Source organism: Vidua chalybeata, chromosome 17, assembly GCF_026979565.1.
Source record: "Vidua chalybeata isolate OUT-0048 chromosome 17, bVidCha1 merged haplotype, whole genome shotgun sequence".
Classification (NCBI taxonomy): Eukaryota; Metazoa; Chordata; class Aves; order Passeriformes; family Viduidae; genus Vidua; species Vidua chalybeata.
Genome location: NC_071546.1, coordinates 9,149,703 through 9,219,945, shown reverse-complemented (window position 1 = coordinate 9,219,945; position 70,243 = coordinate 9,149,703). Strand labels below are relative to the sequence as shown.

At 45.9% G+C, this 70,243-nt stretch overlaps 2 protein-coding genes across 4 annotated transcripts; one reads left to right on the top strand and one right to left on the bottom strand.

Moving 5' to 3' along the window:
* Positions 1–7,147: 7,147 nt before the first annotated feature.
* Positions 7,148–14,737, top strand: BIRC7 (baculoviral IAP repeat containing 7). Its single transcript, XM_053958794.1, has 8 exons — positions 7,148–7,183; positions 9,425–9,953; positions 10,950–11,049; positions 11,637–11,718; positions 11,808–11,853; positions 12,760–12,978; positions 13,857–13,922; positions 14,413–14,737. The coding sequence occupies exons 1-8, from the start codon at positions 7,148–7,150 to the stop codon at positions 14,613–14,615; spliced, it is 1,281 nt and encodes a 426-aa protein (XP_053814769.1). The 3' UTR covers positions 14,616–14,737.
* A 3,510-nt stretch (positions 14,738–18,247) lies between these two features.
* NKAIN4 (sodium/potassium transporting ATPase interacting 4) lies at positions 18,248–68,865 on the bottom strand. Of its 3 annotated transcripts, XR_008433919.1 has the most exons (8): positions 68,546–68,864; positions 44,360–44,497; positions 43,774–43,854; positions 35,386–35,583; positions 26,951–27,011; positions 23,841–23,925; positions 19,983–20,055; positions 18,248–19,530 (listed from the first exon to the last, which is right to left on the bottom strand). XR_008433919.1 is itself a non-coding variant. In XM_053958939.1 (7 exons), exons 1-7 carry the CDS (start codon positions 68,597–68,599, stop codon positions 19,521–19,523), a joined length of 627 nt encoding a protein of 208 aa, XP_053814914.1. In that variant the 5' UTR covers positions 68,600–68,863; the 3' UTR covers positions 18,248–19,520. The 3 variants fall into 3 exon arrangements, 2 of the variants coding, with proteins under 2 accessions (XP_053814914.1, XP_053814915.1); XM_053958939.1 differs by lacking the exon at positions 19,983–20,055 and having other exon boundaries at positions 68,546–68,863; XM_053958940.1 differs by lacking the exons at positions 19,983–20,055; positions 23,841–23,925 and having other exon boundaries at positions 68,546–68,865.
* Between the last annotated feature and the right edge of the window lie 1,378 nt (positions 68,866–70,243).

The window sequence follows — 70,243 nt, the reverse complement described above, 5'->3', positions numbered from 1 at the left end:
CGGCAGCGCTGAGGGGAGGGAGGCCATGGGCCATGCGATGTGAGGCCAGGCCATGCGATATTATGCTGGGCCATGTGATATGAGGCCAGGCCATGCGATATTATGCTGGGCCATGCTATATGAGGCCGGGCCATGCAAAACGAGGCCGGGCCATGCGATATGAGTCCGGGCCATGTGATATGAGTCCGGGCCATGTGATATGAGGCCAGGCCATGCGATATTATGCTGGGCCATGCAAAACGAGGCCGGGCCATGCGATATGAGGCCAGGCCATGCGATATTATGCTGGGCCATGCAAAACGAGGCCGGGCCATGCGATATGAGGCCAGGCCATGTGATATTATGCTGGGCCATGCGATATTATGCTGGGCCATGCTATATGAGGCCATGCCATGCAATATGAGGCCAGGCCATGCGATATTATGCTGGGTCGGGTCGTGCTATATGAGGCTGGGCCATGTGATATGAGGCCAGGCCATGCTATATCAGGCCAGGCCATGCTATATCAGGCCAGGCCATGTGATATGAGGCCGGGCCATGCTATATGAGGCCGGGCCATGTGATATGAGGCCAGGCCATGTGATATGAGGCCGGGCCATGCTATATCAGGCCAGGCCATGTGATATGAGGCCAGGCCATGTGATATGAGGCCGGGCCATGCGATATTATGTTGGCCCATGCTATATGAGGCTAGGGCATGTGATATGAAGCCAGGTTAGTATTTTCCTAGAAAATACTAATTTTCACAGGCTGGTTTGGGTTGGAAGCCACCTCAGAGATCATCTTGTTCCAATCCCTGCTGTGGGCAGGGACAGCTCCCACTCCAGACCAGGTTGCTCCAAGCCCTGTCCAAGCTGGCCTGTTCCAGTTCTGTTTGCCTTCAGTGTAATTATTGAGCAAGTCAGTAAATCCCTGCTGTGGACACTCCCTGAGCGAGCTGGAAAGTCTGTCCAAAGAGCAGAGCTTCAAGAAACAGGACAAAAAAGTGATCAGGGTGGCTGGAGAGAGGAACATGTGTGCAGAAGGAGAAGGGAAAGGCTGGGAGCCTGGGTGATGGGCACTGCTCCGAAGTCCATGTGATTGTGTATGTTCACATCTCGATATAGAAGCGATGTGACTATGAATCATCCTTGCCAGGAGAGCATGTGGGCAGAATGTTAGAGCTCTCTCTGCTTCAGCATCCCAACGCACGGGGGCTCTTCGGCTGTACCTGTTAGGTTAGACCCAAAGGCAGCATGGCGCATATTTACATGCATGTACACATCTAAGTCTTTGTGGGATTTTTTTTTTTCTGTTGCATTTGGAAAATCTGAATTTTTTTTTTTTTTTTCTTCCTGGTAATGCTAAGAATGATCTTGTCTATCCGTTGAGAAGTGCATCGTCTTTTAGAAATAAAACCAGTAAGATGAAAAGTCTCAGTTAAAGGATATGGATACAGTAATATTAATAATTTTTTTATATATTACTTAGGATACTCTTGGAGTGTAACACTGTATCCCAGGGGAAACATGGAGTTTGGTTCTGTCTTAGTTGAATGAAATGTGTTCTTCTAGTTTAAGAAAAAATTGTACTTATCTTTTTCTTCTTTACTAACACTCTCTGAAATCTCAGAAGAGTTCATGTGTAAACTACAGCATATTTTTGTTGGTGTTTTTGTTACTTGTTTTTAATTCAGGTTTTACAGGAATTTTATGCAGCCCTCTCTGTTATGAGCATGGAAGAAAACAAAATATTGCCATAATGGAATCATCTCCCTCCTGCACCCCACACCCCTGTGGAATGTTCCCAAACCAAGGATCCAGCATTCACTTCCATCATTTTGGGGTGAAAAATAAAAGCAGACACACAGAGAAATTGTATCTCCTGTTTCTCATGTCACTGACACATTGTTTGTGAAAACATGAGGAGGGAAATCATATGCAAAGAGTGTGGCCTGTGAACAGATCCCATCTGACATCAGCATCACACATGCTGTTCCCTGCAAGACAAATTCCTTGGAAAGCTGTGGCAAGGAGCTCAGCGGAGCAATGACTGAGCACAGGGATTCTCCCCTGTCTCCCTCTAGATCTTCATCCTTGGCAGCTCCTTCTTGCTGCTGTCCTGGGGTTTCTATGGAATTGTAAGGCCAGCCTGTCTTTGGTTACTTTGTTGTGCATTTTTCCCTTCAGCCCTTTGCAGTGACTTCAGGTTGCTCTGTTGTCTTTCTTCCTCATCTTTCAGTCTTGCTATTGATTATTGATACAGGGACAAAATAAACACATTCCAAGCCAATTTGTATGGAGAAAATCAGATAATTGTAGTGTGAATAGCTCAAGAATAGATCTTTCTGCCTGTTGCCCAAACAATATTCAGGCAGCCAGGCACATTCTCTGCAATAAAAACACAGTCCAAACTGTAGCAGGATTTAATTGGAAAATCAGATGTTCTGTGATTCTTGATGGCTGATTTTCTGCCAATTATAAAGTAGGATGAGCTCCATTAGAATCACAGCAATGCCTGACAAATTCTTCTTTACAGGTACTCTAATGGCTGAATGTGGAACTGTGGCCACAAGTGGGTAAGGATCTCTTCTGAGGAGCTGTTAGTTTTATAAATGAATCATTTGGAGTTGCAATGCCACTCAGTTTACACGAGGCTCCAGGTCTTCTGCTTCTCTACCTCCTGGCTTGAAGGGGGTAAAAGGAATGGAGCCCAAATGTGAGGCTCCTCTATGTCAGAATTAGAAGGAACTGGGAAATGATCAAGGTCAGCCAGAGGGAGAGGAAGAGGTGCAATTCATCTTTGGAGAAACCTACTAGGTGCTACTTAGGAAGGAAAAAAGCAAGGAAATATAATTTATATTTTCCATACTCACGGTGGGAATGTACTTAGCACCACAGTTTTCCTCCTCAAATTTTAATTTGTATTCCCAATCCCTTTGCTGCTGCTCAGGCCTCTAACCTCCTCAAATTTTAATTTGTATTCTCAATCCCTGTGCTGCTGCTCAGGCCTCTGAGCACTCTGCGTGCTCTTTGGATCACTGGATTGTTGATCTGCTGAAAACTGAAAATAGTTCAGTCAATTTGCAGCAGCAGTGAATTTTTACAGATTTTTTTCAAGTATTCAGAATGTTATGGGAAACAAAAAAAAGACAACAAATAATGGATGGGGTTTGGGATTGCTCTTATTTTCTTCTTTTTTTTTTTTTCCCTCATGATTATTGGGTTCACCAGCAGGGGCAAGAAGGGCTAGAAAACTGGATAAAGAGAAAAAATAATCCTTGAAAAAGAAACTCATATTTTTCAGCTCCAAAAGACACTTAGAAAAATAAAAGAGAAGCTATTTCCTACAAACACTTTCCTTTGAAAAAAAGAAGTGATCAGTCGTCCACCCACTCTTCAATAGCAGAAATATTTTTTATAATAGGCTGGACACTGAAATAATGAAGTTTTTTAGATTTTAAGGCCAGTTCCTCTACTGATTTTTTGGGTATCTGCTGTGCTTTGCAGATTTTCCTTTTCATATGTACTGTGGGCTGGGATATTAATAGGATTTGATTTGAAGCACTTCCATGAATCACATTGCAAGCTACATTTAGCTATTCCTAACTATTACAATACCTAAAGTTTTGAGGCAATCAAATGCCATAGTAGTGGGGGCCAGGGGAAAAGAATTAGGGCAGGAGATGAGAAGATTGGAATCCCTAGGAAATCACTTCACAACGCAGGTATTTGTTACTCACCTGTGCGTTAGTTCCAGCACTCTCTATGTGTACTAAATGTACTTTTTACAAGAGCATGCAGTGATAGGATCAGGGAGAACAGCTTTAAACTGACAGAGGAGAGGTTTAGGTTTGATCTTAGGAAGAAGTTCTTTACTCAGATGGTGCTGAGGCCCTGGAACAGGTTGCCCAGAGAAGCTGTGGCTGCCCCATCCCTGGAAGTGTTCAAGGCCAGGTTGGACAGGGTTTGGAGCAACCTGGGATAGTGGAAGGTGTCCCTGCCCATGGCAGGGGGTGGAATGAGATGAACTTTGAGGTCCCAACCCAAACCATTCTGGGATTCTATGATTTACTTCATAGCAACATTTTCCAGGCTTCCTGAATGAATGATTGTTAATGTGTGGAGAAATAAACCATTTATTATTATTAATGTGTTATTTTTTTTTTCATTATTATTGAAAAGTCCGCTGAGGGAAGTGCAGTGAGGAAGCTGTTGATAGGCAGAAAATATCACTGTAGATGTATGGCAGAACTTGTTATGGGAAAATAAAAATTTTAGCTGCATGAAACAGCAAAGTGAGGCTTCTGAGCTTTGCCCTGCCCTGAGGAAATGGCTTTGTGTTTGTCCCAGGGGTGCTCAGTCACTTTTCAGGGTGCTTTGTCACTATTCACTGAGTTGGGTCCTGTTTCCTGTCCACAGTGGATTTGTTTTAGGGATGCTGTGGAGCTGTGTGTCAACATCCAGAGTGTGCCTCGGTCCCTCAGGGCTGCCCTGGGAGGCAGCTGAGCAGATGGGCTCCTCCTGGGTGTTCCTGTGGCAGGAGCTCCCCAGAGAGCAGCAGTGCAGGTGCTGCTCTGCAGGACCAGACCAGCAGGCCCTTCAGGGGAAGGAAGGGGGAGGACAACATGCAAGGAAGAGGCAGCCAGAAGAGGAAAAGAGAGACCCTACATGGAGAAGCAGCAGCAGTCATCTGTGTCTAGGCCTTCAGCTACAATGATTTTGTCTACTCTGCTTCAGGCTGCAAAGCAGTTACATCACAGGGTCTGAATGGTTTATTCTGAAAAATGGTTCCACATCTTAATAGCAGCTAACATTTGAGCAAGTGGGAATGGCAATGATGCCATAAATTTGCTCGATACCCAGTCCCTTTACTCATCAGTTGCAGTGACAAGCTATGGTGTCTCCTTTTGTGTTCCAGCCTCTTCATTTCTTCACCAGTGCCAACTGATACCTTTTTTCCTCCTGTTATAAAAGCCTCTTTCCTCAGTAAGCTCTTAATTTATTGATGAAAGCACAATAGTCTACCTCAAGCTAAGCCACAGAGAACAGCCTCAGCTCCTTACAGCTGTGTAGCACCTCGAGGGTGGAGATGCTGAATTCTGCTGGAGCTTTTCCAGGGGCTCCAGTCACTTCTGTGCTTTCAAGCTCTCCATTATGCTGTTGTTGCTCTCCAGATGTACTCTGGCCCTTGTATTTATTGATTGTTTTCCTTCCGAATCAGGTTGATAATAGCAAGCAGATTTTTGATTAATTATGTTTATATTACTTTCTTCATCGAGTGTTTCCAATCACTGTCTAGTGATGGCAGTGTTGATCATTATCACTGATCTGTCCTGGACTCCTGATTGATGTTTACTGATTCCCACATTTGTTTATCACTAGCTCATGACACTCCTCATTTTAAGAAGCATTCAGAAGTTCAGTAGGACATCTTAACGCTCTGAAAATAAAATGAAAATGTATGACTTGCTAAAAAAGATCAGTATGAGTTGCATAGAACAGATTACTGAATATGTTATTTGCTTTCCAAATTTTGATGTGCTAAAATAAACCCCTATCATTTATACATGGTGACTTGTTTTTATTTGCTCTCAGCACCACACTTGGAGTCATTTCATCTTCTTCTACTACAGTCATCTCACTGGTCCTCCTCAGCTTTCCTCAGTTGGTGAAATGTTCCCCCCAAAATGACATGGGTGTATCCCCACAGATAATCAACCTTAAACCTGTCCTGTTTTTATGATGGAAGAATGTTATGTATACAAGAAAAAAAAAAAAAAAAACCCAAAACAAATAACCACTGCTAGAAATAGACCAATGTTGTCAACTTAGAAGCTGCTTTTGAGCTCTCTGAGATTTATACAGCTTTTCCCTCTTAAACAATCTGGCTGGAGCTTCTCCTAAAACAGGTGGAATTGTGCACACCTTTGAGAAGCCAGGTGGTTACAAGCAGTAGAAGATGAGGTCATTGCTTGTAAAATGCTTTATAAAATCAGAATTATCAATCACTCTTATTGATTAACAGGTGATCTGCTACAAGCCATCAGCACACCCCAAGCAGCCTCTGCAGGAGGGATTTTGTTAACTCTGTCCTTTGGATTTTTAGGATGTATTCTTCAAAAATCAGCATAGACCTAGAAAGGACAGGACCCACGGAGTGCAAGATGATGTGTAGTTATCTTTATATGTATTTTATTACAGAGAAATTCACTAAGGACAAACATCCCCAGCACATTCTCTTGTTGCAGCATTCTGTAAATGTCATATAAAAGCACTGCCCTCTACTGCTCAGGGGCTTTCATTAACGAGTATTTAATTAGCAAAAAACCCAACACTTTTTTAAAATGAGAATGATTATCTGGGCTTGCTTGTAAAAAAAAAAAAAAGGACTCTGGATCTTTTTATTAACAGAAAAATGCTAATTTATCATATCTAAGAAACATGAACCACCTATGTTCTTATGTTTACATGGAGAACTGATAGTTTGTCAAGATTTTAGAAGAAGCTTTATGCATCTTTTCAGGCAGTGGTAAAGGAAAACACATTTTCAAGTAATTGCACCTTTCAAAACTATCCTTAAAATCTTCCATTTTGTGGAATTGTGACCACAGGAAGGCAAAGGAATAGGAGGATTTCAAGTTGTGAAGATGCAATTGGAGAAAAAGATTGATTCCCAAAGTAAAGGCAGTGCAATCTGTTCAAGCTGTCTGGAGAAAATTCGTGTTGCTATTTATCTGCTAATTTTACAGTACATTTTCTTAAGAAATGTAAGGTGCAAAACACATGTGAAAACAAGCTGGAGAAGATGCAGAAATACTGTTAATAGAGTCACAGCAAACTAGGGATGTGACAGCCATTATATCATAGGAGTCAGGATGTCACACCTGGCACTAGACTAGGCTTTCACAAGATTTTCTGGAGAACATTTGAGCTTAACTTTGCCTTGTGACTCCTTTTTATAAAGATGAAATTTGGACTCGTTAGCCAATAGAGAACTTCAGCCCATCCCAGCCAATGGGGGGGGGGGGGGGGGCAACTGAGCATTATAAATGGCTTCTGAGGCAGGTGGGCTCACTTACTCCTTGGGAGTGTTTCTGCTTTAGGGGAGACATCTGAGGAGAGAAGATTTTTGTGTGAAGTTTGTGGTGTTGAGAGAGTTTTAAGTTATGGAGGCTTTCTGGGGTTTAGTTAGCATGTTTCAGGTAAAGTTGGGGTTTATTTGAAGGAATATTTTTATTGTGCTGATTGCTGGTATGAGCTCTAATGTTGTTTTGGCTTTGTATTCCTATGTAAGTAGTGGCTTGTGGTAGGATATTGGTTTTTTGTGGTGTTATAGCTCTTTGAAATTTTAATTTGGTTTGGGGAGTCTCATTAGCAGAGTAAATGAGTCTTCTGCAGAGTATGTGAAGGTAAACCATAATGAGCTTCTTAATAAGCAAAAGATAAATATATTTGTTCTCTTATGCTACACCTCTTATTAAAAAAAGTCTTTTGTGGAAGAAATAATTTTCTTTGTGAAGACAGAAATCAAAACCTGTGAAGCTTGCTCTCAAGTGCTTTCTAGGTGGAGGAAGGCTAAGATGATCTGGCCATCATTTCTGTGGAACCCAAAATTTGTTGTAGCTTAAGAGTTACAGCTTTTGCTTTGTTAAGGCTCAAGATGAGAGCAGCATGGATTGTGGAGCTGTTCCTGATGAACAAGCTTCTGTGTTCTGGGAGCAAAATCTGCTGTGAAGGCAAACAATCTGCCTCTCTTCAGTCTGCTTAGCTTGCACGTTCTGCTGGGCATCAGGGACCGATGGCCTCAGAGCCTCTATGGACTTCTCCTTATACCAGTGACATAGTTCTTGAGTAGCTTCTTTATTGTATTAAATAAAGCACAATTTCTGAAAGAGACTTTGAGAGCCTTTTCTTCCAGCCCTGGTTTCTGTCCCTGTCTTTATAGAAGGGAATTCTGATTGCTAATGAACTTTCTCTTCCTTGCTACCTTTTATTATGAGAGGCATGTGGTTGAGTAAGATTGATTTTGCTTTTAAAATCTCACTAAATGTGTAATGCCTATGGAGGACAGCTATGGGTTTTGTGACTAAAATGACCTGTAAACTTTTTTCCTCCCTAAATGTACTGCAGCTGTTAATTAAGAGAAACAGTTCTTCAGAGATGCTACTGGCCCTAGTGTTTCTTAAGCCTCCTCAGAGTCTCTGTGATGGTGTTTGCTGCAGAGTAGCTGCTGCATCTATGGTCTCCACTTGTTTGTATTTTACTGTGCCTTGCTGTAGTTATCTGTTATTTTAATGTTGTACCAGCCTTGAAAAATGGTACCTTTTAAAAATGTCTATTTATATTTTTTTCCCCTTGATTTAACATTTTTCCTGCGTGACTTTTTGGGGGCTGTATTCTAATAATGCTTAACCCTGATAACCAGTAAATAGGAAGTTGCACTTCCTTGAGTTGAACTCGCCTATTGAGCTGGGGGGGAAGGGATTTGGATGGCCCTTAATTTTAAAAAAGGGCCTAATTGCACCTTTTACTTAATCACATTGTGTAGGGACTTCTCTCCAAATGAATTAAAGTGTTCCTGGTTCTCAGTTGTGTCACTGTAGGGCCTTTTGAAAGTGTCTATGCCAGCCATAGGGAAAATGTTGGAAGCAGTGGCTGAGTTACAGTTCAGCTTAATCACCCAGGGAAGGGCTGTTACCTTAAGCAGGGTGAGAGCTTGGAGAATCAAGCACTTGGAAACTTAATTAATTTTACTCTTCCTCTTGAACAGATGTAGCACAGGCAGAATGTGACAAAAACTAGAAAATCCTTGATTTAAGGACACCACCTCATAGAAACTGTATCTAATTATTTGAGGCCATGGCTTGGAAAAGTTCTCTTTTATAGAGCTATTTCTAGATGATCACTTCTTAATAATCATGACAATAAAAACATGAGAAATGAGATGTTTTGTGTGGTGTTTGGCTGTAAATGGGAGATCTAGACGTTATTTGTTTGGGTGTGACTGTTTTCTGTTTTGTTACCATATGTCTGGTTTAGAGAATAAAAAACAGAGCCTTTTTCATGCTGGTTTAAAGGCTTACAAAATGGCTGGGGATTTATCTTGCAGATCAGATGCCAAAGGCTGGCTTGGTTCAGCTTGGGAGGCAGTTCAGCTTTTGCCCTCCCCTCTCTGTTCCATCTTTCCTGTAAATTGGCAGAGGGCCTTGGAAAGCCCTGGACTCTTCCCGTCAGACACCAGTGGAGGCTCAGCAAAAGTTCAACAGCAAAGTACAGCAACACCAGATCTGTGGCTGGGCTGCCGCTCCGAAACGAGCTGGGCTTTGTTGCGAGCAGGAGCTTTCTGGAATGTGCATGGGGACGAGGAATAATACCACGGGGTGGGCGCTGCCTGGGGCTGCGAATGCAGCTGACTGCTCTGGGCTCTCCATCCTCTCTTGCAGAGCACGGCCATGGGGGATGCAGCACCAGCAGAGCAGCCTGAGCCCAGGGCTGCTCGCCGCCGGCTCTTCGATGCCAGCATGAGGAGCGTGGCCAGGAGGCTGAGGACTTTCCAGCAGTGGCCCCGCACCGCCCCTGTGTCTGCCCGGGACCTGGTGGAGGCTGGATTTTTCTACCTGGGCCCCGGGGATGAAGTGCAGTGTTTCTGCTGTGGTGGTGTCCTGAAGGACTGGAGACCTGGTGATTGCCCCATAATAGAGCACCTGCGCTTCTTCCCTTCCTGTAAATACCTCAGTGGTGAGGATGTTGGGAACCAGGAGATGCTGTCCCTGCAGGAGATCTTTGACACTGTGGATGGGCAGTTCCTGAGTGTCTTGCAGGGGATGGTCAGTGAGGAGACAGCCCTGCCCAATGAGCCGGAGTACCCTGAGATGGTGACAGAGGAGATGAGACTGTCTACATTTGAGAACTGGCCACAAAATTCCAGCATGCATCCAGAGCAACTGGCTAGAGCAGGGTTCTTTTACACAGGTGGGTACTCTGGGGAAATGTCCTTAACTCTTATTCAAGTTAACTTCTGAAAGTTTCACTGTTTTATTGTTCTTACAAATACCTGTGTGTACAGTAGTTAAAAACCACATCTTTCCTTCTGCCTGTGCTGTTTCTCTTACTGCTTGTGCAGAATTTGTTTCAACATTTAACTCCTGTTTGGGTACTGAGGGCTCCATGAGTAAATACCTCCTTGCCAGCAGGAGAGGAAAAGGTGATGTGTTTTAAACAGATGTTTTATGGACAGAAAAGTGTGTGCTTTAAGATCCATTGAGTGTATTTATTCCTTGCACTTCTAAAAGGACTCGAGGAGCTTGCTTGATGTGTCATATTTTGGATAGGCTGTGTCTTGCACTGAAGCCTTTTCTTCTCAAAACCCCAAACCTGAGTGACAGCTGTATGGAGTCAGCTCCTCTGGCTGTTGCTGTGGCTTGTTTCTCTAGGCACTCTTCATTTGAAGTACAGAAATCAGTTTTTTTTTTTGTTGCAGAAAATTGGCAATATCTCTTGTAATCACATGCATGTGAATATCAATATAATGCTATTCTTTCCCTTTGAGAATGTTTTCCTGCTTAGGTAACAGGTTTGAAGAAATAATCCTCTCTGAGTTGACCAGCCAGGGGAAATATTTGCACTTGGCAGATTGTTGTTAGTGAGCAAAGTGTGTTCACAGGTGTAACTAATTACAGCTCTGCTGCAAAGGCAGGCAGGGGGATTGGCTGGGGGGGTTGTGCATGGGAGCTCAGCTGCTCCCATGGATGCTGCCTGTTAGCTTGTGATCCCCTTCTGGAATCATCTCAGCCAGCTCTGGGTGCTCAGACTGAGTTCCTGCCCCTGTACAATGTGCACTGTGTTAGTAAATTGTCATGTGTTCATCTCTTCTGTCCAAAGCCTGCTTTTTGTGCTGAGTCTCACCCAGGGTTAGTGTAGGGCGTGCAGTGTCTCAGGTGTCAGATAATCTCTTGCTCTCCCTTTCAGGACGAGGAGATGTAGTGAGGTGTTTTTACTGTGATGGAGGCGTGAGGAGCTGGTCCTTTGGAGATGATCCTTGGAGGGAACATGCCAAATGGTACCCAGAGTAAGTCAGTCGTGGTTAACAAATACCCCAAAAGATAGGTCATGCATTTCACACTGATACTTTTCTTTCAGGATAGCAATGTTTATATCATCTCACCTTAAAAGCAAAATAAAATGTTCAAGCTTAGGTGGAATGGCACAGTTCAGACCTGAGATTCTCTAATTTGACCTGGAGTTCACCGTCTAAGAGTTCAATTAAAAAAACTTTCTTTGGCATCAAAGGGCTTTCAGTACTCCTACTCTGAGGTACAAAAGGAAATGTACTGTAGGCCTTGAGTTTCTGCAGCAGTTCTTGTTTCTTTCCTGTGAACTGCTCTCTCATCACAGTTCCTGTGGTTTATTCTAAAGCATGTTACAATTGAGCTCATCTTGGGCCAAAATGAGGACTGGATTAAGGGGGAAGGATCGTGATCCTCTTACTGTCAGCCTTTGTGCAAGAGGTGGGCAGGTGAAACACCTGATACCCTGTCTTTAATGGATATATAGAGGTTTGCTCATTGCCTGTAACATCCTTTGCTTCCAAATTTCAAACTGCTGCTTTCACCTGGGAGATGCTGTACTAATGCATTTCAACTTTTCTGCTCATAGGTGTGAATTTGTACTTCACTCAAGGGGGAGAGAATTTGTTAACAGCATTCAGGCGACCTTTTCTAACACCCTGCTGGCTCCAGTGAGTTGTGAACACTTTGTGTGTAATGGGTTAGGTTTGGTAGATGGGAGAGTTTTGAACATGTGCTTTTCTTTTTGTACCACTTTCAGAGACGTTCCTGGGATCAGACTGAGCAAGACTCCTCTCCCTCCCAGGGTCAGTGCTGTAATTCCATGGTGTTTTATCTTCTGGTGAACGTGGTATAGTCTGAGTTCCACCAGCCCACCTCAGCTGCTCTGCCCTCTGTAGACATGGGGCTTGTGAGATGTTTTGGTATTCTAGAAGTTGTTGCACTTTGGTTTTAGGAAATGGTCTCTAGCTCAAGAAACAAAATTACTTTTTCTTGTGAGACCTCTTAGTTTAAGGCCAGAGACACTTAGCTAGTCTGGATAATCATGTGAGTTTTGAGTGCTTACCTAACTTACCTCTGGCTTTTGATGCTCTTGCTGTTGATGTCTGTCTGTAAAGCCCTTCACTACAACACTTTAAACATGCTTGATAAGAAACCAGAGAACAGTAGAGGGTCTAGATATTCATAGAAATGTTGTTCCTGGGATTTATTCCCATTTATCAGTTGCTCCCAGAAATGTAAGTAGATGAAGTTTGGCTCCCATAAGCTTAAGCAAGACTTGGGCCTTTGAAGAGACTGCCAGCTGAATTTCCTACTTCTGTTGTTACTGGTAAATGGTTCAGGTAGGAGAGGCTTCAGTTGGGATGTTCTACTTGATGCTCATGAAAGCAGTTCTGAGGCTTCTGTTCTGGGATGTGAAAACAGAGATAAGGATTATGGAGTGATGCTGAACACAGGAAACTGTTCACTGATAAAGTGAAATAAACCATTCAAAATAAGTGTCTGGGCTTTCATGAAATTGGCTTTGATTAACTTCCTTGTGAATTATGATTTGAAGTAAAAAAATTGGAAGTTAATCTAGCTAAATGGATAGCTTGAGGAGTGTTCTAGGATATATTAATGCCATTTTATGTAGAGCACCTTCAAGGAATGGCACACTTTTTGCCCAAAGCTCTGCCTTTTTAGTAAAGTACCTGTTCACTGCTTTACAGATCCTCTGAGGGACTGGAAATTGCTGGCTCATCCTTCTGATGATCAGAGTTTCATAGTGCAGAATGTCCTGCAGATGGGCTTTGACCCCACCTGGGTGGCAAACCTGGTAGAGAATAAATTTATGCTGACTGGGACTTTCTACCTGTCTGAGTCTGAGCTGATTTCAGACCTGCTGCAGTCAGGCTGGGGGGCCAGCAGCAGTGCAGGAGGAAGGAGAGGTAGGCCTGACTCACAGCTGGGCTTAAGAGGGTGTTTAAGCTCTTCCTCACTGCACCTGGAGCACTGCTGGGAGTGTCCTGAGGGTCTGCCTTCACTCTGCCCAGGCTGGAATTGAGGGGTAATGCCCCCAAGCCTGCCTTTCCTTGGCAGCCTGAGCAATGAGGTTCCCAGTTAAAGAAACCTGGAGAAGCTGTGGTTGCTGGGATGTCAGTGGCTGTATCTGCCTGCACTGGGATGTGGTGGGGATATCCTTGGTGTTTCCTGCTGCCCTCAGACCTGCAATAAGTGGCACTCCATGATGTGCAGGCTTATGCACAAATTCACAGCTGATCCAGGCAGAGGCAGTTGTCTGAAGCAAAGCTCCTGGGATGGATGATCACTCCAAGCCTATTTAAAATTGGAATCAATAACCTGTTTAGAAATAGCTGTAGTTCTTGTCTGGGTAATATATATTTCCCTTAACTTCTGTCTTGTGTTATCTGTTTTGTGAAGTCTGTTTGCCAAGTGAAGCTTGAAGATGAAGTTCCAAAGCTCCTGCCTCCACAGCATGGTCTGCCATTTCTGTAGCTAACATGGAAAGAATTCCACAAAACTGAAATTTTGATTAAATAGTAGCAGAGGAGCTGGAATGACCAGCTGATGTGATAGATAAACCACCTTTGAGGAGAGAATGTGACGTGGACAGACAGACCTTGGCAAAGAGGTGAATTTAAATAGCCACTGAAGCACCACAGAGAACATCAGGCATGCCAGGCTGAGACGAGAAATTTTTAACCAAATGCTTCTGAGGTCCAGGGTATTTCTTCTTTTCACACAGCACTGTCAGGAGATGGATAAAGGAGTGAGTTGAATACCATCTTCTTTTCTGGTTGTACAGGTGCTGTTCAGAGAGAGACTGGAACATCAAGACAAGAAATGCGATCTGTGCAGCAGAAGGAATCAGGTGCTCTGGGCTGGCAGCGTGGGGAATTGAGCTTAAGCATAATTGGGAGGAGTTCTAGAGTAACAGTATCAGTAGTCATTGTACTAACTCATTTTTTTAATTTTGAAGGGGACTGTGTGCTAGTTTGAATGGCACTTGAGCACAGGAACCCTTATTCAGGGATTGGAGTGCCCCTGTGAAGCAGCTGTTACCAAAAAGTCCAGTTTATGGGGATAATTAACAGAGTAAATGCTGTTAATCTGTGTCCCTGCTCAGTCCAGTGAGTGTAAATAAGCTGAACCTTGTGTAGATAAGCCAGTCTACAATAGCTGTAGTTTTTCTGCTTAAATGAAACTTGCCTGAGAGGTACTTTTTGCCATCTTCACAGTCTCTGAACAAAACAATGGGCAAGTTGCAGTGTGACTTCCTAAGCTGTCACAACTGGCACTTTGGAGCTGTGACAAAACACTAACAGTTTTGGCTTTTTTTCTTTTTTCTTTTTTTGGTAAAGATGAGTCTCAGCTGAGCACAGAAGAGCAGCTGCGGCGCCTGCGAGAGGAGAGGATGTGCAAAGTGTGCATGGACAGAGATGTGTCTGTTGTGTTTGTTCCCTGTGGCCACCTGGTAGCTTGTGAAGAATGTGCCCTCAATTTGAGGCTGTGTCCCATCTGCAGAGCTGTCATCCAGGGCAGTGTGAGAGCCTTCATGTCCTGAGCCATGGTGCACCCAAGGGGGAAGATAAGTCCCTACAACTCATTGATAACTCAGCAGAGGGAGAAAATAAATAAATAGTTTGCTGGAGCAATCTTATTTGCAGGGTAGCTTGGCAAAAGTCTAAAAACTCACTGAACATGTCTCCCGTGCACAGTGTTTCTAGGAAGAACTGCTGGTTTGATCTATTCTTGCTTTAGGACTGCTCCAGGAAAACTCTGCTGGATTCTTTTGTCCTCCAAAATGAGGCTTTTATTGACAGAGATTCTCCTTCTCCACATTTTTGTGTTCTCAAGTGAATCTTTGCTCTGTGTTGAAATCAAAGACTGTTTTCAGCAGACTCTCTGGTTCTTTCTCACTCACTTTGCAGTTGTCTAGAGATTATTCTCTTAGGGATTCCTTCAGGAAGTTTGATTGAAAATGGGAGTATTTTTTGTACAAAGTGCATTCCATTGGGACTCGAATACTCAGCAACAATGTGTTGTGGGGGAGGGAGGCTCTACCTTTTTCTCCCCTTTTTGCTGTCTTTTTTCTCCTCTTTTTGTTGAATTTTCAAAAACTGATGAAACGTTTCAGCAATACTCAAATTTGCATAACTAAGTGGAAAAGTCTGGCCTAACCCTCCAAGCTCTCTGCTCTCACCTGACCTCCCCTGGTGGAAGTCTCTGTGCTCAGGGTGACTGGATGGTCTCCTGGAAGCTTCTTATGGAGCTCTTCCCTGGCTGTTGGGTATTATCCTGGTGGAAAACAGCTCTGGAAACATACCTTTTGAGAACATCTCTTTGCTGGCTAAATTGGTGGCTGGCTAAATTTTTTTTGCTGGCTAAATTCATATTTAAAATGGAATATTCTATCATGTAGCCAAAGAGAGTAAGTTTCATCTACACTATCCCTTCTTAAGGGAAAGGAAATGCATTTTTTAATTTAAACTGTTCTTTTTCATGGAATAAAATTTTTCCTTTATTTAATTTAGAGGTCTGAGTATCTGATTATAGTACAATTCCCTGCTGGGGGAGGGGTGTGGTGGTGTCCTAAGATGTTGGAGTGACATCAGGTTGTAAATCACATCTGTCCTTCAGTGCTACATGGGCATAAGTAAGAAAAGCAGCTGTTCTTACCATCCATTAGTGTCCTTTGGAATCTTCCAGCCAGCATGTGGGTCGTAGAGCCTTAGAATGGTTTGTCTGGAAGGGACCTTAAAGCTCATCCCATTCCCACCCCCTGCCATGGGCAGGGACACCTTCCACTATCCCAGGTTGCTCCAAGCCCTGTCCAACCTGGCCTTGGACACTTCCAGGGATGTGGCAGCCAGAGCTGCTCTGGGCACCCTGTGCCAGGGCCTCAGCACCATCACAGGGAAGAATTTGGCTCCTCAAAATTCTTTGAAACTGCAAAAGAAGGGGTAAGGATGAAGGAGAGTAAGGATCTGATACACGAAACTGTGCAAATGCAGAATAATTCTGATGTGAAGTATTTGTAGAGTTTTGGTAGGTGGCTCTTTTTGGTGTATTTGTGGCTCTGAAAGTGCTTCTTTTGGTTCCAGCTCTGGTTACTAAACAGCTTGGGGGCTTGCCTATGAGTCACTTTAAGGTGTCAGTTGTCTGTAGATCCCATGGGTGGGCAGCTCTCTTCATCCCTGCCTTCAGAAGAAGGGAATATTAGCACAGTTCTTGGCAAAGATGAGAGCAATTACAACTTGAGTGGTTTAAACTCTGCAACTCTTGGAGGGATTGGTTGGGTCTCTGCCAGACAGCAGCTTTCCTAGGGAACAGAATGTCACCACCATGCCAATTAGGTCTTGTCTGGATTCAAAATATCATTGGCTTTGTTTTGCCTCTATAAATACAGCAGAAACTTATAGCTTAAATAGATGTGGTAATCTGAGAAGGGATAACACCAGCTCGGTGCTGCAACAGTGTTATTTCCTCCAAGCTCACCTGAGTGTGACTGGAACCTAAGTGAGGCTGGACCTGCACCGACTATTCCTGGGGCTCACCCTGTTGAACGGTGTGAAAATGGTGAATGGCTTTTCCACCCCTCAGAAAGGGAGGAGCTGGTTTGTTCTCCCGCGGGGAATTGTCCCTTCAGAACCAGGTGCCACGTTGTTCTTGGAGAAGCATCTCCAGCGATGTCTGTCCCCAACAGAGGGCACTCCGAAACTGGAGATAAGGGAAGCCACCGCCTTCAGCTGCTCCTGGGTCATGCTGGGGATGGGATGGGGTGGAACGGACTGGCAGTCCCTGCCCTCACAGAGCACTGTCACGCTGTCACCTTGAGGGACACGGAGTGAATCTAGCACAAGGAGACTACGAGAGGAGTTCTCAGGGCATGAGGAGGAACGGCTCTGCTAATGAAACCTGGAGGAGATAATTAAGTGTGGAATATGACCCTTGGTAGGGGTCATATGGTAGGTATGACCCTTTGTTTCTTCTCAGACCTGTGTTTTTTCCTTATGATGAATGGCAGTCATTTATCCTGCATTATTATAGGCTTACCTGAAGATGGGCTTGGTTTTTATTTTACTTCTGTTAATTGGTGCTTTATGCTACAACGAACACGGGCAATTGAGTGGTAGTTCTGAAGTGACTCAGTCATCACACTTTTATTTCATTGATCTTTACCAGTATGTATGAAAGCCAAGGGGCTTTAAATGCTGTTAAGTGCAGAGTTTGGTGCTTTATCTCTTTAGAGTGCTTGGTAAGGGGTTTTGATCAGTTTAATTGGTGAAAGTAGCATTAGAGCTTGGTCAGCTGGAGAGGTGTAGTGTTAAAAACATGTAGACCTCAATTCCAGAAATTCCCTCCTCTTACCATCTAAAGGAACTGCTTCCTGAAATTACCAGTAAAATGTTTCAGGTATTCAGAGCTGAAACAGTGCCTTTTCCACCATCTATGCTGAATTTTGATTGCTCCCAAACAAGGCTGACAAAGACTGCTGGTATCTGATTGATAATACTCTCTCTGAGGAAAAGAAATCATATTGAACCCAAAATGTGTGAAGTCAGTGCTTAATGAGAAAAGGAAAGATTAATTTGAAAAGCCCCAAACAAATGCAAACTTTCCTGGGAAAATCTCATTGAATAGAGGATGTGTATTCTTCGTCTCCTTTTTGTTTTTCTGCCTCTCCAGGGAGCATCAGGTGGGCAGACAGGAATGAGTGTGATCCATAAAAAAAGTGAAAAAAGGAGAGGTGGAGAAAGAATTCTAAGTGTGTGCACACTGCTGTGCGTGATCTCAAAATGGAGAGTAGCTTGTTTTTCACTGGTATTTTTTACCTTGGTAGTAACATGATATTACTAATAATGGAGGTACTTGACTTTTGTCATGCAGAGCTGTCAGGGTTGAGCTTTTTTCTTTGAGGTATTAAACTAGGATGAAACTAGTTGTCTGTTTTGCTCAGTGAGAAGCTGTGGATTTTGGTGCCTAAAATAAGGGAAAAAACACCCTACAGAAAACAACATTTTTACTTGCAGCTGCGCCCAAGCAGAACTCGGGATGTTTGGGTATCCGGAATAGAAGTTGCACAGAAGCAAAAAATACTCTATCAGTGCTTATGCATTTGGGTTTATAAAAGAGGATTTTGCTTACTGGGCCCTGTGGGACGAGACAAAAAAAAAAAAGCTGCATCATTCTGTCTTTGATTTAGCACTTAATGTTTTTATTTTTGTTTTTAATTCTTCCCTCACACTTCTCCCTAGCATGGCTTCAAGCTTGACCCTTCTGAAAAGCATTTCTCAAAAAAAAATAAATGCCAAGTAATCCCAAACAAATTAGGCAAGACAATAATGAATTACAACAGCACTTGAAGTATCAACCCAAAAATGCCAGGGCTGGCTGACAACTGCTCCTCCTCTGCTTTTGACACTTAACATGCTGGGAGACACAGCTAACAAAGCTGACTTGGTTTTGTTCTTTTAATCAACTGCTGCAGCTTATTAATGCAACTTAATTACACTTGCATTACCCCTTCAGCCCTTTCCCTCCCCACAAAAAGCCTGTCACAAACGAGACTCTTCCACCAGGCTGTTACATGGAATAGGTGTGGCTCTAGGTGAAGGCAGGTGCAAACCCACCTCTGATCCATGTGGAACTGGCCTTTTCCAGGGCCTGCAGCAGGATTCAGCTACACCAGGGTTAATTTAATGTAGCTGGGCAGACCCAGAGTAAGCTACAGCTGCTCCAAGAATGGCTGGGCTGGTTGGAAGGGTGAAGCTGCATGCTGAGTGAAGAGCTGATGGCTGCAGTAGTTTTCAGCTGTTCAGCATTACAGGAGTCAGGCCACAGAACACTGAGCTCCAGGACAAAAGCCTACTGCCATGTCTACAGAGAACGAGCAAGGGGTCCTGGCTGGTGGGGACAAAGGAGGGAGAAGTTCTCATCTCTACTTAGAACCCAACAATGCCTAAGTAACTCAAGTGTAAAGAGCCCCCACTTCATTTTATACAGGCAGGGAGGATGTGAAGTTTTGTTAGGGGATTTAGGCTCTGTTCAGAAAAAGGGGAGGAAACTAACTACAGAAGATATGAAGTGTCCCAGGGTGTTATGCAGTGCTTCCTTCTTTCTGGATCCGTGGCACAAGGAAGCAGCTCCGACTTCAACTGTAGCTCTTGAGAGAGGCTCTTGGTGAACTTGTTCTGCCAGAGGTCTTTAGGCCTGTGCCATTTCTGGGCCAGTACCAGCAGACTGTGGTAGGAAAGGTTCGTCAGGGCACTTGGAGGATTAAAAACCAACTGTGTGGCCATTCTTTGATGTACATTCATTGTGTTTGAAAAGAAGACAAGGAACCAAAAAATGGAGTGGAGTTCACCATCCTGCATTTCCTCTGCCAAAGATCCAGGCCCCAGGGGACTGTTTCCTGCAGCACCTTTGGTGGAGTGCAAGGTTTATCCATCCTCTGGCTCCTCTTCACTTACGCAGGCCTATAAAAGGGGGAACAAAGGTGAAGGCAGGCTGTGAGTGTGCAGCAAGTACTCAACTGCTTTCTTTATGTGGCAGAAATGGTGTGGAAATAATGAGGACATTTTTTAATTTTCTCTTCTGGACTTTTAAATATGATTGACTACAGATGAGGAATAGGATTGAGAGCTCACAAGTAATGTGGTTAAGTAGTCTTCAAGCCTGGAAAGAATGCAATGCATGTGTCAGACCTGAATATGCTGCAGTTAGGCTCAAGTGTTAGATCTATGGATCCTCAGCGTTTGGAGCTGCATAAACTTTGGTTAGAAACTTAAAAAGCTAAGGGTCATCTCTAGGATAAAGGAGCTGCTTGAAATTGCAGTGATGTGCTTTTTGTGTAGGTGCAGCAGGATAAGCAGATCTACTTTTGGAGCCAGCAGCAAAGGTGAGTGAATGCTTTTGGCTGAAACATCACCTCTTACACATGCAGCTTCAGGATGATCAAAAGAGTTTGCAAATTCATGTTGTTTGTTTGGGAAAAAGTCTACCTAGAAAGAGAAGCAGAAGTGTTTTGTTTTGTGTTTTTTCTCTCCTCAGAACAAAGTGGGATTTTTTTTCCTGTTTAAGTTTCCTTTGTAAATTATTCTGCTTGACAAAATTTGGAGAAGATAGCTGGGAGAACAATTCTAAAAGAGTTTTCCTTCCCCTCCTTCTTATTCCTGTGTTTCAGTCTTGGACTCTGACTTTTTGACTTAATGTTATTTGTGTGCTTGTACATATTGATGTATTGAAGAACTCACTTTAAGCCAGTAGGGGATGATGGTTGTATGGGGACAAATCCTTTAATGCTCACAGCTGCTTCGTGCCTGTGGCCAGCAGACTGTGGCCCACAAAAGATTGATCAGGGACCATTAAGGTGAGCAATTGCCAACTGGAGCCTCAGATCCCTCAATTAACCAATACCTCCTGTCGCTGCCCTGTCAGTACTGAGGTCTCCATCTGATAAAAGTCACACCCTGTGTTAACACAGGGACCTTTCCACTGGTAGATCTGAGGGAAGTCCATAAAATCTGGCTACACAACTCAAATTAAAGCTCTGAAGCCCCTAAAGTGATGCAGTACTTGAGGTGCCAGATCAGCTTTAGGGGTGAACTCACTTTTGTGAGGTGCAGTTCACTGCCCGGCCTTACAAACACAATCTTAAAAGGCAGGAAGATCTACTGCTTGTCCCTGTGCCTTTTAAATAAACAGAGATCACCTCCTGTCATCCAGCAGGTTCTTGATTTAGCACTACCCTGTGTACAAAATCACGCTTTGAGGCTTTTCTGCTTTATAATTGAGATTGCACAGTGCTGCTTTCCAAAACAAATTTGGAGAGTGATGTCAGGAAACTGAAAGGATTCAGCAGGCAGGAGGGGCTGACAAATGCTCAGGATGCTCTGGGTACTTGGCAGGTAGTGCAGGGGCTTGGAGAGAACAGCTTGAGTGAGAAATGTCAAAGCTGGCTTGGCCAGCACTTCCAGTTATTGGTGCAAAAATGCTTTTTTGCTTCGAGTGATAAGAATTCTGTTACTACCAATGAACAAGAAGAAAAGCAACCCAGAGCTGAGGTCCTGAGCTGTGCAGCACAAGGGGAGACAGTGGTGCCAGCAGGCACAACCTGAACTTGTGCTTCAGTTGAGGGAGGAGAAAGAGTTCAACCCTTTCTTCCTAAAAACTCACTGGAAATATTCTTTTAACCTCAGGTGAGCAACTTCATCTTTCCAGAAGGGATTTACTATCCCCCGGATAAGTACTTTGACACAGAAACTCAGGCACTGAAGACTTTAGCATGTCTTCTATCAAGAGTGCTAATATATTATTATTATTAAATAATTAGTGTGGCGCCTTGATTGGCAATCAAGCAGTGAGTTAAGGGCAATTCTTTTGCACAGTAAAACTTCCAGAACCATTTTTTTCAAGATAGTTTGAGCCTCTTTTACTTCAGGTTGTGACTTCAAACAGTAACTATCACAACCAAACTCCCCTGGCGTCAGTGAAACATGGAACAAAAGCAGTTGTGGAACTTGAAACGACTTTATTTTTAGAATACCATTGTTGCTGTGTGAGTGTTTAAGGATTGAATTGAGATGAGCACTCTTAAATCTTGCCTTTGTAAACAACAGCACAAAATGATGGTTGATTGTTGTTCGTGTCTTTTTTTAAAGAGAAAATAACACCTTGAAAAATTTGTGAGGTTTTTCACTGACTGGAGGCTGAAAGCTGAGGTCAGGGAGATCATTGTGATAAAGCTGGGACATAACTGGATTATGGTGTGGAAGTACCTATTATCAGTAACAGTTTGGGGAGGTGTGTTTTCCTCCTGGCAGGAGGCAAGGGTATTTAAGAACTTCTTTCAGTGCTGTGGCTGGAAGCTGAAGGCCAGAACTGGGGTGCACAGTTTGAATACTGAATTCAGCAGCTCATGTCATTGTTCTGTGGGGTCTCACATCTCTAAAAACTTATAAATTCAGAGAAATGAAAAAGAGAGACTTGAGAAAAATGCAGGAAAGGGCACAGTGGGAGGAAAGAATGTGATCTCATCAGAAAAGGATAGGTAAAACTGGAGTGAATAGGATCATTCCAGTAGGGAATGAAGGAAAGTGATCCTGTTAGAGAAGTGTGGCAGCCCAGAAAATGCATCTGACTGCAGCCAAGGGTGTGATGCCATCCTAAAATGAAGGTTCCTGCTTGCAGTCAGCTCCAAGTGATCAGTTGTAGAATAAATTTGGTTTCATTCAGCATTTCCATCAACAAAAAGGAGTTCAAACCAGAAACCCCATGTTCCAGATCCTGAGCTGCTCTTAAACTTAAATTTCAGATAGGTTGGATGTATTTGTTGTTTTGCATCTTCTTGAAGAGGATATTTAAAAAAAAAAAAAAAAACCTGCCTTCAATTAATCACTAAATGATTTTCACAGCTGGACAAGGGCATCTGGCAGTCAGTGCCCCAGCCTGCAACACTCCATGGCACCATAACCTGGGAATGAATGATCCCTTCCTCCCCTCACTCCCATTCACACACATGGAAAAGAGGCAATAGGATGAAATATAGAAACAAAAATTGCTATTTGGTGGCTGCTGAAATTTATAGAGGGTCACATTATCTACAGCTCAGCAGCTGGTTTCACCTTCTGTTAGCCTGAAAGAAATATTATTTTATGCTGGCAGAAAATATCAACAGAGAAGTGATGGGCTAAAGAATGGGAGGGAGGAACAGCAGAATTATCTGTAGACTTGAGCAGCAGCTTCCACTCTTACTGAGGCCCTGGAAGAAAGTTTTACATTGGTAACTTCTCTTCATATTGCAATCTCCCCATCTAGGAATCTTCATTTAGAAGTGATAGCTTCTTCCACAGAAAGCAGAACTTGCCATTTTAAGAAAAAAGCAGCCCAAACCCTGTACTGTAAAAATGTGTGCAGCATGCTGCTGCACCCAGCTAGTAAATCAGGGAGCTGCTTAAAGCTGCACAGCTTCTGCAGACTATGAAAAATTCCACCCCACTGTGACAAAATGAGAGAGAAATCAATATTTAATCTCCTGTAGCATCCCTTGTAATAACACTAGAGAACCCCCAAAGTTACAGGGAATTCAGTGGCCTTGCAGAAATTACTTGTATTCCTGATTGTGTGCTGCAGTGACAAAGTGGGCAGCAAGTCCTTATGAAATTAGAGGGGCACATCTACCACTCTACCTCAGGGAAGTTTTTCTTCCCTCAGCCCCACTCTTTTCCACCATCCTCACATCTTTCTTTTTGGCAGGATTCTGGTAACATTATTCCTGAAAAACAGCCTCCCTCAGCAGCTGCTGCAAAAAACTTCCATGTGTTGAACTGCCTCTTGCAGATCAATTTAAAGACTATAAAATCAGATCTCATTGCTTCTTTAAACAGACAGAACTGGCCTTTGTGTTTGAGGATCTCATTAAGAACCAGCTTTTAAGTGGACAGAGCGAAATTGTGATCTTGTGCCTCAGGGGGCAGAAATGGGAATTCAACAGTGGCCCTTCATTATTGGTATGAGAGAAGCTGCTGTGGACAACTCCCCTTCTTGCTCTCAGCTGAATTCTTGGGCTGCCCCACACGTGGAAGGCTCAGTTCTTGGAGGCAACAATTTAAAATTATTTTGGAGCTGAGAAAGGGCAGCTTCACCCATTCTGGTGTCCATTTGTTCATTCCTTCCATGCCTGAAAACCCTGATGGTGAAATTAACCTGCAAGGATGAAAAAACCCAAACCTGCGGTACCCTTGAAACCAAGAAGCACGTGGAGTCTCTTAGCACAGATGATACTTACAGGTATGTCTGCTTGAACAAAAGGTTGGTGGGTTTTTCATTGACATGGTAGAGAGGAAATGGATCAAATCCACCAATGAAATCAACTGAAAAAAAATCGAAACTCAAATAAACAAACAAACATGGCCAGAAGGTTGAAAGGAAATGAAAGGAAGGCTTGGTGAATGTCATGGCATAAACATAAAAATTAGTGACAGAACAGAAAAGTGATTTTTTTCAGGTATGGATTTCTGGGATCTCCTGGGATGGGCAAGCATGCCAAAGAGAAGATTTCAGCTAACACAAAACTTAAAGCAGAGCTAACAACGATTCTAGAAAAGCCTCCTTGGGCATTGCCACCACGCTGTGACTGCATGTGAGAGGAGCAGACAAAGCCAGAGCCGAGGGGAGGAAGCTGGAGAACGGCTCCTGAGCGAATGCCAGGGAGAGGTTGGCAGCACAGCCCTCCCTGGGAAGGTTACACAGTGAAGTGGGAATTTTCTTGCCCCACTTGTCTTTCCTGCAAGACAACAGCAGCTTTGGAAAGCTGCAACCAGCTCATTATCTCCAGCTCTGGTATTTTTCGCATCCCCTCTGCCAAGTGAATTTCTTTGAATTGTGCACAGGCAGGAACAATGCTTCCCTTCTCCAGGGCTCACGGAAGGGCAGCGTAACTCAGCGGGGGGAGCTCTAAGTGACAATTCCCTTAGTAACCAGGGAAGAATTTTCCAAGGCTGTCTCAGTTCCCTGGACTTCAGGCCAAGGCTGCAGCACAGAGCTGGCCAGCACAGTCAGGGCAGGAGGTGTGAGGTGCTGTGGTTTGTCACTGACCTCGCAGGCCTGGCTAAACCCTTTAAAACTGACCCAGTTTGGATCATTTTTTGGTGCCAAGTTAGTACATTTTGTATGGAAGTGTGAAAACCATCCTGTCCAACTGCCATTTAAAAATAACTGGAGAGTTTTATTAACTATTTAAGTGCCTGTTTATTTTTCTTTCCTGAAGGTGGCACTATTATTTTAAATTTAAACTGAAGATGTTTGAGGTTTTTTGTTGATCAAATAATAGAAAAAAATATTTACTAATATACTGGATGTGAAAAAACCCAAACTTTTTAAAATATATTTAGAAACCTAAGGACAACAGATTCTGACAAATTTCATATTGATGGAGAGCTTCATGCTGATATTGTGATTTTGGGACAGCTGAAGGTAATGGGTGAAATCTGCAGAGGTGCTAAGTTAATTGTGGAGACAATTCCCAAACAGTTTCAATGAAACTTTACCTTTTCTCAGCCACTTTTGAAAGTGTTTGAGTATTCTAAAATCAAAACAGGCTGCCATTTTAAACAAAACCAAGATATTAAATTTATTACCTCAGTTGTGGAACACCTAAATTGAGAAACTTTAACGAACTGCAGTTTTCAGTAACTACTGAGTACCTTGAACAAACAAGTCTTATCATCTGAACACACAAGCATGAGGGCACTCAAAATCCAAGACACTTAAAAAAAAAATCTGAAGTGTGGTTCCTTGTGATTCACTACATTGTATTAGCACATCTAAAATATTCTTGCCCACAATTCAGCATTAGTAGGTTCTTACTGCTGTGTTTTCTCATGAAAATCACGTTAGCATGAGCTTCCTGATTAATGTGCCTCTGCACTTATAATTACTTCATGCTGCATATCAAAGCAACATTTAAAGGAAACCACAAATGGAAGAGAAAATTAAAACGCAGCTCAAATTTATTCAGGTCACTGGAAGGATCTACCCCTGTGAGTGTGAAATATTGATGGTTTGTCATTGTTAATTATTCAAGCTGGCATTTTAACTCCAAGCTGGGAAACTGGGAGGGAAAGTGAATTTGTTAGTGGGAAAAAAATACATATCCTGAAATTACCAGCTCTGTGTTTCCTAGATAAAGCTTCCTTCCATGTTGTTGCCTCTCCTAACAGATCCCTACTATAAAAATTAGTTCTGTCAAGTTATTGCTTTACAATATTCAGCAGGGGCTCAGAACTGGAGCTATTTAGCTAATAGAAGAGCTATAGTCTAATTTAAAAAATATTACTATAATGTAGCACCTTCTCTAAGTGCACTGCCAAGCTCTAAAGAAATGATCAATAAAGCCAGGAGAATGAGTTCAGCCAGGAAGGAAGGAAGAAAAAAACATAAGGACAAGGCAGATAAGTAATGCATCTCCTCTCACTCCTGTGAAAACACATTCTTCACATACTTTCAAATCTTCAGTTCAAAGCTGTTGTTTTCCAGCTCTCCTCCATGCCAGCTGCTCTTTAAAACAACAAAGCTACTTGCACAAACCTAACCAATGCCTTAAAAGAATTGATACTCAGATGTAAAACCTTTGGATGAGATCCTTTGCTGGAGTAAACTGGCCTAGACCCAACACCTTGCCAAACTTTGCATTTACTTTATGCATCCATTTTTCTGTTTGTGAAATTATTGGTCTCAAAGAGCATTTTAGAGGACAAAGCAATCCAGGAGCAGTTGGGCACCTGCACAGGTCCCACAGACCTGTGGGTCTTTACCCTGACACGTGTCACAGTGACTGACTGTCACTGAAGAGATTTGTGTACCCAACACGAGTGAGCTGCCTCCTTCCTCCTCCTAATTCAAATACAGCACTTCCTCTGCTCTTAAATTAGTGGTCAGATTGGTTCTTGGCAAGAACTCTCATGATCTGCTTCATCCTCAGCTTGTGGCACATGAGATTCTGCAGGTCTCCTACTTGAGCCCTGGGCTGAAAGCTTTGCTGTAGATGCTTTTAATCACAGCAGTAATATTTCAGAGCCATTATTCTCACGCTATAGGAGCTTGAGAACAGAAGCAGCTGCTCAGTTTCTCCAAGGCTTACTCCAGCTGAGAAGCCAAAACCAAGCTCTTTTTGTGCTCTAAGTGTAGCAGAATTACAGCATCTAACACAGAGTGACACGGGGCAAAAAAACCCTCACAGTAAAAATAGCTGATCCTTGAGGGGTAGTTAGTGTCATAACACACAGAGGCAGAGATGGAAAGAAGTCTGGTGGCAGCTCAGTCCTGACAGACAAACATCTGAGAGAGAAATAAAATTTACTAAAACCTTTGCCAAGAGATCTGTTGATAAATACTTACAGCTGTCTTCTTCTTCTGTAAAAACACTAACCACGTAACAGGCGTACACAAAGCCCACCAGCTGGAAAAGAGAGAGAATAAATCATTTTAGCATCAGCCAGTGTGAGCCTGGTCAGAACCCACTGGGCACAACTTCAGCAGGCACTCAGCATTTCTGTAACTGTGGAGCCAAGCCATATTTGCTGCAGGGAGGGAGGCAGGTGTGGGTGTCAGGGAAGGCACTGATGGAGCACACCCAAAGCTTCAGAAGGAAAACTAAGACCCATCCTCACCTTCAGAGCAGCACCTTCAGTTGCTTGAATTATTGGCAAGAACATGGGTTGGCTTTGTTGAAACTGAAACTCCTGTGCTAAGTCTCTGTAAGAAGTGATGGGGATAGAGGAGAGGGCCTTGTGGGACAGACAACAATGTACAGGAGACAGAGTTTGAATGACAAGAACTCGTCAGCTCAGCATTCCTGTCATACAGGGTAAATTACCAATTAGAGGTGAGTAGTTTTTATGCAGATGAGATAGAAAATGAGTTAACCATAAGAATGGTGCTGTGCTGGCAGAAATGTTCAGACACCAAAATCTCTAGTAACTTGGTGGTTTCTAGAAGCTCTAAAGCATCAGAGCTGCCTCCTTCAGGCTCACTATCAAGGTGTTCCTCAGCCTAAACAGAGAAACAAACTCCTGCTAGTATAGGAATTAAGCATTCCAGATGCAGCAGGGTCTTATTTTGCTTTGCCTTCTTCCTGTTAATCAAATATCCTCTCCATCCTTCATTTCACATCTTTACATAACACCCCACTTAGCGAGATCTTGGTTGACAGTAACTGCATTAGTAAAGTTATTGTGAGGCATAATTGTTTTCCACTGTGAACTCAATTCCTGGGAACAAGAGTCAGCCTGTAACACACAGTGACTCACTCCAAGTGGAGACAGAATGATGCATGGGAGGGCTTGAAAAGTAGAGTCCATTCATTTCTAATATGACAGAAAAATACATCACACCCTAAAACAAAAGGCAAGATAATGAGATTTCTGCTGGGGAGTTTTACAGTATTTGTGGTTTCTCCAGCTCTCCCTGACAAAACATGTCTTGTTGGGAGGAAATTGAATGTTTTTGTAGCATCACTAAACCCTGTTTTTCCTTTGAAGATTTTTCCATAATCATCTGAAAGAGAAGGCAGCTTACTCCTTTCCTCTTGGGTGAGCCTTATGGGAGCACATCCCAGAAGCTCAGTGGAGGAAGGGTAGCTCTGGGGGCTCCCTCATTCCTCTGCTGGGCATTTCTGAAACCAAGGCTGCTTCAGGATAAGCTCCTGTGAGCTACAGGGAAACATAAATCCTCTGGCCACATGCACGGCCAATCTAATTGTACCTGCTGCCTTTTAGAATTGTCTCAGAACAGAACTATCACTGTTTATGGCAGACAAATCAAAACCAAACGGAATATCAGAGATTTTTTTCTCTCTCCTATGGCTTGTACTGTAGTAACATAAACCCTGGAAATTGTTGGTTTTTTTTGTTTTTTTTTTTTTTTTTCCTGAAGTTTGTGGCAGTTTTTGGGTAGGTCAGGGTAACAAAGCTGGGGAGGGCTCTGGAGCACAAGTTTGATGAGGAATGGCTGAGAGGGCTCAGGAGAAAAGGAGGCTGAGGAAGGACCTTAAAGCTCCCTGTGACTCCCTGGAAGGAGGTTGTAGCCAGGTAAGGACTTCCTTCTCTCAAGAAACAAGCAGACAATAGGAAATATAGGCCAACAATAGGCCTCAAGTTGTGCCAGGGGAGGTTTAGAGTGGATATTGGGGAATATTTCATAATTAAAAGGGTTATCCAGCCCTGGCACAGGCTGCCCAGGGCAGTGGTGGAGTCACCATCCCTGGAAGCATTTAAAAGACAAGTAGATGTGGCACCTGGGGACAGGTTTAGTGGTGGGCTTGGCAGTGCTGGGGGAGCTCGATGGTCTTGGGCAGCTTTCCCAAGCCGAAGGATCGCAGGGCTCCCGGCCCGGCCCGGGCTCTGGCCGTGGTGCTGAAGCCCCGAGGCCGCTCCCGGAGCCGGGAACCACCCGCTCCTGCCGGGCTGCGGGACGTGACCCAATGCTCTTGGGAAAACAAGAGTGCGTCCTGCACGTCCCAGCACTCCAGGGGAGGTGCAACCAGCCTTCTGCACACCCTGATCTCCAGCATAAAGGCATTGGAACCCAAGTGACAAAGTCGGAGTGTGCTCATACACATCCTCTGTACTTGCTCTAGCATTTTTAGAGTTGCAAGATCCAGCCTCTTACATCAGGTCAAATAACACAATTTACATTCACACAAATATCCAGGCAGGAAAAATGCAACCTTGTTGGAATCCTGGTTGCTGAGAATTTTAAACTTTCTGTGCTTAAAGGCACAGACCCACAAGAGAACACTGCACTTGACCTGAGGTCATGGAACAGGCTTTTAAAATTGATTAATAGCACTGGGATTACGGGTGTGTAGTTGGTTAAAAGTGTGTAATATCACAGGGTGGAAAACTTAGAGTTTGGGATTTTATAATAGAGAAATAAATATGAAGCAAGGTGGAGGTTTTAGGGTGGAGGTAGGTTGTTCTTCTTTACCTTCTTCTTCCTTCTTCTTCATGGGTTTGGGTGATGTTTTGTGATTGGACAGAAAGGTCCACATTGCGGGCTTCGAGGGATCAGTTATTGGGTTAAAAGGGAAAATAATCTAGGTGTCATTTCTTAATTGGATAGTCTAGTTTTAAAAGACCTTGTAACAAGAGTTAGTTTGCCATTTTGTGCCTTGCTAATGAAAAAGCTGCTGAACTCAGGGTAGTGCGACTGTAACATAGATAAGAAATAATAAACACCTGAGTCTGAACATGAAATACCATCTCAAGTACCTTCAATCCCAACCTTGAGAAACTGATACGCCCTGAATACACACCCTGATTCCAAGGGAACTCCAGGACCGTTTTCTCCCTCCCCAGATTTCCCATCACCTCTCAGAGTAGGAGCTTTGGGTTAACAGCCATGCAAAGTGCCAGCCCTCAATCCACTCGCTGTTATTATACTCTATAGCATGCTGACACAAATCTTATGTGGTACCTGTGTCAGGAGATTCCGGATAGAATTACCAATGAAAATGATTTACCTGCCCAGTTTATGAGCAGAGTCAGGAGCGATTATCAGCTGTACTGTCACAGCAAACCTGACAAAGCTCTGGACATTTTTCACGGTTCAGAAGCACCAAGCAATGGGATTGACTTGGGAAGTTTGTTCTGCACAGAAATTAATGCTCCATAACCCTCAACCATCATTCTGCTCACCCCATACATTTTTCACTTTATGACTAAGGTGACTTTTTTTGCATTCAGAAAAACAAACCAACCAATCAAAAGCTAGTGAATTAAGTGAACTTCCCTAAATCTCTAATCCCAGCTTCATTGGAGTGGAGGGTTTTCTTTTAGATTCCTTCCATCTCCTGGCTTTGTTTCAAAATCTTCTGCTTAGTGTTTAAAATTTACTTTTTATTGACTCTATAATCCATTCCTTCTTTAGATGCATTTCAGCAATAAAAAAATTTGTTTATTTAGTGGAACTTTTTATTCAAAGAAGCTTTGTCTTGTGATCTGGCCAGAACAGGTAAGTCTCAATGGCAAGGGGGGAAGAGATGTACAATATAAATATGAATTCCAGTTTTTTATGTGCTGACCTAAACTGTAATTAAATACTCTAAAGGACTCATCTGTATTAAATAACCCCAAATTAAATAATCTCAAGGATTAACTGAACTCACGAGAATCCCTGTGTCTCACCTTCAGAATAAATTATGAATTAAATACAGCTAAGGAGGAGAAATGCACTCCTATTGTCCAGTCTTTCCCCTGGAAGAGTCTGCTGGAGCTTGGAATGAGCAGTCTCCAAGAAACACTTGAAATTCTCTTCTGACTGCATCTTTGATAAAGCTGTGTCAAACCCCCAAACATCACCCAGTTTATCAGCAATTAACACACAACAGGAAGCTTCACAGAAGCCAACAATTTGGAACAATTTCACCCAAGTGCCATCCTGGTTGCTGATTTCCATACAAAGGAGGAGTTTAAGCTCTGTATCCCGGGGAAATACCAATAATTCCTGGATCTTTGCAAATTACAGTGGGGAGGTGGAAGAGGAGGGAAAACGTCAGCGATGTAAAATGACACTAAGCCACTGCTCTAATTCCCCAAAGAATGTTCTAGGGCTTTAGCCTCTGCTGCTGTTTCTCTGCTTGTTCTGCATGTGCAGTACCAGCTACTCCAAGCTGCAGAAGGATCTGATTAAGCTTTTTATTAGGAACACATGTTGAGGGCAGGTGTGTTCTGTCAGCCTGGGAACGCACACGCTGCCCCACCAGAGAGGATGGAGCTGGGGTGCCCCAAGCACTCTGCAGGCAAACAGAGTGGGAAAGACAGGAAGAGACAAGTGTGCCCCAAGGGAATGGGGGAAACATATGTCTGAGCATCCCCCTGCCCCTCAGTCCTCTGAAGTGAACTTTTTAATAGAGAGTTGAAAACTGTTCATCAAACAGCAGCATTGAATGAAGGCACTGGAGCCAGAAAGAGTAAATTAGAGAAAAACCTGGAGAAAGGGACCAGCTGGCTGCAAGTGTGCAAAATGCACAAAGGATGGGAAGGCAAATTTTAGGAGGTGTTACTGTTATTGTATAAGATTTTGGCTTTAGTCTACCTCTGTCCTAGTGAAACTTCTCTCAATAGACAAACTTGCCACTGCTTTTTCCACCACAGAAAATAGGTGCAAAGACTCTTCTTTCAGGCAGACACATTCTAGGTTTCACTTCTAATCAGAGCTAATGAAAGGTGCACACTGACATCAGTGCAAGAGAGGGAAATGAAGGGAAGTCTGCTATGAGAAAGCAAAAATCCAGCTTGTGAAAGAGCTATTGTGACCAGATAGCCAAAGAAAGGCAATCAAAATCCTTTAATTCCTTGACCTTCTTTACTCTTTGGATGCAATTACAACCACTGAAAATCCACCTTCTGCCAAGAGCAAGGCATCTCTTGCACACTGGTTCTCACATAACATCTGCTGTCAAGGCTTGCCTTGCTGCCTCCCTGGGAACCTTCCAACCTGTCAGTCTGAGTGAAAACAACAGACAGGCAGGCAGCGAGTTCTGGCGCCTGGGAAGACATTTCCAATTTCTACCCCATTCAGTGGAGCCTCAGGAAAAGCCCAAGCCTCCCCACTCCCAGAAGTACCATATGGAGAGCCCAGAGCTATGCCAGGTATTTCGGAACTGGCAATCACTCCTCTCCCTGCTGGCTGGCGAGCTGGGGACGTGCAAGATGAATCCTTGCTAAGGAAAAGCAAAGCAGATTCTTATCTTGACAAAGTTGCTGCTGCATTTCCTACCTGGGTTGGTAGGATTGTCTTTACAGTTCATTTCTGTACCAGGACAGAGTTTTAGATGTTGCCCCAATGAACTTTTACCTCCTTTTACCTCCAATGTGTTTTGTGCTAAAGTATTGAGAAAGATTTTCATACTGCAACTTGTATCATGTGTGGTGACTAATATGCCCAGGTTTGATTGCATTCCAGATTAAAGGAATTGCTTTTGCCTTCAAGGAGTACAGACAAGCTCTGAGCAAAAGCAGACTGAGACCTTATGTATCCTCAAATGTATGCCCAGGAGCAGGATGATATAATCAGCAGGAGTCAAGCTGACAGCCAACACTCTGCTCACCAGATGGGTCCAGGTTTGCTTTCCCTCTCCTTTGGCATGCAAGACTGAATTCAGGGAGCCTTGCCCCAGGTACACAGCACTGCAGTACAGTCCCTCAGTAGTCTCAAGGAATTGGAACTTCCAGAAAAAAAAAAAATAAATCAAGTGCTCACAGTTGGGCACTGCCTATTCAAAGAGTGTGGATTTCACAGTGCTGTATCTGGGGTGAAAACCAAACCAAGCAGAACACACCCCCCACCCCACAACTTCTGAAAAACATTAGACAAAGCAAAAGCAAACTACTGAAAGCAAAATTTTGCCTGTCCCTTGCCCTTCCTAACAGGGAACTGACTATTCTGGTCTCAGACAAGGAGGGAACGAGGTCATGTCTCTTGCTGCATCCCCTGAGCCATCACGTTGCTGGTTGTGTTTTTGTGCTATTGATCTGTGTCCCTGCCTGTCTGCAGCACTGTACCTGCCAGCACTCTGGGGACAGCTGCCCGTAATAAAACCTGCCTCAAAGTGAGATAAAGAGAACAGAAAAAGATACTGGCAGGGATCAAAGAGTTTGACCCTCAGAGAGTAAAAAGGGAGAGAATTGGCTGACTGCTTTCAGGCAAGGTCTGAGGGAGAAAGACTTGCTTTTTGCCTGACCTCAAAGAAGAGGGGAAAAGCTCCATTCCTTCCACTACATGACAAAATTACACAAGCATTTCAGAACCAGCAGCAGTTACAGACCTGGGGCTTCAATACTCTCCTTTTATTACAGGACAAGTAGAAATTTAGTTCACTGCATAGCTCAGCCCATATGGGTTTCTTGCCTACGAGTATTTTAACCCCATTTCCAGGGTTTAGGACTCAAAAATTTATTGCACCTTAAATCTCAGGGAGAAAGAGAGAGACAGAAAGTATTTCCCTAAATCCTATTTTGTCTTATATTTCCCTCCTGTCTCCCCATCTGGCCCTTAGTGATGTTTTGCAGATGCACAGAGAATGTTGTCATGTGCCTTTGGGAAGAAGCAAAGGAAAAGCCACTGCCAGAGACAGAGTTCTATATATCAGAGTGATCACTTAGCCCAGGGCCACGTGCCTAAGTCAGTAAGCTGCCAAAAAACAAAGATCTACTCCAAACAAACTCAGGACCATTTGTTGGCTCAACCTCTGGCCCAGGGCACAGGGGCTGTGCCAGCTCAGGAGTTCAGGAAGGATGCTAAGAGTGAGAAACCTCTGTGCTTTAAAAGGGGGTGTTATGACTGCAAAGTCTGCCCTTGTTTCACCAAACTCAGGTACAGCACCAATCCTGTTCCACCTAAAAGCCCTCTAAAAGACACCAGGCTGTGATCTCCTGGACACACAGGTTTGCCTTTCTCACACAGGGGCATGGCAGCAGCTCTCAGACAGATTCATGCAGATCATTTGGCCCGAAGGAGAACTGAGGGAATATTAACAGCCAGCACACGTGCCAGGGAGCTCATCCAAGTCAGGAAACAAGAGCTTCTGCCTCTGCCTCTTCTCTGTGACACGGCAAGAAAGGGGCCTGAGCCTTCCTCCCTCCCTGCAGTTCACTGGGTCACACAGACCAGCCTGGCTAACAGGAAATGCAGGATCAGGACAGTAGAAAGCTGCACCAAAAACATGCAGAGAAGTACTTGGCACTCCAGAAACGTGAAAAATCTCTGTTATCCTTCAGCATTTAAACAGGGTAAGTCGCCTTTCTTTTTTAAGCCAAAACTGAAAGCCAAAATGCGAATGGTTTCCCAGTTCGTGTTTGTAACTAAAGCCATTAACCCCAAAGTAACAACTCAAAGCAGATTAGACATGTGGTCTACAAAATGCAAGAACAGCACCAAAGTGAGTGGCACAATGGATATTTTGTTTCAGTTAATTTCACAGAAAAGTGAGAAACAACAAACAGTGAACCTTAAGGACGCTGCATTTTTGCAAAGTACTTTAAAAAGCCTGAGGAAGACTGTGATGAGGAAAGAGTGCATGAAAACATTTAGTGACTATATCTTGGGTATCAGCAGAAGGAAAACATGCTGCTTACTGCCTCTTAAAAGTTGATTTCATTTTCTGGAGATTGTTCACAATGAATGTGTAGGTTTGTGCTCCACCACCCATCACTGAGCCACGGGGAGTAAGAGCAATCCTTCATAGAAACATGGAATTAAGGTTGGAGGAAGCCTTTTAAGGCTTCAAGTCGATCATCAACCCAGCATCACCACCACATTCATCACTAAATTATGTCCTCAAGTGCTATACCCACACATTTTTTTTTTAACACTTCCAGGTATGGTGGCTCCACCACTTCCCTGAGCAGTCTGTTCCAGTACTTTACAGCTCTTTCTGTTCTGAAATTGTCTCCAGTATCCAAACTACACCTCCCCAGTGCAATATGATGCCATTTCCTCTTGTCCTATCAAAACCTTTTCTTTTCACCCTGCACCAGAAGGGTCTCTGTCCTTGTCAAAACATGAATTCCCACACCCCAACAGGGATTCAGAACCCTTTGTTGCTCTATGGTTGCACAGATGCATTACTTCAGGCATCAGGCTGCTGATACCCATTTCCAACTATTTTCATAAGAGAGAACAGAACAATCCAACAGAACACATTTACAGAGGCTTTTGCAATCAGGCAATACAAAAAGTGTTGGAAAATACAGGCCAACCTCTGTGTTTGGAAAAGAACAAAAACCAAACCAGCATCTCCTGAGGAAGTGCTCCCCTCATGAGGCACTCACCGCGATGAGGATCTGGAAGGAGCTGTGCATGACCTCGATGTAGCGGTACTCCAGGGCGCAGCCGATGACAGAGATGTAGGAGTGGTTATCCAGCCCCTTGATGCCAGACATTGAAGCCTCCTTCCTTACACAGCCAGGGCCATTTTCACTCCACCAGGATTGGTGCCGGGAGATGTTGAATGTCAGGAGCTCGCTGTCCTAAAGGGAAGAGTTGCAAAGAGAGCTCTGTTTACTCTGAGAGTGCCAGACATGCCATTAAATGGAGTTTTCCATTAAACCAATGACAAACTTAGTTTCAGAGATCCCCACTCCCCAAAAATGCTAGCACAGATCAAAGCACGTTGGCTTGATATCCCTTCATAGAATCATGGAATGGTTTGGTTTGGAAGGGACCTTAAAGAACCTTCCACTATCCCAGGTTGCTCCAAGCCCTGTCCAGCCTGGCCTTGAACACTTCCAGGCGTGGAGCAGCTACAGCTTCTCTGGGCAACCTGTGCCAGGGCCTCATCAGTGAGAATTTCCTCCTGTTATCTAATGTAAACATATGTCCCAGGCAGGCTGCTGTGGTGAGAACCACTCCTGAGGCAGCCCTGCAACAAATCTATTTCACCGTCCTCTAGCAGCACAATTTGGATGCAGGCTGCAGACCCAAGAACATTTTGCTGGTGGTTTCTTCATCCAGAAAAGAATTCAAGTTTTGGGTTTGGGAGATGAACCCTGTAACTCCAGAGGAAAAAGATAAACAAGGCAGCACTAAGTGTCCTGCCAGGCTCTTCCCAGCACAGGAATCAACACAAGTACCTGGAAAATATGAACTTCACAACCCCAAAGTGAGTTTCCAAACCCAACAGATCTTCCTCTTTTCCTACTTCCTGACAAGATCCTGTGCAATTTTTACCTGATTTCCTTCCACACTCTTCACATCTGGTGCTTCTGCATTTCCTGTCAGCCCCAGGTCAGCCTACCCAGCCCAGCTGACCTCACAGTGCTGACTGCAGCTTCTTCTAATCTCCTCCCCTGCAACTTCTTATCAGCTTTACCTCCAAAGGGTTTTTGTTTTGCTCCCTTGTCTTTCCTAGGTAAATACTTTAAACCACTTGAGGGGGTTACAGAGTGAAATGCCACACAAGGAGCGCAGGGCTTTGGTGTGCAGCCAGGTATTTATTTAAAAATGACCACACTTTCCTCACACTTGAGAAAAGCTCAGTAATTATAGGAATACTCAGAAGAGCTTTGGGATTTTGAGCTTGCAGGACATGGCAAAGGTAAAAGACAAACTCAGGACTGGCTGAACAGCTGCAACCCTTCATGGACGAGTGCCAAGTGCTGGCTGCCCCTGAAGAACTCTCAGGTCACTTTGATACAGAATCAACAATTCCTTTTGACCATAAAACAAGGCAAGGGGTTGGAAGTTTTATTCTGAAGAATAGATTAAAAAATTTAAAGGCAGAGAACCTGTATCTCTACAGAGAGGGATGGATGCTGGATATCCACACGTCACCCACCCATTACTAAAGGTTTTAGCACCTACCCATAAACTATTTCACACTGCTCATGCCAGGGTCCCACACAGTCCCAGGAGGAAATCCATGGCTCCCAGAACAGCATCAGTCAGAGCTTGGGGTATGCACATTTCCCAGCATGGAAAACCTCCCATGGCAGGTCCTTTGTGTCAGCTCCCCATAGAGTCAAAAGGAAAAACAGATTCAGAGCAGGTTATCCAAGCCCCTGCTCCAAATTACCCTCCAGAGAGGGCCTGTCTGCACAGCCAACACAGGAGCCAAGCCAGGCAGTCCTGCAGATAGAAAACAGACACTGAAAAGCATGTCCAGGGCCAAACTCGAGTCAGGGGGGCAGGAACCTGAATGGCAGCCAGAGAGCCAGTGAACAGTCCCCAGCTGCCCTGCTCTGCACCTTGTGTGGGGACCCTCTGTCCAGCACAGACACCCCAAAGCAGCCTGCAGAGCCCTTATTCCAATCTGCTGCAGGAAGCACGTGCTGAGAAATGTGGACAATTAGGCGAGAAGACAGCTGCCAAGCTCCTGACATAATCACCACAGCAGATGGCATGTGCTGTGCAGGAGATGGAGGAGGGCACAGAGATGGAGCGTGGCACCAGGGCAGCAAAGACAATGGGGAAAACTCCATGGACACTTGGGAGTTCTGCCCTTGCCTGGGCTTCACCCTTCAGTGGCCCAGACATAGCTCAGGAAGTCACCAAATCACAGCTTTTCTGCAAAGCTTGTTGTTCTTCCCCCAGGTTTGTGTGTTAGGAGGCGGATGGATTTTCCCCAGCCTAAGCCAGGCCTCCAGGCTGGGCTCTCCTCCCTCTCAGAAGGCACTCGCTGCTTTGGCTGGGGAAAGAAGCAAACACCTTTCTCAAAAAACAAACTCCCCCAAACAAACAGAAAGAAACTTCCAGAACAACCAAGAAACCCCCAAAGTGAATTCTTGTTTCTTTGCCCGGGGCTCCCCCCATTAGCACTGAACCAAAGCTGTTCCCCAGGGCACCACAGAATCTTCTCTCAACCTCAGTCCCCAGGGCTTCCCTCTCCCCGCTCACAGATGGTGCCTTCCCAAACCTTCTGCCTCACTGATGCAGACAGAGCCCTCAGTGTCCTCTCTGCTCCTTACAGAGGCATCAGTGTGTGCTTGGCAGAGTAAGAAACAGGCTGCTTTCCTTCTAGAATCTCCCTTTTGTCAGCCTTCAGAGATTTGGCTCTGGCTTAACTTTGCTGCTGAACTTGTAAATTCAGCCTGAAAAAGCAGAACAGGTGTGGCTGGAGGTGGGCAGATGGAGGAACAGGAGGTCCTAACCAGCTCTCACTGCTTTTTGTCTACAATCACACTCCAGCTCTGAGCAAAAAAAAAAAAATTAAAAAGTTCTGCATCAGTGCAGATTGGCAAAACTGAGCACATTTGGATTCTAAAAGCACCACAATGCCTCAGACTCATGAGCCATCCATTTCACAGATGTAAAGTGAATACTGATTGCACACTGGGATCAGGGAATGTCTCTGAGCTCACAGCCACCTTCCTGAACCAGCACCTGTCTGGAGCAAGGGCAGCACGAGAGGGTCTCAACATGCAAAGCAGAGCTGTTCCTTTGCCCGTGTCCCTGGCTGGGTGCCCTCGGGGGATACCTGTGTGATGGGGCACAATAAAAAGAGCACTCAAGAAAATCCCTTAATTGACCTCCCATTGCTCAGAGCTTGCTGGGAGACCACGAAAACAACTCCAGGATGTCTCCTGTGGTTTGCCAGCTTCGTTTGTGAGAATGCAGTTGGAGAGAAGCGAGACCATGAATAGAACAGCACACAAGAATCAGGAGAAAAGAGCCAGTTTTAGGAAGATTTAGGGAGCAGCTGTTTCCCAAAAGCTTTCTGCGATACATTTGAAATCTAAACACACTGACATGCTCCCAGAAGTGGAATGTGGGCTGGGAGATGTTAATCAGCCCCAGCAGTGAGCCAGCCCTGCTGCAGGGAGAGGGATCTGTGTGTGCCTGGCTCCTCCTCGTCCCTTGCCAGGGCTATCACTGCCTCTTTAACCCCCAGCCTAGGGGGAAACACGAGCCAGGAGCGACCCAAGCTCCTTCCCGGAGCACCTTGAAGGCCAGCCAAAAAAATCCCATCTCACTCTGAGCTGCTGCAGCACCTGGCTGCCACTCGTTTGCACCGGGGTGAGAGGGAAGACAAGAGCACTGAACCTGCAGCACCTACATTTCCCAGAGCCTGTTTTCCCCAGCGTGGCCCACGAGAAACTCACAGCTACCTCCAACACCCACAGAGCCAGCTGCATTCCTTTGCTAAAATAGCACCCTGAAAGCTCTTCTGAAATGATTTTCTAAGGGACACTATCAGAGGTGGTTTTATTTCTTGTTGTTAACAGCCTTCTGAATTGCCTCCCCCAAATTTCCTTAATTATCAGGCAAAACCACACTAGGACAGCTCTGGAACAAACTGAACCTCATTTGGGAGCCACCAGAGCTTGACAGCAGAATAATTTTGAATCTTTTTAGATGGAAACATTTCTTATTAAAATAGGAAATATAATGTTCATCTTTCAGTCCTGCATCACCTTGAGACACAGAAAAACACTCCCAATGTCTCTCAGTGGGCTTGTTGACAATGCCACAGCATTTAAAAGCCAAATCCCAGGCTTCCAAGTTCTAAATTTAGAAGGAGTTGAGGGACAGTTTTATATACACAGGAATTTATCCATCCTCCTAGTATTTTACCCAGGTACAAAGTCATCCCAAGATGCCACCCAGATTCTCTGAAATACAAATAACCCTGTTTGACTCACAAGGGCTGCTTCCATTTCAAGAGGAGATTTAGACCACCACAGCTCTGGATTCAGATCAAAGCAGTGCATAGACAAGAGAGAATATAAAGGAAGGATAAAAACAAAAATTAGAAATCACCATTCAAGAAGGATAATTCCAGAGGGAAAAGACAAAGGAATACATTGAAATACAGGAGACCAGTTCCTCAAACCTCTCTGAATATTTCTCTAGTACATGATGAAGAGTCAGTCAGCATGGCAGCTGGACAGACATATGCTCATATGTCTTAACAGCAGGATTTTAATAATTAACTCAGACTGAGGGGTTGCAGGAGGGATGCGTTTCACGCTCGAGTAGACAGCGAGAAGCTTAACACATTATTGCAAACACAGCCTGGAAACTGCAGAGCTAGCTCCCAGCAATTCACCCACCCAAATGGCCAGATGGACACGGGAAAAAGAGGGAGATGGGACAGGAGGAGGAACAGCAACCTGGAAATTGGGCTGTGAGCCCCACCACGGAGCAGTGGCACAGCACTTGGAGCTGCAAGTGTGCTCAGGAGCACGAGCAGAGCAAGTCAGCAAGGCAAGGCTGCCAGAAGCTGCTCAGAGCACATCACCACCTCCTGCCAGTGCTGAGAAGCAGCCCTGCAAATCCAGGCTGCTCCAGCACTCGCCTGCTCACTGGCAGAGCACTTCCAGGAAAGCTGGCATGGGCTATGTGCTTGGGGAGGCCCTTCCAGCAGCAAGGGAAGTGCTTCCTCAGACACTTGTGCTGATCCACCTGTGTCTGGCCACCCAAGGAAGTTCTGCTGGGCCATATTTCACACTCTTACTCCTGCTAAGAAAAGATTCCAAGATAAAAACCCTGGCAGGATAGAAAGACAGAAATCAAGTCAGTTTAGCTCTTCCAAGAAGTAGGGAATAGATTCAGTGATCAGCAGAATTTTCCTTTCCAATAAAAAATTCAGCACAACTAGTGATTGGTAGCTGGTTAATTATTAGTTATAACTCCCCTGAGCAGGGCTGACCAGAACAGCATCCTCAGCAATTCCATGCTGGAATAACCTGGAGGATAAAGGAGCACTTCAAGAAATGTGAAAGACAGGAGAAAAGAGAGGGTGAGAAGTGGAGGGAAGATGCAGCAGAGAACAATTCCTTAGTAAGATAAAGCCAACAGCCAAACTGCACCTACCAGCCGTATTCTACTGATGACCTGAAGTTCATAACTGAGAGATTGTCTCAACCCATTTGCCAAATCACTCATGGGCTGACACGGGGCTGTGGGGTCCCTGGATTCTGTTCATTAGATCAGCCAGGCACCCAAAGCACGGGGAGCACAAGAACAACATCCCTGTTCTTGTGAACAGCACTTCCCTGCTCCCATCCTGCATCCCTTCATCACTGTGAAATCAGACCTGGGCAGCAGAGCACAAAGAATTGTTTGCAATGAGTGCACATAACTGTTTCCTCATCATTTCAATTCCCTGGGCTTTTCTTAAATCTGTTACACTGGAAACACTGGAATCCTTTCTGTCCTTTCTCACCCCACCTGAGTTATCACCTGTCTCAGCTGCTCTGGGCTGTCGTTACCAGGCACCAAGTTAACAAACTCCATTCTCTCCAGTTCCCTGCCCTTTCTGCATTCTCTCACTGTAAATAAGCTGCTGACAGGGCCTGCCCTGGCAGGCTGCCCTTGTCAGAGCACAGCAGGGTCAGTGCAGGGCTGGCAGGAATGCCACTCTCCCACTCCCCCAGGCTCACCAGCAATCACACAGGAAACAGCACCCTAAGGACCTCCAGAGCTCTCAAGAGTCCCTTAAGGGACTTGCACAACCCTGTCCAAGCACTCCCCAGTGTGCTCATGCTCAGTCTAGTAGTTAATGAGTTTGTGTTTATCAGACCAGCTCCATCAGCCTCCCTCCACCAAAGCTCTTCGTCCAATATTTGCAGCTTCCCTGCAAATTGCCAGGCTCATGATGAGCTTTGACTTTGACTTCTGGTCAGGACTGGAGGGCAGCCTCCTCCCGAGGGCCCTGGGGCACACAGAGGTACCTGCAGCCCTGCTGCCATCCACTCCTGGCTGACACTGCCCTGCCTTGCCCAGCACTTGTAGAGCCAAGCCCAGATGTCCTTCTGGGATCTGATCCCACGGCTGACATCAATAAAACAACAGCTGCCTTTGGATCAGGTTTCCAGAGATGCAGCAGAAGAGCCCAGCCTGTGAAGTGTCCTACAGAAACCTCGGCTCCTGCTTCAGGTGGATCTTTTGGTGTCTCCTGGAAGTGAAGATTTGTTTTGCCACTACAAAGACCCAAATTACTTCAGTGAAAGTGGAGGAGGATGGAAAGCAGCATCATTAGTTTTCCTTACAAAACAGCTTTTTAAAGTGAGAATAGCTCATTAAGAACAGAGGCAAGGCTGTCAACTACTTTACAGCCAAGCAAGCACAAATTCTCTCTTGGTTTTGCTGTTTGCCATTAAATGAACTGATTTCTCACTGCAGCCTGAGAGGAAAGTCCACTGAGTCAGTAACAACTTACACTGCAGCCCAACTCTATAAAACATGTCCCCAGTCACAAGTGTCACCCTGCAGGCTAAATAAAGCCTCTCTGTGTGCTGGCTTGGCTAAAATGAGCCCCAGCACAGAGCAAGGTTACCAGGTGAAGCTCCTCAGTGGCACAAAAGAAGGAGTTTGTGGAGCTGTTTGAATTGCAGAACAGCAACCTGACGTGTTGCAGTGCAGGTTGGGATTAGCAAACATGAGTATCCAGCTGGCTGGAAGCAAACACTGGCTCTGAGAAGCTCCCAGAGCAGTTTATCAAGCCAACATTTTCTCTGCAGAAGGGAGCATTTAAACAGTTACATAAAATTCTTTTTTTTCAGCTGGACACAGCCAACATTGAGATCATCTCAGGCTGAGATTTCAGACTATGAATAATCACTGTTTTGGGAAAGAACTCCCTCAAAGTTTATGGAGTTAATTGAGAGGGGAAATGAAGATGAATTGAGACATTAGGAAGTCACATTTTCTTATCTGCAAAGGATTTAGGCTGCCACTCTTGACTTGCTGTAGGCCTGATAAAACCACAGGGCAATTCCAATTATGACTGCAACTCCAATCCATGACCTGGAATTTGGGCCAGATGTGGAGTCCTCTGAAATGAACCTGCATCCCACAATCTGAGTCTGCTGTGCTACAGCAACACTCAGAATTCATTGCTTACAGCCCAGGCTTAATTTAGGGCCTGCCTCCCATTTTTATTATTTCTGACTCACCCCTCATTAGGCAGACAGCAATACTCAGCTAATCTAGTCTTCAAAGAGCTTTGCATATTAACTCACAACAGCCTGGCCAGCAGCCATGAGAAACTACCACTGTACTTAAAAAGGAAGAAATAAGGCAGGGAAGCCACATCCCAAGCAGATGAGCCAGATCCCTCTGGGGAGGGATGTTCTCTGCTCAGCAGACAGAGGAGTCTCTCTCCAAAGGTACAACAGGAAATATTTTGCCTGGTGTGGCAACAACCACAGGCAAAGCAAGTCTTCAGCAGGACTGGGAGGCACAAAAATATCAAGAGAGGGTCAGGTGTAGAGTTCCAGCAAAGTCCTTGGTTCAGGTCAACCCAGGCAGCCCCTGCTGCAGCCCTTCCCTGGGACAGGCTGGCAGAAAGGCCACCCTCAGTGCTGCACGAGGGCCCTCCCCTCCATCACACACCTTCTTGCCAAGGTGGGCTCAGATCCCAAGAGGATCAGCTGCAATCTGGTGATCTCCTAGCCCTCCTCTGCATCACTGCTGGGAACTGGCCCTCAAACCCCCTCTCCCCTCAGGATGGCTCTGCTGCCAGGCCTGCTCTCACCTCTGGAAAGCAAATGCACTCCAGCTGCTGTGAGGGCAGGGTTTATTCCAGCCACCACCTGCACCAACCAACCAAGAGCTCCAAAACCCAATAATGGCTCCTCAGTTTCCCAGCAGTACTCCCCATCCTTGATAAGCAGCCCCCTCCACAGGCAGGAGGGCAGGACCTGCTCCCAGGCAGCCCCCAGCCCTCCCCTCCCCACTCAGCTCCACGCCCTTTGCTGCAAAGCCTGGGCACTCACCTTTGAGAGCCCTCCCACTTCTAAGTAAAAGCAGATGATGAAGATGTTCCAGGTGACCCAGACTGCAGTCCAGATGGCATACTGGGAAGGAATGGGGTTGGGGAGAGAGAAGCAATAAGCATTAGGAAGTCACTGGGATTAGTGTGTGTATGTATATATATCTTTATATTGATGTATGCATGCTCTAGCTGGGGGCAGTGGAATGCCCTGAGTCAGCACTGAAATCCTTTTTCTCTTCCTCTGTTTGTTTTGCATATTCAGATGCTCCCTTGCCAGAAAAGCCCCACAGGGGCAGGAGTCTGGAGGGATGCAAGAGTTTCTGTGCTGCATTTGTCCAGCCCCTCACCCTCCCTCTCTGCTGGGCAGCATTTGCTCGGGGCTCCCTTAGCACAGTAAGAACAATGTGAAACCTTCCCAGTTTGGCACAAGCAGATTCCTGAGCACAGCCAGGCACTCTGGCTAGAGCAGCGAGCAGGGCTCGTGCCTGATCTCCCAGGGGCTTTGCTCTGCCCCTCATCTGGTGCCACATCCCCCAGAGCACGGCTGGGACAGGCTCTGGGTGCTGGGAGCCCAAGGTGTCACTCACCACCACGATGTAGCGAGGTCTGTACTGGATGGTGCCGAAGAGCCCCAGGATGACGATGATGATGTGCAGGAAGTTGGCGAGGATCGGGGCCCACTGGTATCCCAGGAAGTCGAACACTTGCCTCTCTAGTGCAGCGAGCTGGGAGGGAGAAGGCCAAGGAGAGTTACAGTCCTGCACCCAGGACTGTAACACCCTGAGTGTTTGTGCTCAAGGTTTTCACACGCTCCCTGAGCAAAGCCCTGTGGCAGCGGAAGGTGGGACTCCATTCCCAAAGCAATTTGCTGCCCCTGAACCAGGTCAGTAGGACACAAGGCTTCTTACACATCCCCCTTCCCCTCTGCTCCCATCCCAGCTCCTCTGATGGCTGAGCTGCCGGGCTGTGTGGGGCATTCCTCTGTGGTGTGCACTGTGGGGCTCTGGCAGAGGACAGAGGGGAGCAGAGGGACGGTAACATCTTAAATGTTGAACGTGAAATACGTTCACAAGGATGTCAGTGTAACTTTCTAGAGCTCGTTTGTCAGAGCCTTCAGCGTCACTCCATCATTCCTGACACCTCCTGTGTCTCTGCTCTCCGGCACACATCCATCAAAGTGAGGGAGAGGAGGAAACTCTCTCCTCCACCTTCGCCCCTCAGAAAATGCTGCCACCAGTAAGGAAATTCTGCCAACACATCAGTTTTCCAGGACAGGCTGTGTTCCTCTCCAGCACTAATAACATGGTTCAAGGCTAGTACTGTGTTCTAGACATAAAACTCCATTCCTGTTGGAGTGCTGGGGCTGATTTTCAACCCATATCTGCATAAAGATGTGTTTTTTACCTGTAGCCATCATCTGTGTATCAGACAACATCTGGTCCCCTGGCCCTGAGCCTCTGTGCAGCTGAAAGAGCACAATGGACATGCGATTGCCTGCTGGCCTTTGCATGCCCACAGCCTTTAAATGATATATCTATAGGAGAAATATAGTGAGTGTAGGGGGAAAAACTGCTAATGTGGGTTTTTCTCCTGTGCCCAGCCTTGCATGGAGAGATCTCTTTTTTTTTTTTTTTTTTGTCTTTATTAGCACAGTGCAAGCCCCTCCATGGACCTGTGTCTTCCCTGTCAGTACAAGATTTGAAATATGTTTAATTATCACAGTAGGCCACTGGGATTGCATTATGACATTTCATATTTATTTTTGGCTAAATAAATAATTACAATTTACTATCGACAGTCAAAATTAATTTAACTCCTAATCAGGCATTAACCATGAGTAATCCTGGTCTGCTGTGTGTAATCAGCTATGTGACACCTTTTCCTGGCTGGGATCTAAGCAGCAGTGCTTCTGTGATGGCTTAAAGCATTTAAGGATGTGAGTGGCTGCAGGTTCCTCTCAAGCCCCAGGATGGGAGAAGCCACATCTGTTAAATGGCCATTATTCCTCCTTCTTCCTGGTTCAGTGGGGAAATTGCCTTCACACCTCGCTTGGGCTAGGAAGGTATTGCAATTCCCAACACTACTTTGAAAGTTCAATAAAAAATCTGTATTTCAAAGAAATCTGTGGTTAAGGGCAATCAGTCAGGGAGGGGGTAGGCAGCTTTCCCTCTGTGAGATGCTTTTCCCAAGAAGCACAGAGAGTGGGGAAGGAATGGAGGCAGTCACCAAATCTCTCTCTTCTGCCAAATAATCTTCCCTGAGAAGCAACACCCTCTGATCCCTCTGAAGCACCTGGAAGATGCTGTGGCCACAGAGGGGGCTGTGGGGTGAGTGCTGCTCCCCCAGCACAGCGGGGGTTTGCCACACCAGCCATAGGTTAAACATTTAATCCTTCAGGAGGGATTAAAGCATGTACCTTAACGACATTGGGACATTTGGGATCCTGACTGGCTGGCAAAGGGCCCCTTGACTGTGACTGCTTCATCCAATCAGGCATTTAATTGGCTTTGTGTGCTCCAGGAGGAGTGTGAGCGCCTCACCCGGCCCGGGGACACAATGGGGTGTTCACTGAGGTCCAGCCTCCCCTCCTGCCTGCAGGCTCTGAAAATCAGGATGAGCCCAGACCCCTCCTACCCAGCCTTCTGCCATGAGCTCTCCCACTCCAGAATCAGGGCAAGCCATGTCTGGAGGAGTGTTTCCTTCTCCATTCTACTCCACAAGTATTTATCATTAGGGCTGTATAAAAAGGGGAAAGCTTGTCCTGCCACAGCCTTGTTTTATTTCCTGGTTTGTTTGCACCAGGGCTGTGAAGTGACAGATAAACGACCACCCTGGAGATGGACCTGCCAATCTACACAGCTTCAGATTTGGGCACAGCTCCTTGAGAAGTCTCTGGATTTTCCCCCATAACCCCAGAAATTATCTTCATACCATACTTCCTTCTCCCTCACCTCTCTTGTCTCCAGATTCTTTCCATCCTGATCTACTTTCTTGTGTCACCTTCCCAGCATTATTAAACTGGTTTTGTGTATCTGGGAGCTGCAGGCAAGACTCAGCTGCTCCAGAGATGGGCTGTGCCCATCTGCTGGCTCAGGGAAGGAGAGGAGATGTGGGATGTGTGAGCTCACACAAGCTGTTTCCTCATCTATTAAAAAAAAAAAATTATGATTGTCTGTAAAACACATTGGTGACAAGCAAATGCTACTGATGAAACCAACACTGTGTTAGTGAGGGGCAGGGAGTGAGTCTGTGCTGCAATCCAGTCATGGGAAATGCAGCCTGAAGTTATCCTGGCTTCCCCCTGCTCCCTCAGGAACTTACCCTAATGAAGGAAATATTTGCTCAAAACAAATTGATAAACACCCATTTCACTCGTTACACTGCAGGTCTGTGTGCACAGCTTAGCCACAAAATGCTGCTGAGATTTGCAGGTAAACAGGGCTGATGCTGGGGCTAAGCTGGCCTTGATTTGGGGTTGGGATGTGAAGAATGTCACAGTGTCCTTCAGCCCTGGTCCCTCCAGTCCTGCTCAGAGATGGCAGGGTCAGGGTTTGCCCTGATCTATCTGTTCCCTCGTACTGAGCCTCTCTGGGTGCCTCTTGCTGAGCAGGGAAATGCCATCTTCCTCTTGTGCTGCCAGGTTTGTGCACAGCAATATCCTCGCTGTGGTGGTCCTTACCATGATTCACACTGTCCTATTGAGAAAGCCTATTATATTCCAGAGATACTGGCTGTAAAGAGAAATGTCACAGATTGTGGCACAGGTTTAAACCCACTCAAAGCTGACAGGACCTTTCCATCAGGGAGGACAAATTTTTCTTCTTTATGACTGTTCTTATTAAAACCAGGATTTCTTCTGCTCTTTTTGCTTCTCTAAGCCATAGTATACTTTTACCTTTCCTTCTTTAAATTAAATGATTTATTGCAGCACTAAAATCAGAAGAGTTGTGGTAGAATTTTCTCTCCTGAAATAAACCCCATTTCTGCTGATCTGAGTGAAACTGGAGTAGCAAATAACCACGTGAAGCAATTGTTAGCCAGGCAAAAAACACAAGCCAAAGCTCTCTCTTGGGCCATCATTCATTTATACAGCTGGGGAAGAGATGAAAGGCAGAGGGATGTTCTGCAGCTCATGGAGCCCATCCCATAGCCCACACACAGGGAGCACAGAGAGCTCTGGACATGCCCAGGGGCATCACACCATCAAACTTCTCCAGAGAGGGAGGCTGTACCTGAGCTGGAGGGGTGCCCACAGCAAAATAGCAAAAAAGTCCTAAAAAACATCTCAAAACATGGGACAGTTTCTCACTGGGGGTTCAAACCATTCCAGTTGCTTTTCCAATGGCTCTGGCAGGACAGTGTCACTGGCAGGTGTCACTGCCAGCAGGACACTCCGAGCTGGTTCAGCATGGCCTGGGGGTGCTTGTTTAAATTCCAGTCCCTCAAATCTTTTCTATCCCCTCAACTTTGTCTTCTGTTGCTCCTCTCCTGCTGATAAGCTGGAGAGTCCAACCTGCTCCCCTGTGCCCCCACAGTGCTGAGGAGGAAGGGATGCTGCTGAACAGTCAGGTACCTGTAATTCCTTAATTCCCTGTCCTTTATAGCCCACTATCAAAGCCATGTTATCAGCTAGATTTGCTCTTCTTAATTTATTAAGCTTTTAAAGCCTTTAATCTTATTTGGTTTGTATCTGTGTCTTTCACTGCATTTCTGAAATCAGTTGGGACACAAAAGAAAAAATATCAGTCTCAAGACATGTTGACTCATACGGACACAGGAAAGGTGCTCAGAAAACCCCACAACAGGTACAGTCACACATCCTTTTGTATCTGTTTCTGTAAGCAAACCTGCTTTTAACCTTCCCAAGTTAAGCTTCAAAATGAAATGATAGAAATAAACATCCAAGCAGGCAATAAAGGGAACAAATAGGAAAGGCTGATCTTACTGCTGCAAAAAAAAAAAAAACAAAAAAAAAAAACACCAAACAAAAAAAAACCAAAAAAAAAAAAAAAAAAAAAAAAAAAAAAAAAAAAAAAAGAGAGAGAGAAGAAAAAATGTTTTACCCAGAAATGTTTTACCCAGAAATCCAGGCAATTTTCCACTTGACCTATAAGAAAACAACCTGAAAACTCCTTTGCTACTCCTGTCTCTCAGTCCTCTTGCTCCTCCTCCAGCTTCAACTGGGACTAAATTTGCCGCTTCACCCCTGTTTGTCCTTTCTCTCCAGCCTGAACCCAGCAAGAGCCTGAGCTGCAGCCCTGAGTCCCCCCTGCACTGCTGGGATGCTGTTCTGGCTCCTGGCTGATCCCAACTCCCTGATCCAGGGTTTGATTTCCTGCCAAGTGGTTTAGCTTTTTAAGAAGATGCTCTTTCTTTGTCTGCTGTGCAAACAGCATCACAGCTTTCACTGGAAAAGGCCTTTTCTTGAGGAAAAACCTGCACTGGTTTCCTGAGGTATTTTGCCATGGGATGTGATAGCTCCAGCTCAGGGCAAGGTCTCAGTGCTACGACCCCTATGATGGAAATTTACATCCTGCTACCTGAAACAGCAGGAAGAAATTAAAAAGTCTCAGATTATATAATTTGAAAAGTATATCCATTTAGGTTTTGAACACAAATATCTTTTTTTTTTGGTTCTTAAGTTTGGCAATACTAAAGACCTGTCTGCAATTTATCATTATTAATATATTGGTATTATTATGATATAATGTTTAATTCTACACAGATTTCTATATAATTCCTTTGACTTTGTAAATGCTGGGACAATGCTAGAACTAAAGAATCCTAAACCCAAGCTGCTGTGTGCTGAGACTATCAGAAGTGAGCAAAAAAAAAAAAATCCCTTCTGTGCCAGTGCTTATTCAAGGTGGAGAAGATTCTGTGAGTAGAAAAACAATTAAACAATGTCTGCTTTTACCACAGTGGCTGCATTTCTAAATAAATACGAATGGTTGCAATAGCTCTTTAATTAAGTTTATCTGAAAAAGCAGCTCAGTGAGCCATTACTTCCCATCCCCAAATGGAGGGGCTCGTTCTGCGAGGTGCCACGTCCTTGTCTCTCCCAAAGTCAGCCTCTCACATGCTCACACCCGCTGCATTCATGAAATCTCATTTTTCTTCAGTAAGTGTTGTCAAGGAAACCTTCCTTGGGGCCTTGTGATCCACAGCTCCTTTCCCAGCATCCCTCTCCCACCACAGAGGTCAAGAGACTAATTGCACAGGAGGTCTCTGTTTGTTACTTGGTCTCTCAGGCATCTTTGGTCACTCTGGCCACTGCATACAATGTGCCCCATTCTCTGCTCCTCTGCTCTGTTTTCTCCCCAGAAGCTGCTGAAACCTCTTTGTTCACACAGACATTAAAGAGGCCTCCAGCAGCAGGGCTGGTACCTTGAAGTCATTTATATTTCAGAAGAAAACTGGTCACAGTGCTGGCCCTGCCAAAGGGCCCCATGGGGCAGCAGGGGAGGTCCCCATCATGGTCCCACACCAGGTCACTCCCTGCAGCAGGGCCTGGCTGCTCCTGGGCATCACACTCCAGCAAACACAACTTTTAGGCTGCCTTGTGCCACATCCAAGGATCAGGACTTCCCCCAGCCCAGAACCATCCTGTGCAGAGCCTGGGCAGGTGTAAAACCCTCCCTGTGTTCAGCACAACTTCCCTGCTGAAGCCTGGAGCATCCTGCTGTTAACCATGCCGGGGCTGAGCCCTCACCTCCTCATTCCCCCTGGCCTGGCACCTCTGAGCTCTGAGTCCTCCCCTCCCAGCATCATTCTGTGTGTGAGCAGTGATGCTCTCAGGAGTGCCACTGCTGTGACCTTGAGCCCTGAGCTTTCTGCTGCCAAAGCCTCCCAGAAACATCTGAGCTGCAAAGATATGTTATTACTCAGTCCCACATGCCCAAATGCTGCTTAGCATTCCAGGGAAGGCACAATCCTGCTAAACATAAGGGATGAGACTGGCACTGAGCAGTGCAGAGGGCTGTTTGTGTCTGGAGCTGAGGCTCTGGCTTCAGGGGGACTGAGGTTTCCTAAGTGCATCTTAGAACCACCAGCTCTGCTCAGCTGAAGACACAGGCCATGCCCAGCAATTCACAGAATCATGGGATCATTTAGGTTGGAAATGACTCTAAAATCATTGAGTCCAACTGCTCCCTCAGGACGGCCAAGCCCACCACTAAAGCGTGTCCCCAAGTGCCACATTTGAACATCTTCTAAATTCCCCCCAAATAGTGACTCTAACACTGCCCTGAGCAGCCTGTTCCAATGCTTGACAACCCTTTTGGTGAAGAAATTGTTCCTCATATCCACTCTAAACCTTCCCTGGAACAATTTAAGGCACACATCCAAGCAAGCCTCTTAAGCCTTTTTGCTCCAAGTGCTGAATTGTGCCACAGAACTGGCAAAACATCAGGAGCTGGCAGTACTTTTTCTAGCAAGGGACCACAGGATTGCCTCAACTTCTCCCAAATCAGGGTCAGTCACATGTCTGATGAGGCTTGTGCTCTGTACCCCTCACAGCCTCTGGCCTGCTTGGTTTCATGGATCCCATCTCCCCTTGGGTCTCCAAGCCCAGGGGTGCAGGCAGCACTGGACATGGGAGCTGCTGTTCCCTGTGCTCCTGCCTGTGTCTCCCGGGGGCACCTCAGCTCTGACACTGCTGTGATTGCTGATTGCTGGGAGCAGCAATCAGCCTAAATTAATAATCAGGTGCCTTTGTGATCCAGGCAGAAAAGCACTCTGACAGGAATGACAAACTTGTTTTATTTGCAACCTACGTCAATGCTCCAACCTAAGTTGCCCAAACATAATTAAATTAATCTGTTGTGCCCACAACGTTCTCCCCTAAGCCCCTCCAATGTTTTTCTCCTCCCTCAGTTTCATGGCTCAGCTTTCAGACAGAGAGAGGAGGCACTGGGGTGAAGGGGATGTGACTGCATTTACAACTGACATAAAACCCAGTGAGTTTCTTCAACAAGTGCCTGATATTTTTATCACCCAGATGCTCAGGCTCAGGCTCCACACTCCTGGCTTTTCCTCACCTGTTGAAGAACTTGCTGAGCTTTCTTAGCCTGCCTCATGATCCTGGGCAAACATCCCAACTGCTCCCTGAGCAGCATCTTGGCGTGGCTGACATCTTCAGCTCTGGGGGAAACTTCTCCCACCAGGAGCACAAATTTCCCCGTTGTATGAAATAATATCTATTAAATGTGTGCCATTAACTCAGCAGCCATTTCCCTCTGGAGATCTGCTACCAGTTATGAACCCATCTAAACACTCCAAAGGCTGTGAGGTAGAGCAGTGCTGGAGATCAGCAGGAATTTAATTTTCTAATAGAGAGATTTATTCCCTACCAACAGGGCTTTATATTGTGTGATCCCTGCCTCTGCTCAGCCATGAAGGCTGAGTTTGGGCTTGTTCCCATGAAAGGGATGCAGGGAAAAAAGTGAAAATACTTGAAAATTAGCCAAGGGCTTGTTGTGTTCAGGGAATATAACCTATATCCTTTTGACCTGCTATCCTAGCCATCATCTGCTTAGCTAACAGAGAAGGGAAACCATCGATAGGGCTGCCACAGAAAGCACAAGGCTGCCCTGAAGCACTGCTTGGGCCAGCACTGCCCAGCCTGTCTTCTCCTGATGCAGCCCTCTGGAGCCTCCTGGGTGAGGGAGCAGCGGAGTGCGAAGAGCTCAGAAATCCCACAAACTCTCAAGTGTACTAGAAAGACTTTAAATTATTCAGGGGTCTGACCAAAACTCTCAGTGTGTATAAAGCCCATGAGACACCAGCTGGACTCAGTTTAGAGAAGAATTCTGTCTCTCTTTGCTATTTTATAGGCAGTTACTGCAAACTGCAATTTTATTTCACTGCTGTTTACCCCAAAGCAGAATTGTGGCTGTAAATACACCACTGGCAGTTTCCCCAGGGGAGCAGTAACTCTTGCTTCAGGCTCAAAAAGCCAAGCTCAGTTTTCCCTCTGTCCTGTCCACACACAGCCTAAGACTAAAGACTCACTGTGGCCAGGTGACACTGAGACCACCCCCTGCTTTTGGCTTTATGAACAGAAATGTTCACTGCTGTCTCCTGCCAGGCTAATTCATGGCTGGCACCTGCAACATCTCCTCTTCAGGAAGGGTCAGCTGTGGTCTGAGTGACAAAAAGGCAAAACACCTGCAGAAAGCCACCTGAAGCCCTTTTTCTCATCCAGTAGAAGATGAGGGTGAGAGTTTTTTGGTGCACAGCCAGCAAAGCCCCACTCTCTGCACAGGTCTGTGTCACAGCAGCCCTCAGGATGCTCCCAGCACATGGGGCAAATGGTCCCTGTGCTGCTGGACTTTTGTAGGAGCCCTCCAGAGCCCACGGTCCCTGCTCTGTCCCCTCCCTGCACCCACAGCTCCCGCCCCACTCCCCCAGCTCAGCTCCCCCAGCTCCTTCCTGCACATGGCACTGGGAGCTCCAGCAGCTGATCCCCTTAATTGGGTCACAAATGGATCACGTGTAAAACACTTGCACCAGCCAGCTCTTCTGAAGGAAAAACACGCAAACCCTGCAACTGGGGTAAAAGCTCGGGAGAGGAAAGATGCCAAAGCTGAAATAACTCTTCAAAACTTCATCCAGAGGAGCCTTGCTTCAGTTTCTGCTCGACAGCTGGGCCCTGCTCCCTGACACTGGAGCTAAGTGGTAGCTTTGCTTTAATTTCCTCTTGCTTCTGCTGCAATGCCAGATTGCTTGGATATTCGTAAACAGAAGGAATTTAATGAAAATTATAATTAGAGCCCTGCGGTGCTCTTGCAGGTCGCCTTTACACTGGGCTGCCTATTTACATTACAAATCAGGCTGGTGTCACTGCAGAGTCTACAGCAAGAGAGGAGAATTCATTAAAAGGGAAGCGCAGGGTGGGTGAGAAATAGGGGAGAGAGAGAAAATGATATTGTTATTATTAATAATCTAGGAAATTGGGATCTGCCACGGTCTTGCTGCAGCTTTGCTCCTCGAAGGAAAGCTCATCCTAATCAGCCTGAAGCAGGAGGGGACTCAGCACAGTCACCCAGAGACTTCCATGGCAATTACTGTACAAATGGACCCTTTTTTCATAGAGCAAGGCTTTCTCACCTCACCATGACACAGAGAAGTGCTCTTAGCACCTAGCTGTCAGTTTGGGAGTGTTGGGAAGAGACAACATGAAGCCAAAGGGATGCAATTGCCCTTATTTTGCAGCTTTCCCTTTCCACCTACCAGCAGCTCCATATGATGCTTTTTGCCCCCTGTAATGCCACGGGCAGCAGCTCCTGCTCCTGCTCCTTCCACCAAAACCCTCCAGCACAGCTGGGGACTCTCTGTCTTCCTATCTATGCAGTGAAATTAGGAATAACAACCTCGTTTTACACAGAGGATTGCTGAAGACTTGCAAAAAGGTTCTGTAACATTCCACATCAATAATTCTGCCTCAGCACTAATGGCATCTTCGCTGCCATTGTGGTTTTTTGGACACCCACCTGTCCATGGTAGCAACAAGAGGTGGCATTTTAGGTCGGGAACTTCCCATAATGACAGCAGCACCAACCCTAACCCCTCACCTTTCCCTTCACTGTCACATTCTCAGCACAGAGGTGAATTCCCCCTGTTCCCATGCCTGCACCCCCAGATGAGAAGCTGGAGGCATTTTAGGAGTTGGGCTGCAAACAGGCCAAGTGGTTTGTTTGCATTTCATCATGCACTATCATCATATAAAGTGACCCATACTGTGGCAGCTGGGTTTTAATCATCACCGGTAACACTGATATTTGTGCTTTGCCCCATCCCCCCCCCAAAAAACCCAACCAAAACACAAAAATGTGTTTGTATCAGTTAAAAAAAAAAAAGGACAAAATGAAAACTTATAGTTCAAAAAACATGTAGCCATTTTTTCAGCTGAAAAATAGGTATCAGTGAAGAAATACTGACCAACTCTCCCCTAATGAATGTACCAGCAAATTTCCAGGCCTGTCATCAGAGCATGAAATGAAAAAAGAACTGGAAGAAAATAGTATTTTGGACAATAAAAAACATTTAGCAGTTCAGCTTCTGGTTCCAGTAAAATGCTTCTGACAGGAAGAGTTTTAAATTGGAACAAACAGGAAAACAATGATTTTGTTCAAAACAGTGACTGTCAGAGGCTTTCGGGGTATTGCAGGAATTTTCCAATAACCACAATCCCCACAAAGAACTTCCCTCTAAGAAGTGGATAGAAAATGAATCAATCACTATTGATTTTCATCATCTGATTGCTTCTCTGGAAGAAAATCAGTCCTACTTAAGCAATTGATTTGTTACCTTAGCAATTACAGGTAAAAACCCTGGCTTTCCTTGCCTCCTTCAAGGCATGCCAACTAGGGATATTCCAGTTTTCCAGCCATTTCAGGATGCAGAGCCAATTTTATGTGAACAAAGATGAGTTCTGAGCTGTCACCAGCACCCTCAGCATGGTCCCTCAGAGGTGAGGAAGGCTGGGCACCTCCTGGGCTTCTTCCTCAGCTGCACCTCCCCAAGAGCAGTGCAGGCTGCAGAGCAGAACTCCAGCTCTATTTTCCTCAAATAAAAGCAAGAAAACAGAGACACACAGCGTGCTCAAACAGACTCATCAAGTAAATACCTAAAGAGGCAGCTGGCAAAAAGTTTAGGCATGATTTGAGGCTGAAGATGTGCCTCCCTCTTTCATGGATGATGGAGCAGTTTGGGAACTGCAATCTGCTCTGGGCAGTCATGGAAGGGTGAGAGCTCAGCTCTGCTGCAAAACACAGTCTGAGTGCTGGGAATCAGGGCTCCAGGGTGGATTTCTGGGATTCACAGCGTGAGAGTGGCTGTGGGGGAAGTCACCGTGGTTTTCTCATGCCCACTGTCCCCTGCACCGCTGTGTTTCCTGCTATGATTGAGAGGAGCTCAGCAAAACCAAAGATTCTCATCAGGGATTTATCAGCAATACACAATCATGCTGAAAACCCACCAAGGTTTACCAAATCCGCCCACTGGCACTGACAGCATTGACCACCTCTCTTTTGGTGCTGCATGCCCTTTGTTTTTGCTTCTCAGCCCAAGTGGATGATGAAACGAGAGCCGTGACATTCACTTTGATGAAGGCGAGCTGCTGGCTTTCCAACAGGGTAAATAGGGATTCAGGGCCTTTTAAAAAGCATTATTTTTAAAGGAAAGCCCTTTTGAGTGAGGGCTCGAATGGGGTTATTTTCCACATGACCAAGCACCAAAAGGAAAGCAGCAGCCCAGTCCATGCTCTTATCACCCTCCCTGAGTCACCCACTGGATAGATTTGTCACAAGGTGAAATAAGAGCAAGTCCTCAATTTATTATCATTTTCTACTTGTCCTCCTTAATGCAGTTCCTGCCAGGATGAGTTTGCTGTGGGAAAGTGGAATGAAACCAGGCCTTTCAGTTTGCTGCTAAATGGGTCTGGGGGGGAGGAGGCTTGCAGGGGGGAGGGAAAATCTTCCTCATTAGAAGGGAAAAATGTGCAATGCAGAGTTTTCATTGGATGCTGCCCAGCCTCCCAATTAGGGTGGTTGGGACAAACAGTGGTGTTATTATATGTAACTTTTTATCCAGTGTCACTCAGACATTGTTTATTTTATGAGCATAATCTATCTCCTCTGTTGTGCTACCCAATTTGTTTGCATTTTCAATCCACTCGAGTGTCTCTCTTTCATTGTACACATCTTTTGGCCTCCCACCAACCAACTCTCCGAGTTTCCAGGAGTGTCACACAATGGCCAGGCCCCTCCTGGGCTTCATTTTTCGCATGACATTTTTGTCCCCTTATTTCTGCGCTGCCCCTGCCCCTCCCCTGCTGCAGACCCGCAGCTCCTCAATGGCTCATGGTTTATTCAACAGCAAAGCTGAATTTCTCTTTTTCTTCTCTTTTTCCACTTTCCCCTCCTTTTGGAAACAGTGGCTGGTCAATAGATGCCACTCTGGTAGCTCTGGAGAACAAAGTTCACTTGCAGCAAATCTTTGTGATCTGTCTCCATAGGGCAAGAGTTTGGTGACCCTGCGGGGGCTGAGTCCCAACCAGCAGCTCACCCATGGGGCCCCCACAGACTCTTGTGTCTCCTTCAGCCATGGAAAGGGACAAAGACTTGTCCTCTATTAGCTTGTGACACCAAAGCTTCATCCACACCTCTCCTTGGAGGGGTGAGATGATTCCTCATCCCTGGAACAATGGCACCTTTGGTTTGCTCCTACTCCAAACTTCCTGACCATTTTCCCTCCCAAGTCCTGTGATCTTCTTGCTTGTGGGTCTGGCTGCAAGGATTAGCTAAAATAGAAAAGTGCTAATCCACATTAATGGAAATTCAAATCCTTGCTGCTACATTAAGTAATTTCAAGGAAGTTTAATCTGGCAGAACTCGGAGGAGACTCCAGACAGTGACAACAACATCTCTGCATTGCCTCTTCCTCCAGCCTGGTGACACTGCAGCAGGAAGATGCAGCATTTTCCTCCCTATTGTAGCAGGACCCTATTTCTGATGGGTTCTGATGAGCTCTCAGCCCTAGCCTGCAGCTGAACCTGGGGTTTACTGCTTCTTCCCCATTGAGTGTGCCAGGATTGGGATTCTGGGATTTCTGACAGAAAATCTGGACAGTGTCTCAGCACCAAACCCTGGAGCTCCATCAGAAATGCCCTTTGTTTAGAGGTTAGTGGCCAAAACTGGGAGTGGGGAACTTTATATGGCCAAGAGAGGCTTCATGAGGAAAAAAAGTTGGCAGCCGTGAAACCTGGGATACGTCTCATGCAAGGAAAGCATCCTACAGGATACTGTCCTGCCACCTGCTATCACTGTGAGCTGCTCCAGAAATTCATTGTACTTGAAATGATTCACTCAAGTATCCATTCAGTCGCAGTTCATGGATTGCAGAGCCTTTATTGCACACCCATATATTTAGCACTGGGAGAGTTCTCAGCAGTTCTAACAGCCCTGTCATCTAAGGAATAAAACAAAGAGCCATTATTCATCACAAGGGAGACACAGTCTTTATTGTCTGATGCTGTGGCAGAGTTTTTCTATCACCCTATCTATTCTTTCTCACTGTCACACAACTCAGCTTTAAGCTGTCTCAGTGGCAGCCCTGAAAGCCCAAATCTTTTGCAGCTTCTCCCAGTGAAGTGCTCAGCTAATGCTGTGTTGGGCTGACCACAGGACTGACCCTGAGCTTGCAGGAGCAGGAGGAGGAACCTTTCCAGAAAAGCTTGAAGTGGACATTCATCTCTGCTAGGTCAGGAGTAAAAGGCAAGCAGGGTTATTTCAAGACATGGGGGAAGCACAGCTACAAGGAGATATGAACACACGTGAGTTTTGGGCACTGATTACACCCAGAAGATCTGCGTTTGGCCCTGGCCTGGTGGCAGAGCTGTGTTGGCTGCAGGACACATCAAGCTGTGCACATCAGCTGTCCCAGACTCCCAGCAGCCCTCCCAAACAGCCTCAGGGTTTCCTTGCTGGATCTGTGTCCAGCATGCAGCCGGAGGAGCCAGCCTGGTTCTCTGGGTCTGGATATGTGGGGATTAATACCTTGGGACGTAAGCATGAACCACGCTCCATCCTGCTTAGCATCTGCCTGACTTGCTCTGTGCCTCTGGAAACAGCAGGCCAGATTTGGGGCCACAAGACCCCCTCAGGCCAGAATTGGGGCCACGAGATCCCCTCAGTGGTGCAGATGAGCCTATTAAATACAAACAAAGCAGCACCATTCAGAGAACCAACTACATCATGGTCTCCTCAGGCTTCAGGAGCATTTGAGGCTGTGCCTGTATCAGCACAAGGCAGGACAAGGAGTAGAGCAGATCCCTATGAAAAGTTCTGTGCAGGGGCTCTCACCAGCTGTTTGCATTAAGGCAAATTCTTCCTTCCCTTGGATGTCTCTACTCAAAATAATGAGGTGGGAAACTTGGAGACCCACAATCCTAAAAAGTGTCAGACATCTGAAAACAAAATTGCACTTTCCCAGCTTTTAATTTGTTTTAAGGTTGGCAATCACATCTCCAAGCACCCAAGCTCACTTTTCTCCACATGCTCAGACAGCAAAGGGCACAAAACAGCCTGTGAACTCGCATCACACTTCTCCCAGCACCCGCTCTGCTCCCTGCTGAACAGCCAGCAATCTCCCAGGCTAATTAGCCAAACGGTATTCTGCACATATTTAGCATTTCTGAGTAATTAGGATAATCAGATTTCTCCCCTAATTCTGTACATCCACAATAAGAGCAGGTGTGTTGCCTTTCCCACAATGACATCACAGAAGAGTGTTGTCTGCCGGAGCCAGGGGTGCCAGCAGCCTGGCAGAGCCCATCCCCATCTCCCACATGGAATCTGCTCATGGATTACCAGCAGCCATGGGGAATTGGGAACTGGGTTTGTGTTGGCTGAGCAATCAACAGTTCAGATATTCATGCAAGTTATTTAAATGCACAGTCCTCAAATCTGGCCAGGGATCTGGATGTTCCCTTCACCATGCTCAGGGATCAGCTGCAGGAGGTGTTTTCTGCTGCAGTTGAACAGCAGGTGTTTGCCCCAGAACCTCAGAGGGATTTTGGGGAAGTTCTGGGAGTCTGCCCAAGATTCAGGACTCAGGATTTGGTCATTCTCCACCAGATTCATCAGCCCATGGGCCTGGTTCTTTTCTCTGTGAACCTCTGAGCTAGCAAGCACTTATCTGTGATCTGTGCCACTTCCAAGGTCTCCTGAAATGAATGACCTTAAATGAAGGTCCAAGACAGTCTGGCCAGGCCAGCTCTTTCTTGTCCTGCTGAGGTGGGTCTTTGATTCAAGTGGAGATTTTCCTTTAGCCAGCTTCACTCAGTAATCCCTTCTCAGGGAAGCAGAATTTTTTTTTTTTTTTTTAAGTGCCCATGAATATATCTTGGTTCAAGGAGCATTTGGATTTGCTTCCACAAAAGTGGGAGTTCTTAAAGGAGTATCAATGATCCAGCATCTCTCAAAGAAGGAAAGGTTGCCCCCAAGCCCCAAAGCACAGAGTTACATTCTCCCAAGTATCTGGACCATAGCAGTAATATTAAGCAAAGACCCTGCCACATTGCCTCCACAAAAACACCATCCATCTGCTGAGCTTCAGGTAGGGGAGAAGTTTGCTTGAAGACCTTAGAGTAGAACCCAGTGTACTCTCAACTGAAAGAAGTTTCTAACATGCAAGACAATGCTCTTGTTGTAGTACTTTACAATAGCATCCAAACTTCCTAAATATGAACAAACATGAGTCAGGCCAGGACTTAAGATTCTTCCTGATCTCCAAGTAGGTCAACCATGCTGGTAGTGAGATTGAGCTCTGGTTACTACAGAGGTAATGTTCAGGTGGAGCTGAAGGCAGACAGTGACAAACTGTTAATTGTGGGGAGCCTGTTTATCCGTGATGGATGACCACAGCACTCAGAGCACGTCATGCAAGGCTACACTCAATATTTTATAAGTTGTGTGTGGGTAATAAAATGCTCCATCCCCTTCTTTAGTGTCCTCTATCTCACCTTCCTGTTCACGTGAAATGGTGCTCATAGATGAACCATCCCCAGGGAACAGCACTTAGAAAATATAAATCAGCACCAAATGCTTTAATGGGTCCAAGGCTGTTGTGAGGGTCACCACAGACACAAGGCAGGTCCCTGGTCCCCTGAGAGGTGTCACAGGAGGCATCTTCCCAGGTTTTGTATATTTGCTGTAACTGTGTATTCATCTGAGCACCCAAATCCATTTTTTATAAGGTCTTAAGACTTCGGGAGAAATGGAACTGAACTGTCCTCAGTACTGTTCAATTCTTGCTCTTTCCTCTTAGCCCAGGTGACCAGTTGGCCAAGTGCTCACCAAGGAAGGACAGAGTGTGTCCTGTATCATTCTGACCTCAGGTCAGTGATGTCCCAGGTCACAGGGGTGGCACAAGGACAGAGCACAGCACATCCAGCCCTCCCACCCCACCACAGGGCACTGGGATGGCTCTGCTGCTGAAACGGGGGGAAACCTGTGCTCCCACACCCCTGAACATCAGGGCTGGGCACACATCTGTGTGCTTGCTCCACTGGTGCAAAAGAACACAATGAGAATCCTGGTTTACTTGAGTTTTGAGCTTTGGAGGGAAAAAATGGAGGGTTAAAAAAAAAAAAAAAAGGAAAGAGGGAAGAAAGCAGATATTTTGCTGGCCAGAGAGAGCCTGGGGAGCAGGTGGGAAGCTGCCTGCAGGGCTGGCCAGTAGCTGGGAGGTAGCAAAGGGAGCTGGCACAGCAAGTCCTGATGTCTGCCCGCCTCGGGCAGGTGATGAAGACAAGCTGTTGCCTCAATTCCCACAGTATATTTTCATTAGGCCCAGGCAGATGGCAGCTGAGGTCATTGCTTCCACACCATCATCCTTTCAGCCCAAAGGTGTCAGGGAATCTGACATCTCAATTACTAAACCTGGAATCACCCAAGCAGCACCTGATGGACGATGGGGGAGAGGGGATCAGAAAAGCTGCGCTCCTGATTTCCATGAATTCTCACCTTTGAGAGAAAACCTGGGACGTGCACTTCTCTGATAAACAACATATTTGTGTCCAACATTCTGCACAAAAGCAGCTGTGCTAAGAACATGCCACAGACACCAGGAAAAGGGCAATTAAGGTATTGTGGAAAATAGACCAAAAAGCACCCCTTGGAAAAGACATTTGATGTTAATGAACTACAGCAAAGTCAAGGGAGGAGATATTGATCTTGCCCCAGCAGAGATCTGCTGCTCGCTCCTCCATAGTCTCTGAAGCCTCAGAACACAGAGCAAAATAAAACTTCTGTTCTTCACAAGGACTCTCAGATATGGGACCAGGGCTTAGCTAAGGCAGGAGGAGCCAGAGCAGCACCACCATTGACTTTTCTGTGCTCAAGGTGAGACACTATTCTGACATGCTGGTGAGAAGCAGCAACTCTGCTGAAACATCATCTCAGAGATTTCTGCCAGATACTTCAATCACTTCAGTTTTTCTCCTCCCTGTTATTACCACCTACTCTCCTACTATTATTTTACTACTACTAATTCTCGACTTTTTACTCCTGTTAATCCATACTTTTGTAAACCCTACTATTATCCCTGGCAAGATGAAGATGAAATAAGATTCTGACTCTTACCAAAGATCAATAAACAAACAAAGCAGAAGTTGTTTATTCTTAGTTTGAAATCTCATGAACTTTAAGGTAATATTATGACTCTGGAATGATTACAAAATATCTCAGATTTCAATTTCCACAGGGCATTTATTCACTGAGTTTCCTTCTGAAACAAAAATACCCCAAACCACTGTGAGCAGATGAGTCACTGCAGCAAAGCACCACCCTGAGCAACACCCAAACCTGTGCTTTCCCTTTGAGGATTTTTCTCCTTAAACCTCACCATGAGCTGGGTTTGAGGGAGACATAATGATGTCAGAGATACCTGAAAGGTGAGAACATCCAGGGTGCACAACCCCAATGAAAAAAAAAAAAAAAAACAACAACAAACCAACTTCTTTTTGGGGAGACTTTTCAGCTGTTTTCAGAAGTGTTTTCAAGTTTCTGTAAAAGTTCAGAATATTTGGGGTTTGGCACAATAAACACCCCCATCATTTTTAGCAGACATTGCTAAATGCCAGGGTATTTTCTTCCTTTTTTGTCCAGAAATGTCATTTTTTTCCCTCCTCGTGTTCTTTAGACAGGGAAGGGGTGAAGAATGTGCTGCTTTTGAGACAAAAGTTTCCACTTGGTTAAAAACTCTCTTTCTACCAAACTGAAACACAGAGACACAACCTGTGCAGTTGGGTGTGCCCATCACATCTACTGTGGGAGGACTGGGGACAAAAAGAGCATTAAATCACAAATTATCCCTGGTTTTGGTGGGTGTTTTGACAAGAAAGAAAGGTTCAGTTCTACTGACCTCAGACACAACATTTTGTTAATGGGAAAGGCAATGCTACAGCTGGGGCACTTGCTGCTCACTGGATATTATGCATTTTCTTAAGTGCTCAAAAAGCAATGGGCTAGTCCAGGGTTTTCCTGGAGGAAAAGAGATCACAATCTGGCCTTTGTTATCCAGTTTGTTCTCCAAGAGTTCATACTTGAGGGCCCCTGGAGCAGATTCTTGGAAGAGCTCCACTTTGCACCCCAGCCAAAATGATCTGAGTTTCCATATATTATTAGCACACAATGGAGCAACGTCAGCTCCCTTAACCCCACACCAGCCAGAGGGAGAGGGTCCCCATCAGGGAAAACCAGCTCCTTCTCTTCTTCTACTGAGAGGAAAAGGGGAAGCCAAAGGAGCAGAGAGTGACCAGGAAAAATCAGAGTGGTCAACAAAGACACTGTGTCAGCTGAAATAAAACCCCAGCTCTCCAAGGAGAGTTGACTTCAACACCACCCTGCCCTCAGCTGCTTTTTTGGCTTGGCTTTGGCCAAATTTCATTCCTGGTCTGAGTGGGTTTGGTCAGAGGACACAGTTCCTGTGAGTCATCTGCAATCTCCAGCACCACCATAGGAAAGGCGGATGTGGGGAGCCAGGAGACCTGGGCACGTCTGAAACACAGACCCCAAACTGCTCCTCCCTTGTTCTTCCCTTGTGCTGCAGTGTGCTGACTCCAGCTGCTCAGGAAAAATGGGAGAAGAGGGGAAAAATCTCACACAAAAATTCAACTTTTTGTAAGAAAAGTTCCACCACTCCAAAATTAAAAGTGTTTGCCAGCACAGCAAACATTTGCCAGCACATTTTTGATTTCTCGCCAAAATATTCCGGCCAAAACTTGGGAGAAAAAGTCAGGATTGTCTATGGAAAGCAGATACTTCTCATGAAAATATTCATTTAGTCAAATCCCCAGGTTTCTACTGAAAGTCAGCTTCGGTGGAAAATGCTGACGAGCTCTATTATTGGCATAGCTTTAATTTTCCTTTGTCTGGAACAGACATGGAGAAGACAGCATCTGTCAAACGTAGTCTTTAGTCCTACATTATTATTTAGCCTGGAATATTGTTCAAGGTCTTCAGGATAGGTTTGAGCCATCACAGAGCTGGGTGCTGTGCACATCCACCAAAGATGGCCCTTTCCCTGGAGGGGTTAGGATTTAAGCACAAGCCATGGAGAAGATAAACAGCTGGGGAGAGCACAAGGTAATTTTGGAGGGGTCCTGAGCAGCGTGATGAGCAAAGGGACGCTGTGCTTCCCCTTGCACCTGCTCTTCCCCCCAAGGCTTTGTGCTCAGCCACACGGCAGCTGGGCAGGCTCACAGCTCCCTCAGGGCAGCCTGACTCTGCCCTGGCTCCAAGGCAGCTGCAGAGGAGGGGAGAGACAAGTCCTGCTCTCCTCTCCCAACCTCCAGTCCAAATGATCCCTGGGGTGGAGAGGAGAAAGCCAACCAAGTAATTTCTACAGCCCCCAGACACTGCAATCCTGTCTCCTCCTCACCCTGGAGAGGGACATGCTCTGCCACCCTCCCCCTTGCAGCCCACGTGTGCTGAGGGATCGAGTCAGAAATCAGGATCACAGAATCCAGGTTTGGGCTGGAAGGGACGTTAGATCATCTCATTCCAACCCCCTGCCAGGGCAGGGACACCTTCCACTGTCCCAGGCTGCTCCAAGCTCCATCCAACCTGGCCTTGGACACTTCCAGGGATGGGGCAGCCACAGCTTCTCAGGGCCTCACCACCCTCACAGGGGAGAATTTCTTCCCAAAATCCAATCTAAACCTACTCTCTTTCAATTTAAAGCTATTTCCCCTTGTCCTATCACCACATGCCCTTGTAAAAAATCCCTTTATTCCAACTATTTTAACTCACACTTCATTTTTGCCCAGATCTGGCCTTTCCATGGCATCCCACCACCAGTCTGCCACACTCCCCTTCTGCCCTCACTCCTCACATGCTCTGCATTATTTTATGCCTCAATCAAACCAATAAAAGCACTTCAAGAGAGTAGTGAGAGAAGGATCTGTGCTGGTTTCAAACAGCTTCCAGAACTGGTCATCCTCTTCTGTAAGAGATTAAAAAGGAATCACTAAGAAAGGAGCGAGGCAGAAAGAGAGCATGAGGAAATAAATAAACAAACAAATAAATAAATAAATGTATATAGTTACTTTTGGTTAGTGTCTATGTGCAGTCCCATCCCAGGGCGCCTTGTTCTGTGCTCATTGAAGTATTAGTCACTTTTTCCATTAGAAGCTGTTATTCTAGGGGGATTTATAATGTATCTGTAAAATTTTCTCCAGGCTTTGCTTGGCATCTGAGCTCTCAATCCATGGACAGAATGTAAAGAAACTACAGTTGTTTGATTTATAGGGACAGGGCACAGGGAGCCAGGGAATTTTTCCATGCTCAGTGGAAATAAATTCACATAGTGCCTCTGGTGCACAGGCACTTACTGCTCCAGAAAATTCACCAGTTGGGTGCAATCTCACACTGGCCAAGAGGAAAGCAGCAAATCAATGATTATTTCATATCTCCCTGCCTGAGACCCAGCCCTGCTCTGTGGCTCCTCACCAGGACCCACCCAGCCCACTGGTGGGTGTGACAGCCTCATTCCACTCGGGTTCAGAAATCCTGCCCTTGGCAAACCTTTTTCAATTCTAATTCCTACATGGGGCATTTCTTAACCCACTACAGAGGCTCCCTGACAGAGAACCTCATGATTTTTTCCTGGGGAGGCCTATGGCTCATTTAAACTTTGCTCTTGTTTCTTAATACACATCTGCCAAAGGTTGGGAGGGATGAGGAAGGGCTGGTGATCTGATACAGGTGCAACAGCTCCTGGACAGCAGAGGTGCTTGGGCAAAGTGAGAACAGGGAGGTGACAACCCCTTTGGGAATCACAAACCCTGGAAAAACACCCCAACACTTTGCTGATGGTCCTTCTCCATGCCATCCATGGCTGAGGATAAACCCTTTTGCAGGGCAGCCCTGACCTGGGCCATCTTTCGCCCAACTGCTGCTGGAGGTAGGGCTGGACTGGGAAAAATGGAAGGATTAGGGACAGGGATGCACACCAGGACAGAGGAAGGGAGAGCCAGAACCTTCTTGCAGCTTCCCTGCAGCACCGCTCAGCAAAGCACCGAGCCTAACGTGGACGCTTCAAGGAAACAATAATCTAAAATTGGAGCACGGCAAATTATTTATTCAAACTACAGCCTTCCCTCCCCCCTTGATTAGCAAATCACTGGGGAGTCAGTCCTGATTTTCTTCAGACAGATGCAAACGCTCTCCTCCTCTCCCTGTGCCACGAGGCTCAGCCCGTGGGGGGCTGAGGAGCTCGTTGGTATTCGCATTGTGTAGCAGCTCCTTCAATTCACACGTTGTTCTGCTCTCCGGCTGGAGCACAAACTTTTTCTTTGGGAGCACACACTGCAAATGATGAATTTGTTTGTTTTCTGCCTTTTTTTTTTTTTTTTTTTCCCAGGGAAACATTTAGACTGCAGTGTGCAAACACTCCCCGCACGCTCACTCAACTACTTGCACCTAATAATAAAACAATCTAAATGAAGCATTGCAACTCAGATCTCTGAGTCGAGTTTTTTGGGGGGTTGTTAATGTTTCCATTCATCATTTATATAAAAAGCCCTGTGAAGCTTTGAGGAACAGACACGAGAACATGTAACAGATCTCAGGGGTGTGCTGCAGAACTAAAGTGGGAGATCCCAGCACCAAAATCCTCTCCCCACTTACTCAGAGGCAAAAATGTCCACACAAGAGCCAGAATTTCACCCTTGGGACTTTGGCAGTGGGAGACCCAGAGCTTGGCAACAAACAGGGAAGGCTGTGAAGGGTTCAAAGTATCAGATGAAGCTGAGCAGAGACATGAGAGGAACAAAGGAAGTTCACGTCATTATAATTTATTGATGATCTTGTCCTGATTGCTTCAGTGTTTTGTCTTAGCAGAGCCCACCCTGGGCAGCAGCGAGTCCTGCATGTCACTTGGTCGTGTGGATGTGGAAGTGATGTGATGATTTACAGACAAAGTTTGCTTAATTAAATAGTAAAGTAAATAACAAAGCACCACCAAAGCTGGATCTCACCCTCACCCAAGCTCTTGCTGGGAACTGGCCAGGATCTCCTGACCTCACCCCCACCAGAGCACAGCTCCAGAAATTCCCTCACCATAGTTCACATTTTTCCAGCTCTACCAATTCACCCAGCAAGTGCCATGGGAAATCGCTACAGCTTGAGGCATCCAAACTTGCTTAAGAACGAGCCAAACTGATTCTTTTCTTCAAGGAGGAGGGTCTTAGGGAAAATAAAATGCTGGGGGTTCTTTGTCCCCGTATCTTGGATACAAGAAAACTCCCACGCTTGTCAGAAATCAGAACAGCACCAGCAGCTCATGGCTTTTTCTTTTTCTCATTCCCTCCCTTTTTTTTCCCCCAGTGTGTGAGTGTGTGCTCAGAGCAGGAGGACATAGTGATGGGTTTAAGAGACAGTGAGTGCTGAGACACCAATTTCTAACGTAATACAGGGTGCAGCTTCTTTCATGTGTGATCACGGGTGAAAAATCAAAAGAAATAATCCAGGAGACTAAATACACTCCCCAGCCATTCAACTCACTCATAAATATGCTGAGCAAGATGCTTTGTGCAAGAAAACCCCATCACTTCTATTCTGTATTTTGTTTAAGGATGAGTCAAATCCTCCACACTCGTCTTCCGATTGTGCTAGTCTGAGTTCACAGGGGTGCATTCCCACCCTCTTCCCTTGCAATTTTAGGTCGATGGGTATCATTTCAAAACTAGCAGGTTCCCAGTTTTCCTCTCCCACCTTCAGTCCTGTGTCTGCTCCCTGACCCTTTGCAGGAAAAGAAACGTTGTCACAGCACCAAACTCCAAAACAAAGAGTTTTAACTAAACTCACCCCTTGGCACCAGCAAACTATTCAAAAGAACTTCGCAGGAAGCCTGCCCTTTCCTGCGCGCTGCTAACGCTCCAAAATAAAGCAAATTTGGGACACGGCAATGAAATTAAAACCCTAGATGCTGTCATTTCCTTTTTAAGGCTGGAGGAGCCCTGGAGCCCATTAGCAATTGACAAGAAGGGGACCCTCCAGATCCAGGCTGGATGCGCAGACACTCAGGGAACAACCAGACCTTTGTTTACCATCAATGCAGATGTCATAAGGACCAGGAACCCGCACTCGCCAAGGACCGACCCGTGCCCACCAGGGACCGCACTCTCCGCACACTGGGAAGTTTATTCCTACATAAATACATTCGTATTAACAGGCACATTCTATCTAAGCACTTCATCCCGAGGAGGTTTGAAAGAATTCCTTCCGAGCCAGCACAAACCCCAGCAGGGTGGGATGCGGGCGACCAGGGTGGGATGCGGGTGGACCTCTCCATGAAAGAAGCCGAAGGTACCGGTGGGTTTGTGCACGTATGAAGTTTGCTTTGGTTTGCAACATCGCCACCGAGCCGCCGAAACTCCTCTCAAAGAGTAATTTTCTTCTTTTTTCAGTTGTATTTTATAAGCACAAACTTATTAATTGAAAACTACTCTTTTTTTCCCTCTCCCTTTTTCTTTTTTTTTTTTTTTTTGAGTTCTAAGCACCGGTAAATCCCCCCTGGCACAGCACAGCGTCCCCGGAGCGCAGCCCGACATCCCTCCACCTTGCTGCTCCGAGCCGAAGTTGCGAAGGAGCGCAGCCCTGCCCGGGGCAGCGGGCACCGAGGCGCTTTTGTTCGCGGCCCCGTCCCGGGGAGCCCAACCCGCCGGTCCCCGCCGGCTCCCCCCGATGCCGAGCGCCTCCACTCACCAGCTGCAAAGTGCAGAGGAAGATGAGGGTGCAGCGGCCGGTGCAGCATCCCATGGTCCCCGAGCAGCGGGGGCAGGGCAGGGGCAGCCCGGTGGCCGCCGCCCTGGGGCTCCGCTCCGCTCGGCGGCCGCGGGGAGCGAGGCGGGCGCGGAGGTCGCTCGGTGTCGCTCGGTCGGTGCCGGCTGCCGGAGCCCCTCCGGGAGCCGGGGAGGAGGCGAGTGGGGCCACAGCTTAAAAGGGCAACGCTCCGGCGGCGCTGCCGTCCCGCAGGCTGGGCGGGCTGGCGGGGCGGGGGCTGCCGCCAACGCCGGGATGCGCCCCCCGGGCCCCCGCAGGCGCGCTGGGATGCTCCGGCCCCGGCCCCGGCCCTCCCCCGGGAGGCGGGGGCAGCTCCGATTCCCTGGACGGGGCAGCTCCTCGTTTTTCTCTTGGCCGGACGCGGGAGTGACCGGTCCGTGCTGGGGCAGAGAGCTGTGCTGGCCAGGTGTGCGTGCAGGACACAGGGTCTGTGTAGCTCCTCTCCTCTTCCCACATATTCTCCCCCGTGCAGGTGCTGGCATATTCACCCTGAACATTATGAAGCCCCAAACTAACCTAAAACGCAATGTTTTTTCTCATAAAATTTGTCAGAGAGGATACACACGGAAAACAAACTCCTAAAGGGCGATAAGACACGGGATTCTTTAAAATGCACCTGTATGGGTATTTTACAGTGTACCCAGGCTTGAGAAGGAATCCCTGACTGGGAGCAGAGGGATGTAGGAGAGCATCACTCTACTTCCAAAAGTGCTTCTATCTGAGCACCTTGTATGCACCACTCGCTGTACCCTGCAGCTGTAGAAAAGCAAGTCAGTCGACTTTAATTGTGAACAGCAGAGCAAACCCACAAGCACACAGCCACCTCCTTTACATGCCCGAGTCCTCCCCATTGCCTCCCCTGCCGCAGGAGAAGCAGGATCCAGAAGCCACGGCTCATGCCAGCCCACCCTGTGCATGCACTTGTGGCTGGCCTGAGGAGCAGGTCACACACCACACACTGTGATTGAGACAGACTTGCTGCTAAGCTCAGCACAACAGGATAAGAAGCTTTGGGAGAGCCTCATCTGGTGACAAGGTCGTCTCTTTGCAATCTCCGGTGGCTCCAGCGTCTGCACAACAGTTTGTTCTGTCGCCTCTGGCTGTCCCTTCTTCCTCTGAAGCAAGTCAGGGTTTCGTTTCTGCCTCCCAAGCAGGGTGTGACACCCCACCAGCAGTGATGAGCTCCACTTCCAGTTTAAATAAGCACAGCCCTCTGCTCCTTGCAGTGGGGTGACAAGGAGGTGGCAGCTGAAATCAGAGCAGCTCTATCATTTCACTGGAGGAAAGCACTGCCTGCCTATATCCAAAGGAAGCAGGATTGGTCCTCAAGTGCTAGGAATGTTTAAAACCTTATATTAACAACATTATTGTTATTCACATCAGCCACAGGGAGAAACAACAAACAAACAAACAAAGTCTGAATACCTGAGATTAGAAGCCAGCCTCTGAATTGATCACAAATCCTTCTGGTTTTAAATGGTAAAATATATTGATTATCTGACCTGTGCACTGTGCATAACCAAGGCATCAATTAATGCAGTCAGGTACAATAAAACACATTTTATTATAGGTGAAAGGAAAACACCCAGAGAGGAAACACACAGAGAAGAAACCAATTTA

Bases quoted from the DNA above. Each gene is read 5' to 3' on its own strand.
- NKAIN4 (XM_053958939.1), bottom strand. From the start codon at position 68,599: ATGGGATGCTGCACCGGCCGCTGCACCCTCATCTTCCTCTGCACTTTG. The intron at 35,584-43,773 runs GTGAGTGCCCAG...TCTTCCCTTTAG, and splicing joins AAGTGGGAGGGCTCTCAAAG to GACAGCGAGCTCCTGACATT. The intron at 23,926-26,950 runs GTAAGTATTTAT...ATTTTTTTTCAG, and splicing joins TACAGAAGAAGAAGACAGCT to TTGATTTCATTGGTGGATTT.
- BIRC7 (XM_053958794.1), top strand. From the start codon at position 7,148: ATGGAGGCTTTCTGGGGTTTAGTTAGCATGTTTCAG. The intron at 11,050-11,636 runs GTAAGTCAGTCG...TTCTGCTCATAG, and splicing joins CATGCCAAATGGTACCCAGA to GTGTGAATTTGTACTTCACT. The intron at 11,854-12,759 runs GTCAGTGCTGTA...ACTGCTTTACAG, and splicing joins AGACTCCTCTCCCTCCCAGG to ATCCTCTGAGGGACTGGAAA.